The 71,713-nt window shown below is 40.0% G+C and overlaps 3 protein-coding genes across 4 annotated transcripts; 2 read left to right on the top strand and 1 right to left on the bottom strand.

The window, feature by feature from the left end:
• The first annotated feature begins 4,309 nt into the window (after positions 1-4,309).
• On the top strand, positions 4,310-14,320 carry AGR3 (anterior gradient 3, protein disulphide isomerase family member). Of its 2 annotated transcripts, XM_030970979.1 has the most exons (9): positions 4,310-4,398; positions 4,479-4,602; positions 6,291-6,420; positions 8,692-8,755; positions 10,031-10,083; positions 10,719-10,795; positions 11,053-11,116; positions 12,090-12,173; positions 12,896-14,320. In XM_030970979.1, exons 3-9 carry the CDS (start codon positions 6,315-6,317, stop codon positions 12,943-12,945), a joined length of 498 nt encoding a protein of 165 aa, XP_030826839.1. In that variant the 5' UTR covers positions 4,310-4,398; positions 4,479-4,602; positions 6,291-6,314; the 3' UTR covers positions 12,946-14,320. The 2 variants fall into 2 exon arrangements, with proteins under 2 accessions (XP_030826839.1, XP_030826840.1); XM_030970980.1 differs by lacking the exon at positions 12,090-12,173.
• A 23,996-nt stretch (positions 14,321-38,316) lies between these two features.
• Positions 38,317-43,485, top strand: AGR2 (anterior gradient 2, protein disulphide isomerase family member). Its single transcript, XM_030970978.1, has 8 exons — positions 38,317-38,364; positions 39,962-40,099; positions 40,409-40,472; positions 40,546-40,598; positions 41,549-41,622; positions 41,998-42,061; positions 42,480-42,563; positions 43,158-43,485. Exons 2-8 carry the CDS (start codon positions 39,970-39,972, stop codon positions 43,205-43,207), a joined length of 519 nt encoding a protein of 172 aa, XP_030826838.1. The 5' UTR covers positions 38,317-38,364; positions 39,962-39,969; the 3' UTR covers positions 43,208-43,485.
• Positions 43,486-47,847: 4,362 nt separating this feature from the next.
• TSPAN13 (tetraspanin 13) lies at positions 47,848-64,131 on the bottom strand. Its single transcript, XM_030943067.1, has 6 exons — positions 64,019-64,131; positions 52,495-52,662; positions 51,352-51,432; positions 50,412-50,525; positions 49,974-50,084; positions 47,848-48,801 (listed from the first exon to the last, which is right to left on the bottom strand). The coding sequence occupies exons 1-6, from the start codon at positions 64,079-64,081 to the stop codon at positions 48,727-48,729; spliced, it is 612 nt and encodes a 203-aa protein (XP_030798927.1). The 5' UTR covers positions 64,082-64,131; the 3' UTR covers positions 47,848-48,726.
• Positions 64,132-71,713: the final 7,582 nt, after the last annotated feature.

Here is a 71,713-nt window from a genome sequence, read left to right as displayed (position 1 = left end):
TGGTTGACTCACTCCCACAGCTGCAGCAAAGTAGTCCAATGTGTTTCTGGAGAGCATTCTTGCTTGTGAAGTCTTTATTGGGACACTCTGACTGCAGGGAAATGCAGCCGCTTTTCATTTCTTGCGGCAGTCAGAAAGTTTCATTGAATATTTCTGAGCTCTCAATCTCTTCCAAAACACATGCTGAATTTCCTGGCTCTCTTCCTTAAAATCTGGTCTGGGTTTCTACCCCTGTCACCTCTCAAATTACTTGCACATATATTTAAAAGAAAAAAAAATTACTTTTTCAAATTTGATTTTATTTGTTTTTTTCAAGCTTTGTGGATTTTTATGTGCACTCATTTTTATGTTTATATTATCTGTATTCTGAACTTATCACTAGAACACAGCAAAGCTGAAACAGAAAGATTTGTCCTTTTGCTATTAGTAATGCAACACTGCCAACTAGAGGCACTGGTAATGATCAAATTTTTGTCGTGGACCACATGGATAAACTTCAATGGATTGCATACCTATAAATATTAAAAAATCATATTTCCACTAGAGGAATCCCACCCAAGTCCTTAAACTACAGTCGTAGTTACATCTCATTTCCTTCAGTACATCATTTATTGAATCCAAGCACCACATCACACCATCCAGAAGTAAATAAAATCTAGTCAGATAGCAAATTACTTTGGGTTCCTCAAAGAGTTATGAAGACACTTAAACAGCTTTTGGAACACCTCCACAAGAGGTATTTTTTAACACCTCCACAAGATATTGCAAGTATTTTTAAAAAATGAAAATTGTAACTTTCACAGCAAACTAAATTCTAGCTATTTTCTAAACTCATAATTTCAATAAGGCTTCATAACTTATTATTTCTAAAGAAATCACAGTCTATTCAGGTGGTCTAAAACACAATTTTTGTAAAGGTTTTCAGCTCTGTAAGGTGGCATACACTTCGAGGACGATGTTTGTTCACAGCTGAAAAAGCAATACTGAAAATAGAGAAAACATGTCCTTGACCAGAAAGCTCAGCTACTGCCTGTCCCATGTGGTTCCCTGACGTGTCTGTGGTTGCTAATTCCCTGTGTGAGAGGGGCCAGAGCAGAGCTGTGGGTGTTTGTGCTCCAGCACAGAGCAGGGCTGCCTGGGCTCCCCTCCTGCTCCCTGCCCTGCCTGTGATGGTCAGGCACAGCAGCCCAAGCTGGGCACTGCATGCAGCAGGAGGAAGCTGGAACAGAGGACAGGGACCTTCTGCAGGTCCTCAGGTCAGCCCAGGTCCAGCAAAGCCTTGGGGAAAGGCCCCTCTGTCGTACCCCTCTTCTGGGCTGGCAGTGAGTGCCCTGGGCTGCACCAGCAGCTTGGGAGGCTGGAGGGCTTCCCAGGCTTCCTCTGGCGTGGCTAGAACCACACTGTAAGAGAAAGATCTGCTGGTAGAAGAGAAAGAAGAGAAAGTCCTGCCTGCCAGGGCTCTCACAGCATTAAATAAACAGTCCAGAACAGTTCGTACTTTTGGACTGAAGGAAGGAGCCAACAACATCTAGAGCTGGTTTCCTTTTATTTACCAAAACACATTTATTCCGTAAATCTCAGCAAAATCTATGAAAAATAATAAATTACTTTTTTCCACTTACAGTCTTCAAAGCTTTGTATCTATAAAAAGTTCTGGGAAATCCAAGAAGCCTAGAGGGCAGGAAAATAATCTTGTTGAGAAGTGGGAGCCAATAGACAGTAGTGACTCACGGAGGCACAGAGCTGCAGAGCAGCTGAGAGTGAGGTGTCAATGAAGCCTGGAACCAAGTTTGCCAGGGGCTGTACCACAGGGCAGTTTAAGGATGGAGGGGCCAGCTTCCAAAAAATGCAGAGGAAACCTTGGAGGAGTTGGAGGTGACAGTAGTAGAAGAAGTTAAAGGCTTAGAAGTGAAAACACGGACATTAGCCTGTTTGCAGCCAGTACAAACCACTGCAAAAAGTAATTCAGTAAATGTTTTCCCAGTTAGATTATTATGCTTATGTTCCATAACAATGTCTTTACAGGAATACAAAGCTAAAAATGTGCAATGGTGGAGCAAAAGCAAACAATTGGCATGCAGATAACACTGGAGTAGTTTGTTCACTTGAGCAGTACCTAGAGCTCTGCTTTTAGGGAAGGGGATGGGGGGAAAGTACATCTGCTGTGAATCAGCTTCTAGGACTGGAAGAATTATTTCCACAATTATGACTATTTTGAAAGACACACACACAGAAACAAATCACCATGTCATATCTAGATTTCTTTAAATTACTTTATTGAAATTATCCAGAAATTGATTTTTGGCTGTCAGTCAAGACATAAGCCCAATGGACATTTGCAGGGTTTTTCCACTTATTCCTTTTACTGTTTGGCAGTGAAAGCTAATGCTCAGCACTCTAAGCCCCAGAAGTAGTTCTCTGCTCTGGTACCATGTGCTGCTTGAATGTGCACTGAGATCCAGACTCAGTCCACACCAAATACCAGTGTTAGGAGCCAAAAGTTCCTCCCATCCATGAAAATATGTGTTCTGCAAAGTTTTCCCATATTGTTTACTGTAAATTGTTTTGGGCATTTGTGGTGGTGCATCTCCCCCCTCCAGGCCACACTATGACCTCTCTTTGTGATCTCCTAATTAATTTTGTATTGATTTGCAGAGGCACATTGGTCACATGTAAAAGTCTTTGGCAGAATTGCCAATAGAGGTTGCAGGACTGGTGCTGAACTGCAGCTGTCACAGGAGCTGTGATCTCATCTCTTGCTCACACAGGAGCTAAGGCAGAGCTGGGCAGAGGAACAGCTTCATCAGCAACCTCACTTGTGCAGCATTCTGTAAAGTGATATTTTAAAGTCAGTCTCACTTTTCATAAATAGGCTACACATATGAATACTTACCTAGATCTGCTGCTGCATGACTCAGACAAAAGCAGCAGTTTGAGATTCCAAATGCCAGTTATTCTGCAACATCTTTCTCTCTCTAGAAGTCTGTCTTTGACACATATTTTATTGCTGCCTTATTCTGCCCTACTTTTAGATAGTTATTACATTTCCTATTTTTGACTTAGATTTAACTGTGTATACACAGTTAACCCGTAGCTGTATCTCCAAAACTGATCTTTAGAGTGGAGGAGAAAAATGGAAAAACTTTCCACCACCATGACCCTGCAGACTAAGCTGACTGAGCTCAATGAGTGGGAGCACACTGGTTCAATGAGGAGTGCAGAAGCGTGTGCTCTACATTGCAGAGATTGAATTGAATGTTTGGCTGGTAACTGCTGCTGCACAGGTCACTGGTTTGACTGCCAGGCAGCACAGATTGTGCCTGGGATGGAGCTCTGGCTTCACACTCCACTCATGTGTGGATGTTGAGCAGAAGAAATCAAGGATGGGCAGCTGATCAGATCCCCTTAGCAAGCAGGGACTGAGTAGGAATACTGAAGGCATCCAGCTTGGTTTTACACATTATTACAGTCATTTTCTTTCAGCATTAAACCTTAACAATGTCTTTTTGACCAGGGCTGCCAATATCTCTAGCAAAACTGACAAAGGTTGAAATTCTGACCTTCAAATATAGAGATAAACTGCTGAACATGATCCTGCTAAAGGGAACTCTCAGGTAGCTCAGCACTAATTGCAGTCTATTTGATAGAATGTCTACCCCTTTACACCTTACAATAATAAACCTGTGCCATGAAAAACACAATATCTCCGAACTTAAGAACACAATATCTCAAAAATATTTCCGTAATTTTGGAAAAATTCAATATTTTTGAGAACAGTAACCATACAGTCCATATAAACAAAGACATGGGAGAAGAAGAAGCAAAAGAGGATTGCTTCTGATTCTCCTGCAGAAGCTATTCAACGAGGAGGTAAAAGGTGATCCAATTCATTCCTTCTTTATGCAAAGGTGATGAATAAAGGAGTTTGCTTGTATTCATCAAGTTCAGTAAAATTATATCAAGCATCATATCTGAAAAAACAGGTATTTTAAAACTATAACTCCCAGCAGCAATAATCAGGTAGTTTAAACCATAGTTTTTAAATGAATAATTTTATTTCCCTCTCAAAAAAAAGAAAGTTTGTTTTATTTGTTAATTACACTTCTCTACACAAAGTAACCCTTGTGTCTTCTTATTAGGTTCATTCCTATCTTCAAGCACCAGTGAACTCTGCCATTCTTTGGGAACAAAAGCACCTCCAGTTCCAGCTTTCATTGGTGGTTTCTTTTTTCACTGGACATAAGCCAGACTCAGACTGTTCAAGGGGGTGTTAGCAGACACACACAAGACACTATTTATTTCCAGTCCTCATACAAGACACCTGATACAAGCTAAGATGAAGAGAAATGCAAGGATTCAGTGTATAAGCATGGGAACTTGCAAAAGAAAAAGTTGGAGGTGAGGCAGGAAAGCAAGGGGGAGGGTGGAAACACATCATTTTGGTTTTCAGCTCAAAGGTTCCTCTCATTTTTTCCCAGGTGAATGTGCTGTTGCTGCTACACAGAGGCCTGCGCAGCTCAGGTGTTCTGTGCTTAAATCACTGATTTTTAACCAACAAATTCCAGGAAAAGGACCTTCAATCAGGAGAACTGGTCGCTGCTGGTGAGCAAGTATTTCTCATTCTTAACTCTCCTTTAGTAAAGCACCAAGGTTTTGTTCACAAATGCCTTACAAGCCTAGGTATACAAAAAGACAAGTAATAGATGCATAGAGATTAGCTAGCAAATGTTTGTTCTGGCAGGGAATTGAAGGCAACCTATGTGTTCTTGGCTGTCCTTTTTTAATCTGAATCAATTAAATAATATTGGAATATGCAGCATCAGAAATATGGAATATTATATTTAAACTGCCTCCCGTCGCAGTTCCAAATCCCTCTTAATTTTCTATAGGATAATCAATTAATAAGCTTCAGATGATTTTACCTGTGATTTAAAGAGATTAACATTTTGATTTTTTTATTAATATATCTTGAAAAACTTCTTTCTACTACAAAATTACAATTTATTCTTTCCTAGCTTTTGCATATTCTAATGTACAACTTCTTCTCCAGCCACCTGAATAGAATGAATTTCTCTAATTGAGATTGCCAGTTATTAGAAATGGAGTGTTAATTTGTTAGCAAGAAATTTAACTGCTAACAGTGATTCTGTGATATGAAGAGAGCCATTAAAACAGTACTTTTCATGCCTCTCACTCCTAAAATACATGAAGCATTTTCTTTTGCCAGTGCTCAGGGTTGCACTTCCATACTAACATCAATTTTAAATGCAAGTTAGAGATTCTCTTTATCAGTACAGGCACAAATCTCTTGGGGATATTATTTTTTTTTTTGGCGGGGCAGGGGTGGAGGGTCATTGTTATTATTGTTCATCTGGTTTGGGTTGTTTTTTATTCAAGTTAAAGTAATTTCTCAGTGGGGCATCCTGAAGCTCAACCTCTGAAAAGTGGAATCTCCAGTAAGATGACTGATAGGTATTCTGACCTACATGCATTACATTTTTTAACTCAGTTGAAGCCATCTGATATCCACCTGAGTATCAGATTTTTAATGCCTAGAAGTGATTGTACTGGAATAAAGTAAACTTATCAATTAAAAACAATTTGGCTTTGTAATGCTTTTTCTCAAATCTTGCTTTTGTTCTCTGACTTTTATCAAGGTAAGAAGTTACTGAATTTCTTATAATGATCTTGGTCAGGAAGAGAATACTGAACCAGCCAGAAACACAGAAGAATTGTTTTATTTATTCAGGAGTTGAGCTGAAATTCAGTGTAAAATATGCAGTGAAGAGTGGGAATTTTTTTAAGTGGAAACTTAAAAAATTACTGCAATTTCAAAATTTTGGATGGATCAGTCAATTTAAAGAGTATTATACTTGGGACAAATTCTTGCCAATCTTCCTACTTAACTAAGAAGGATATTATGATACATTTTTTGACAAAAAAGCTCCAATGTAAAAAGAAATAAAAATCCTATGCTCTTACATATCACTGAAATTAAAAAACCTGGAGCAGTGTCTTGAAATTGCTGTGATCCAGTATTACAGCATTGTACTAGTTCATGAGAATCACATGAGAACTGTACCCTGCAGCTTCATTTTGACTGCTGAAAGTAGCATTGCACTGTAAAATTAAGCACCTCCAGTTGGCATTTTCCTCACAAAGGCAAGCATTTCTAGAAAAAAACCACAAGTGTCTCTGAAGTACAGATTGTTAGGATGCCACCAACATATTGATTTATGCTGCACCAAGTGACAAATCCATGTGACTAAAGCTATTTCTTTGTTTTCCAGTTTCCTTGCATTGGAAGGGAAATAATGCTCCATTCTACACTGGCCTTGTCCCTCCTGCTAATTGCAGTCACTTCCAACCTTGCCATGGCAATTAAAAAGGAAAAACGAGCACCTCAGACACTGTCAAGAGGTACTGTATGTTCACTGAATGTAGTTGCCTCCTTACCTCACCATATAGAGCAGCAAATATGTTTATTTTGAATGTGCATTTATAGAATGTGTATCTATATACATGCACACACATCTATATTTATAAAACATACATAGAATGCACATATACACTTACTGAGGTGCGTTTTCTTTAGTGTTAGGTGATGCTGTAATTAATATATGTTCTCATTTCACATCATTTGACTCCATCAGTTTATTAAGCATATGACTGAGAGCTTCATGTAACCTGAATATTTTATATAACTCATAGTGATCTAACAGAAGAAAATAACCTAAACTGAGTGTCTCAAATCAGGATTACATGTAGGACTATCAGTGAAAAAATATTCTTTCACAGGCCATTTGAAAGATATGTTCTTATTATGACCTACCATAACATCAGTTTATGGAACGTATTTTCTGCAGACTCATTTTTGTACACAGAACAGTTTGAACCACTGGTGGGGTTTCCTGCATGACTTTTTTTTTTTTTTGCTTTTCATCAGATATCCACTGCAAAGCATGACTGTGTGTAATTCACTTCCCTATGGTGCATAATTTTCAACCTGAATGTTAAATAAAGATCTTGTTTTAATTTATTTATATCTAATCAATCCTTAGAAACATATGCAGAAAACAAGCTTAGCAAGCTCTTTTTCCCTTCCCCATCTTTCTCCTCCTTTTGGGACTTTTCAACAACAACAAAAAAAACCCGTCCATCTCTCTTCCTAACCTCTTCTGCAGGCCGTGTATTGCCTGCAGATCCCACGGGATCTGAGTTCTCCCTATCCTGGCAAAATTGCACATCTCTCAGATGTTCCATCTGAGCCTAATTGCCCAGAGATCGTTTGACAAATCATACACCACCTGGACTAGCCTAAGAGAAATTTCAAAACACTTTTTGCAAGCAGTGTCCCTGGGGAAAGGTTATTATCAATCTGAGACATGTTGCCTAGTTTGCCTAGATCAGGATTTATTTTTTCCCAGTAAGCCTAAATGGACAAAATAGATAACAAAATCTTTTACATTATGTTAGATGTGGGGAAAAAAAAAACAAACAAAAAAAAACCCCAAAAAAAAAAAACAAAAAAAACCAACACCAAGTAAACTACATAGTCAGAGAAAACAGACGTAACTTTTCTAATTCGGATTTCAGGCCTATTGGGATGCCTTGAGCACTACACCTGTAATTTTCACAGAACAAGGGAAAATGCTTAAACATGCTGCAAAATGCCCCCAAAATACTGACTCGTGTGTGCAGTTACCTGCATCAGGAGCTGCCAGCAGCCAGGGCTGGGAAGGCACTGGTCAGCATGCCAGAGTCCCACCATCACCCAGACAGACCTGTGCACTGGAAGAAGACATGATCTAGAAGCATCACAAGCAATTGTCCTGTGAGAAATCCAACAGCAAATCTGGGCTGGGCAAAGCACTGTCCAGACAGCACAGAAGAAGCAGAGTTTTAACCTGGTCCAGGTCTGGAAACTGTTCCACAATTCCCATGAGAATTTTAGAACAATTGTCATGAATGGAGCCACACTGCCTAGGATACAGGGATCTACTATGCAAGGGCTGGCATCCTTGGGACCTGAACGCATAAAACCAAGTGGACAATTTTCTTTTTGAGATCTGCATATCCCCAGCTATGGATGAGCTACGGAGCTGATGTTTGGCAAGATTTTGTTTCAGTGGAGATTTTTATTTAACAACCATTCCTTTACTGAATTCTTTAAATGAAGGGCTTGCAACTTCAGGGATTGAAGTTACTTTGGAGTTAAGTGTATATCCCAAGACTGTTCTAATGACATTCATATTAAAGCTGATCTTATTTGAGCTGTTATATTTTATTTTTCTCTTGTTATATGCCAGCTTCTCTTTAAGTCCCAGGCTCTACATGAAATACTGAGCAGACAATATGAAGATAGAAAGGACTTGGTTGCTGATTTAGGGACCACTGAGCATTTAGAAAGATAACTAACAGTCTGTCAAAGGACTTGAACTGGATATACAACCAGCTGATATTTTTGGAGGAGTTGGGCTCTTTGGTTGAGATTTTTTAACCTTTTAGTGTATCTATCAGGGGATGTGAAATTAGCATATCCACAACTTTAGAGAACCTTCAACTAAAAACCCCAAATCTTATTTGCATACAAAAGTTAATACACAAAAACAAAAAAGAAAAAAAGAAAAAAAGGTATTTGTTATGAGTTACTTGCCTGGCCAGCAGCTAGTCCTTTTGTTTTATTTCTAGGGTGGGGAGATGAAATTACATGGGTACAGACTTATGAAGAAGGGCTTTATCAAGCAAAGAAAAGGTAAGACATTAAAAAGGAGCATGAAGACAAAGTTGTTTCTTGGTCTTGCTGGAATACACAATAATGAGACAGAGCAAAGAAACACCATGAGAGCTGATCTGCAGACCACCCAGTTAAATAAAACAGACTCTGTCTATAAACAAAAGGACTTCTAGGACTCATGACTCTGAAGTAACATCATGGGCCAATAATGTAATGCTGTCATTTCTTTGCCACAAAGGAGGTGTTGTCATTTAAATCATCAATCATAAATAGATACCATAAATTTTTAAACTACATCTATTGTGTTTTAATATCATGTACTTCTGATTACTTCCTTGAAATCTGTTACATTTACTCTTGCATGGTGATCTAGTGTCTTTGATGTTTCCCCCAACACTTTATTAGTTGGAATATGTTCATGATATATTTTCTCACTATCTTGATAGAAATGGAAGTTTTAAGCTGTCTTTTCTGAGACTCAGCTGCAAATATATTTGAGAATTCATAACAATACTTATTTAAATATCTTTTACAGTTTATTGTAGATCATAAAAGTGTAGCATAAGCTGTTGCTCAATTGAAGGCAAATTATTTGTAAAACAAAAGACAATTAATTTCATGTACCCTGTGTGAAAATGCTTAGAAATGAAAACTCCTGATATTGAAAGCAGACCCAGCATTAATAACCGACCTGCTGAACAGTAAATATAGTTTAAAAAATATGGGAGGAAATTCACAGAATTTGGTTAAGTTTTGACATTCAAAATATAAAATTTTAACACTTTATCAAACTACTTACAGAAGATAAGTAATATGCTATGTGGCTCTTCAAGCAACCTTAAAACACAAGAAACTTTTCATGGAAAGTATTTGATGATAAACCGAATCTTATAAAATCTATTTAATTCTAATTCATATAGATAATTTTTATTTTCTTAACCCTGGAGAAATTCACACCTAAGCAACATTAAATACCTACTCAACCTGATTATTTACTACCTGGGAATGTAATTATGGTGGATCTGTTATTTCTTTCTTCTAGAATCTCTTATTATAGACAGAATTCAGACATTTACACAGAAACTCTGTTTCTCTATTTCTTTCTTTTATGAAATACTATGCTCTTTTCCCTTGCTCAGAAATTTCTGTAATATTTTACAGAATGTTTATATGGTTTTACTGTGGGTTAACATAAGATTAAATGTAATTTGCCTTTTTCAGTCAGCTAGTAAAATCAACCATCTGAATACATGTCAAATGACCTAACTACATTTTTTATTATTATTAATAAAGTAACAAGCCACTGATGGTAATTCATCATTTGGAAGACTGTCAATACTGCCAAGGTAATTTTGATTTTTTGTGTGTTAAAATCTTGTGAATATTTTTATAAGAAACTGAACCTATCTATATATTTACATTGCACTTACTGAAAATCATTCAGAAAAATAGGTAAATGAAAAGTGAAAAATTTATTACCATTATTTACAAAAACTTCACTATGAAACTACGCAATAATCAACATGAAAAATTCTCACTGCAGCTGTACTGCTATCTCAAATGCAGCGCTCAGTTTAAATTAAGAGGCACAGATTGGCTACTGACTCATTGAACAGATTTAATATTATTTAGCTCTCCTGAAATGGTAACTAAAGAAGGAAGCAAGGACAGGGCTGCTGAAATTGATCTAACAAGAATTTTCTGAGAATAATGCACTTTTGTCAAGCCAAGACATGGTATCCATTGAGACAACAGGCTTCATAAATAACAGAAGAGAGCTTCCATTTTCATAGCCAGAGGTTGCACTGCCACAGGCCAAAAAGCCCCCAAAAGCAGAGATAGAGGCCTGGAGTGTGTCCTCAGGAATGTGAATCAGCAGCGACAGGAACAATGTGGCCCAGTCTCTGGCCAGTGTGGTGCCCAAGCACAGATGGACAGGCAGCATTTGAGATGGATTTCAAAGTGATCCTGTCTTTTCTAGCGCTGAAGAAAGCTTTCGCAGAAAATGAAGAAATACAGGAAATGGCCCAAAATAACTTCATTATGCTGAATCTCATGGTATGAAGGGTTTGGGGTGATTTGACTGGTATTGTTTCATGGTCTGTGTTTTCTCTTTCTTTGATTTGTTTTTCATGTCATTTTAGATAGTATATCTGACATTTTAGTTATTTAAGTAGAGGCAATTGTGCATGTGTATTCACACATGAGTAGTACCTATCTGGTTTTGTCTTCTGGTACAAGGTTAGTCACAGTTAGTACTATTTCAGCAAAATTTACAGAAACACTTTAACAATTAGCCTTAATTTTTATACCAGCATGAAACCACAGATAAAAACCTGTCACCTGATGGACAATACGTGCCTCGAATCATGTTTGTAGGTATGTAAAATATTTATGTATCATCAAAGTTGTTATATCTGAATTATGCCGCTGTTGTCCTGTGGGGACATCAAAGCGATTCATTTTGCTGAAAGAAAATCTCTCTGCCTCTGTTGTATACTTTGACTCTTGTAAACTTCCTCAGATTACAGATATATCCTGGAGGGTACTAATTTGGATTTGAGGGCAGGACATTTAAAACTCTGTTATTATCTGAGCTTTTGCTCTTCCTGCCTCTTGCTAGTGCTGTTACAAGACAAAGTTTAATGAAAAAGTCAAATATCTTACCGAATATAGATGGCTATAAAGTGGACATTACCACAGAATAAATCAATAGTCAGTGGCATCTAAGGATTTATCCCATTTTAAAGCTGACTTCTGGAATGTACCAAATTAATTATGCCCCAGAGTGCCTGTTCCTTCTCACTCACTGTACAGGGAGCCTGGAGTTGCTCCATGATGGCATTCAGAGTTCAGCTCACATCCAGACAAAGAGCAATGTAGTTTCAGCAATCAGTAAATTAATAAAAAACTTGGAAGAGTAACTGAGAGAAGAGAGATTTACAACAACTTATTCCCACTCTGGGAACATTAGGAATCAGAAGATTTTCATTCTGAAGGTTCTAGGTAAGTCATGCTATCTATTGCCATAGATAGGCGTGACCCCCACTATGTGTGCATCTGGTCAGATTACCCTCTTCTGATGTAAACTCAGAACCTGTAAAACAGGATATTTTCCTTTAAATATGAATGTGTAACCTAGCACTTAAAAATAGCTGTGTACAATAAAAATGAACTCTAGCTTTCGTTCAGGATTTCTCCACGTAAAGAGCAGTTGTTTGGAACAGAGCAGAACAGCCTCGTAATTGCTGTGTTGATGAAATCAGAAGTAGGGCTGCCAAAGTAATGCTACACCATCACCCTTGGCTGTTGTGGGAATGGAAGGCAGTGTTTAACCCAAACACTTTTTCAGACCCATCTCTCACAGTAAGAGCTGATATCACAGGAAGATACTCCAACCGGCTGTACACATACGAGCCGCAGGACATGATGTTCCGTAAGTGCCCCTTGGCCCTCTGTATTTCACATTGTAAGCAGCCAGATACCCCCATCCTGACCACTTGTGCTTGAGAATCCACTAGGATCTCAAAGAATAAATTCCTTGTGAGAGCCTTTGCAATAAATTATAATGGTCTAACCTGTTCTGGCAAAACAAACACACGCATTGTCCCACTGAATTTATTGGGACTACTCAAGTAAGAAAAATTGAAAGACCATGGGTGAGAACCTTCAGGATCAAGATCTGAGCAGTTTTATGGAGAATGGTGAAAGTCACTATGCTCAAAAGTATCTGACTGTACAATGTAAATAGCCAGTGGTGGGAGGGAACCAGTAAAGAAATGCAGGTGGTTGTGTCTGTACCCCTAGCAGCCATAAATCAGAAAGGAATGTGATTTTTCAGGTTGAGCCAGTTCTTACTCTATGCCATCTATTTGACACCAATGCAGTATCTCACCACAAATACACACTTCACATCTGATTACCAGCTTGCTGTTGAGAAATGGGGAGTTGAAGGGATTCTTGTCAAATCCTTTAAGTTAAACATTTTGATGAATGAAATTTTTACTTGCTGCTTTAGTATCAATCTCTAAAATAAAATGTGTGACCATAAATCAATCTCATTGTGAATAATTTACTAAATCAAAATAGGTCGTTATTTTTAATTGTACAAATGTACTTCTAATACATTTTCACAGTTCTTATTTATTTTTCTTTCAGTAATAGAGAACATGAAGAAAGCACTACGCCTCATTCAGACAGAACTGTAACCAGTAACAGTGAAATGACCATAACATCTACGGGTGAAGCTGCACCTCTCTGTCTCTACTTGCAAGCTGAACTTTTACCAAGCAGATTTGGTATATCAGATTTCATAAGAAATGCATTTGTACAACTTGGAGAACAGAAATAGAAAGACTAAAGCACCCATTTGGAAAACATGAGGAGAAATATATTAAACACTTTGAAATTAATTATCTGACGAACTGAAAGTGATGGTTTTAAGTGCAGCAAATTTAAGCTGTATTTTAGCAATCCAATTATGACTCTTTTAGTGAGCTATGACTTCTGAAGAGGAGTTATAAACAATCTTTTTAATGTCTATTTGCAATTTATTACATGAGTTAATATCTGCATCTTGCCTACCCATTTTAACTTCTATTGCAAGAAGCTTATTAATTCTTAGTGTACCCCTGCTTTATACAGTCAATTTTCATTAAAGGAAAGGAAACTTTGCTGTCAAATCAGACCAGAAAGCTCATACTATAAATTTTCGAATAGCTTACATACCCAAACCAAATCCACAAAAACAAACAAACAAATAAATAAACAAACAAAACCACCCCACAACAACAGTGTTCTGGGCTTAGCTTTCCTTTGTATAATCCTTTAATTTTTGTTGTGGTAGCTGAAATGGAAGAGACTGATCATGCAGTCTCAGTAAGGTGATAATAATCAAAAAGCAGCTACATGTTTTGCTGCAATAAAGATACAGTGAAGCAAGAGAGATGGAAGGATATAGACCCAGAACTCCAAACCTGAGTCTAAGTGATGTTTGTAAATTCTGGCATGAGAAAAATGAGGAGGTCTATCCTAGCTCTTGGCATTTAAATGTCATTTCAGTCATGGGAAGCTCATCCCAGGCCATTCCCTCTTTTTCTGCAGCATTCCACCATAAAGTTGGCAGCTTATTAAGGGAATCTGGACATCCAAAATCTTGGCAAAATTTTCGCAGGATTACTGTATGCAAGGGTGGACACCTATTTTGAGTAAAAAGATAAAGTCAGTTGAAATGGTTTACTATCCCAGCAATGTGGGGTTTTGTTAGAGCAAAAATAGTCAGCAATTCACCTGCAGCAGGAGCGTGTATGTTATGTTACATGTAAATGACCTGTGTCATTTTTTTTGTGCCACCTGTGTTTGCTCAATGCTGCCTCTGTACGTATAACAGATGAGACAAAGTTCTCTGCAGGAAAGCTTTGCTAATTCACAATACCTGGTATTAATATGTCATGAGTGAGTTATATGGCACATATCCACATGTTCATAACTATGTAAAATTTGAATATAAGCATATATTCCAACAGAGTGGAGATAAATGACCTGTAGGTGAAGAGAAAAAAAAATTATTTCAGTAATTAGAAATGTACTGTCTTTATAATCAGCATGATCTTTTTAACCTATGGGAAAAATGCTAGAAGTAAAATTAAACTGCAAATCTCATTCCTTTGATTTGTGCTGAGCTCTGCTCATTTATATCTTTATCTGCTCCAGATTTGGCAAGATTTCCCTGTCTGTGGTCATACCCTCTTTCGAGCATGCCAGAGATATTCTGGAGAAAGGAATGCAAACTAGCTGCCAGAGATGACCCAGGGCAGCCACAGCAGCCATTCATCTTCCTTTTCTCCAGGCTAAACAACCCCAGTACCCTCAGCCACTCCTCATGGAGCTTTGTGCTCCAGACCCTCCACCAGCTCCATTGCCCTTCCCTGGACACGCCATGCCTTATTGGCCTCGCCTCAACCCTTACCCATAAACATCAACCCTGCCACCACCATCACCAAGCTCTAGGCCATCCAAACTCCCCAACATACAGGGCCTCTCCTTCCTTGCCTGTCCCTTTGGAAGAGTTTACAGCCATCCAGTGCAGCGCTCCAGTTGTGCCAGTCAGCCCACCAGGTTTCCATGATGGCAACCTACACCAGTTTTCCTGATTCCCAGTGGCTTCCAGTTCCCTCTGTTTGTTGCCTGTGCTGTGTGCATTGTGTAGATGTGCTTCAGCTGGGCTATTGATCCTGCCACAGTTTTGAGGGGAGAAGCCCTAATTCCTACATGACCATTCCCAGGTACTCTGCGGTTTCTAATACCAATGACCCTTGTGTCTCTGCTGCCACATGGCTCTATCCCCTACCTCCACTGAGAGAACAGACCAAAGGACCTCACCAGCACACTGTCCCTCAAACATTTGTGTGACACCACCAGACTTAACCCCAGGGAGTCTGCTTTTACCCCCTCCCCTCTTCAAATCCAGTTTAAAGTTCTTTATTCCTTTAGTGGATCCATTCAGAAGCAAAGAGGTGGCTGTCAAGAATGCACAAAGCTGGAATCCCAAAGGATTTGTACAAGACCACAGTCCAGATCTTGCTTGATCTCAGGAAAGCTTAACTTCATATCACCTCAGTGCTGTAAAAGGAAATAAATGGTAGAATTACCAGTTACTGAAATTGTGGAAGAAGCAAGTAATTCAAATCTTAGTCCTGGAAGGCTACTGTTTTTCCGCTCCTTTTTGGCATTTGCTATTGAGCCAGCAGACAGGAAACAAACTATGTAAATTAAACAAAATACATAACCAAATCTTCAGAACAATGCAGTGATCATGACTCAATTGTCAGACAAAAGCTAGCCTTCAGATTTACACTGCAGTGAATGTTATTTTAACATTTGAAGCAAATCCAGATTCATTTACAAAGGAATTATTGATAATGATTGCATCTGTAACCTTGAACAGTATTTGCTGCTGTGGAACTTTGTAACAGCTTTAACAAACCACTCATTCAAGCAGAGAGTAGCCAATTTCTAGAGATGCCACAGGCACATGAATTATGCCGTGTCAGATGAAATCTCTTTGCAAAGTCAGTAAAGAGGATTTCACCCTCTTCTTTCCTTCTCAAATCCCCATAAATACCATACTGAAATCTGTTCCCAGCCACAGCCTTCAGAAATGGGACTAAATCTTTGAGATTCTTAAGGACTCAGATCAAGTCCTTTTGGTGGAGCTAGATATTCAGGTAAAAGACATCCTGCATGCACGTATTTTTTACTCACAACTTAGTTCAACACTTATCCCTAATTTTAGAGCTGTTATTACATTTCTGCCTTCTCTTTGAAGACTCTTTTGCCAGGTGATATTTCTGCTGATGGAACAGAAACTCAGATCTCAGATTATAAGTCTCACTGCTCTGAGATAAGAGAGTCAACCTGTAACCTGTTCAATAACAGACTTAACATGATTCTTTCCTCTCTTTTCCTCTGAAATGAATGGCATGATAGTCTGCTCCCTCTTCTATTCCCTGCTTTTCTGTTTGCACACCTCACAAATTTACTCACTATATTAGTGGACAGATTTTTGTTTACACTCTTTGCTTTCCACTTTCTTAAGAAAAGAGTTGGAAACTGTTCCTTTTGTTCCTTGGTTATCTGGAATTAAACCAAGCAGGTTACAGTTGAAGGAAGAGAATAAAAGACTGAAAATGTGAACATGAGAGCAGAAATTGTCTTACACAGAATAAAGTCATTCACAGTAAAAGGACCAATAAATGAGAAAACCTATCTGTGTAGACTGTGCTTTTACAGAACTCATAACCTGTATTCTCTGTGTTTAGGTGTTAACATTCACATGGGCATAATGTAGTATCATCTGTAGAAATCCATGTTTTATACAGAAAGATTTCTCTGAGTTTTGCCTTTGGTATGAACACAACATATTCTGGGAAGCAAAATTACTGCCACCTGCTCACATATCCGTCTCCACTTTACTGTCTGGGCTTATCTGGTGTAATCAGACCAAGAGTAGACAAACAAACGTGGCCTTAACGTCAGTGAGGTGAGGCTCAGGAATCTGAGAAGTGACAGAACAGGATCCTCCCCTGTGTATCCGCCTCAGCGCAGAAAGGCGTTCCCTTTTCCAGGCAGATGGCTGATCCATTGGTCTGTGGGACTAAAACATTTTCCCATGTGCAAATATTTGCACCTGACCAGAACAAAAGAAAAGCCACCATACCTTTGTGTACCGTGGAGGTGAGAGACTGTGGGACACCTCAGCACTTAAAATGCAAAAGTAGCTTGATCTTGCAGAATAAGGCTGATAAAATTAGGCTTGTTTCATGTACTACTCGTGTTCTTGCCAAAGGCTGACACAGAGAAATTTCCAAATGCTGAGGTGTCCTCCACAGGATCAACTAAGTCACTGATCTGCTTCCTTTTGTTTGTTCCTTTTTTTAAATGGGTGTAGAGATCTACAGTGCAAGTCAGAAGGAAATTAATAGTCCCATGGCAATTAAAAAGTCCAAAACCGCTGAATAGAAGGGGAAGAATACTTACTTTTTCACCAGAAAATCTACAGAATTTGCAGTCTATCTATTAATTCCTTTTAACTTGCTGCTTAAGATATCTGTGCAATTCATCACTTCCATCTTGGTTTGCTACCATGTATTGTAAATATCTGACCCCCTCATCACTAAAAGTGCATCTATTTCAGCAGACTGTTTTCTTTTATGAGGTATCAGATATTTGCTGATCCCTTTAGCATCAAAGAAGACACACAATAACTACTGCTTCCCCTATTTTTGTGTAATTAGAAAAAAACCCAAATAAGCAGAATCATCTTTTAGTTCACACTGCCACATCAAGACCTGCATTTTGAAACTTCCCAATAATGCCAACTCCAGCAGACATTCATCAAGACACCCTTTGTACACGTCTAAGTGTGACCTGTGAGAAAAAGATACCATTCACAATAACTTTTCAAATTTATAAGACTCAAAAGACAACACTCCACATGGAGTGTGCTGGTGCTTAGACTGTGTAATTGTTTTAGGAAAGAGCCTAAAATGGCTTCAGAAAGATCTACTGTGTCTTCTGTTACCTTTCTGAGGTATCACTCATTACTCCTTAGCACACCCTGGCTACACCTCCCCAGGTGATCGTTTGTAAAGGGCTGGCACATAGGAACCCACCCTGCTATTTAGCACTCAGCCAGCTGCAGAGAGACAAGAGCACAGATGTATAAAAACACCAGCCCCGTTGCTTATGTTCACATGCAGGGAAGAGAGCAGTGACTGCCTGGAGGAGAAGCTACACCTCACGGTGAGGAATATTGCATAGAATGGAGAGAAAAGTCCAGGAGTCCCTTGCTCTGATAAGGGATTTTTTTTGCTTCAAGCCTACAAGTAGCTGGGGCTGTGATTTTACACATCTCTTGAGCACTTTTATCAGAGCTTAAGAGCAGCAGAAGAGCATGTGTCTTCCAGACCTCCACTGCTTCACCTGGAAAATAACTCCACAACCAATACATCAAATTATTATGTTACTCTCAATATTATTTGTATTCTCAAACATTTTCGTATATGCATTCCTACTGAGGAGCATTCTTGCCCTAATTGAAAAAATATTCCCTCATGGCCTCAATGGCTTAGTTCTCAGTAATTCGTATACTCTCGACCTTGACAATTAAAAAAAAATCCTGAATTCCATAATGAATTCCCAAAAAGGAATTGAAAGATGCAAAGCAGCAGTTGCCCTGGACCTGGAGATTAAATCTTTCCTTCCTTGGAAAAACACCCTTTTTTATTTACTGACCAAACAAATTAATACAGAGGGAGTCATAGTCCAGTAAAAATGTATTATGGGCTGTCCTGCATTCTTGGACTCAAGATATGATATGCAGAACAACTCCATTAAAGAGAAATAAACCTTTAGCATTTGTTTGGTAGTTGTTTATAAAAGCCAAGGAACAGCTCTGTGGATATCTCACAGAGAATTTTAAATGAATAAGCATAATTTTATATCCTATTTCTAGAAGGCAACAGTGGAAATGTGAACCTATCTGAAGTGTTTATGTGGCAGCCACTTTATTCACACCATCAAGAATGACCACTGGGGATGCCTTCAGGCTGCCTTTCCTGACCAAGTGTGCTGACTGCACAGATGGTGAGCTGAGTTGCACAGCCCTAGGTACAGCCACAGGCCATCTCTGGAGCACAAAGCACCAAACACCTCAAGCACCAGGCAAAGCTGTATCCACAGGCAGCTGTGCTGCCTGGAGGTGTCCTGCCATATGGAGGCAGCATTAAAGAGACTGACAGATCCTTTGGTTATTTACCCTGAAGTGAGTTGCAGGAGCTAAGGATGTTTAGCTTTCCATATTTTTATAGAGAAGGAACTAAAACACAAGCAGGTTAAGATCACACAAAAAGCATGTGGCAGGTCAAGGAACTGAGGATGCCTTTAGCTAACTAATATTAATGGAAAAAAGCACCAACAAATTAGCACTGCCTCTTTCTGACTGTGGAATCTGTTCTATCAGTCGTTTCAATTCCTGAAATTAAGGGAGAAAAGGCATTGTGCTAAGACAGATGAAAGAGAGCATCCACAATTTTGTAACCAACACGTAAACCACAAAACCTTTCCTTCCTGTACTGAAACAAATCAAAGGATACGTGTCCTTTGAGAGGATGACTCACCAAGAAAGCTAAAGAAAATTCTTCCTGCTATATAGTTTCATAACATGGTCTACTGAGCCATAAACCTAGAAGAAACAATGTCTTTGAGAAAGAGTGAATTCCCGAAATACTTTTGGTAAACATAATTCTACAGTTCTGTCTACAGTGCAAGAGGCTTTTTAGTAGCTACCTTGTCTCCAGGTAAAGCTGAAATTCATTTAAAGAAGAAACTGTGGTTCCAAGCCTGACAACAGCAAGCATTGCCAGTGCCTGTAAATACTTTGGCATTACACTAGATGTATATTTTAGTCATGTAGGCTCAATATGTTTGTGGCAGTATGCTGATAAATCATGGAAATATTCAAATTACATAGGGACTATAGGGGCAAGTTGCCAAAAATATGTCAGGCTCATAGCCACATTTTGAAAGAGCAAAGCTGAAAAACAAGTAAAATCTCCCATAAATGTAATTATAATAATTTAAAACAGCGCAGAGAAAAATAAAAATCTTATCTATTTTATACATTATATATTTGTATACACAATTTGTGAAGGTATTGGCTATGCTTGCTAAATCGGGAATAAAAAATATACTTTTAGAAGTATTTCGCTTATGAAACTGTAGATTGCTTTGCATGCTGTTTGAGAGGTGGTGGGGGGACAGGTGGCAGGATTATTCCCATCCCCTTTGTGAGTAACCAACACAACTGGGTGCCTCTCTATACTGCCTGTCCACAGACACACATGGCAGGGGGAACAAATGGGAGGAATGAGAAATCTGCATGCAGTTGCTGGGCTTACCAGGACTCTAATGGAAGTGTTCAAGGCCAGCTTGGATGGGGCCCTGGGCAACCTGGTCCAGTGGAAGGTGTCCCTGACCATGGAAGGGGGTTTGGAAATAGATGATCTTTAAGGTCCCTCCCAACCCAAGCAATTCTCTGATTCCATGGAGTGAGGACAGAACTCAGTCCCGAGGGCAGCACATATTGCTGACATGAACACATTTTCCCTTTTTGGCCATTATGCCTCTCACATGGTACGTGAGATGAGTGTTTATTGCACAAGTAAAATGCACTATTCTTACCCAACAATAGTGGCTGTGCCTTGATGAAGCGAAGCAATGGTAGTTGTCCTCATTGTTCTCCTTGGTTCATTCTGACACATGATTAGAGAATAATCATAATCCCTTGATTGTTACGAGCTTATCTGAAGTTTAACTTAGTAGCTAAATCCTAGTTAGCCTTGTACAAATTAAGGGGAGAAACTTATTTTTCTAGAGCAGAGTATTCACTACAGCCTAAGGCAAGTGCAGAAATAAAGGCTTGGCGCTGTGTCTACCAAATATGAAGCTAACTTCTCTTTGGAGAACAACAGTTGGTTCAGAGCAGAGCCTTGGCCTTCAGTGTGCAGCTTGTTGTCGAGTCCTGACGTTTCCTTACAGGTTATTTTTTCTTATTTTAGGAGTGTTACTCCAAAATCAGATAAACTATTAGCATGAAGTGCTTTGGTTTGAACAGATGCCTGAATTCCCTACTGATACCTGAAGGGAAGTGTGCACAGTCACTTCCTGTTATTTACCTACACATAAAGTGCTTTCATGCAAAATGCTAGTACATATTTGGAACATGTTGTCTCTCCTGTATTGGGTAGTATTTTTCGTGACTGATTTTATTACCTATAAGATGGATATAGACTTACTGTATGAAACATCAAACATATTGCCAGTGTGTTTCTACAGTTACACTGTGAATAGTTATAATCTCTTTTTATAAAAAGCTTGATATAGAAAGGCTGCCTCCTCCTGGCATATGTTGGTTCTAATCACTTCTTTATGCACCTCTTCAGGCAACAAAAAACATCTCTAATTATCCTCAAAGTTACCAAGGCACTTACTGTGTGGTCATTACAGAAAATTTTCAAATTTTCAACATTTCCTATGTAAATTAGACTTAGTGAAGCCATAGTAGAACAGCAGATAGAAATTAGCTTGTTTAATAGAGAAAGGACAGCTTTTATGCAGTTGAAGTGACAATGCTAGGCAAGAGTAGAATGAAACACAGATTTCTTTGCTAATTTTAGGTGCAAATTGATGAAGTGATAACTTACATAAGCAACTTATATAAATGTAGCCATTCTACACATTAAACTTGAAAAATGTATTCTCTTTCTATAGCTGTGTTATTTCCTTTTCATGTTGACAAGACCACTTATACCATATGGACCTAAAATTCATCTTTATGCTTCAACTAATTATTTGGATAAGACAGCAAAAGGGACTATAGGTGGGAATGGTAATTTAGCAACACATGCTACTAAACCATGAGTTAATTTATCGCAAAACTTTGCATACTAGGGAACATAGCGATACACTTCTTTAATTTGGTTTTAAAATGTGTACATGCATCTCAATTTCCCTGGTCATGTTATCTTGTCAGCACAAAATGTCTATCCTCCCTTGATTTAAGAGGAAAAACATGAAAGAAAACAATGTCAAAATAAAGACTGAATTTGGAAGACAGTAGAGAAAGAAAGGATAAGCTATTCACTGAAAAATTCCTCTGTATATCTTAAATGACGTTTTCCTGAACTCGAGCCAGAATTAAGCCAAAAACTAAACCCTTCAGGCTGGTATTCTCTAGAAAAAAAAGCATGAGTCAGCTGTCAGTGGCTGCCTGGGGAAGGGAGGGTCATCACTGACAGGTATTTAAGACAAATATTGTAACCTACAGTCTTGTCCTACTCAACAGAAGATGGTGTGACACAGGCTGTAAAGAACAACAGTGCAAAATGTGCCTTTATAGGCTCTTTTCTCCAGGGAAGAAAAAAAAAAAAGCATCAAAGAGAAGCTGGTCTGATCTCCTTTAAACTGCCATTTCCCACCATGGATTTCCTAGGGAAGGAGCTCTGGAATCTGGCCTTCCCATTTACAGGGATTACACATTTCCCTCCCTCTCTCATATCTCTAGGCCATGCAGCTTCCTCATGTAGGCAGTTTGTGCCTACATCCTGGTTCTTCCTGGAAGGAAGAAGGAAAGGGATTGTGGGCATGACCACAGGAAGGCCACCTGGATTAACTGAGCTGGTAAATGAATCAAAAAAGTCAAGAATGTAGCTTCTACAGCATGGGGTATAAATAAGGAAACACTTTTCCAGTGAATTTCTCTCATAAGCAATTAGAAAATCATTTTATCATTGGGGCATATAATCTTAGTAATATTCATAAAACAAAGGAATTTTCACAATCAGAGAAAAACTGTTATAATTTAAATAATTACTATTAGGTAAAAACTATAGGTATTATAGGGTGTTTTTTCACCAAAACAGCACTTTGTGCTTTTCTTAAATATAAATTCAATTGCGCAATTAAAATAACCCAGAAACAGGCATGTATCCATGATAGCAAACTTCCAGCTCCTGCATGGAATTTTGATGGTTGCTCAACATTACTTTGTCATTGGTTTATTTTATCACTGATTCTATTTATCTTCACTTAGAGGTCCCTCTTTCTGAAGCACCTGTGAGAACAGAAGTGAGCCAAGCCCTTCACAATGCAGATATTCACCGTGGACTCTGCTAAGCAGTCGCTCAGGATTAGTCATGTCACGTCAGGAGTGGCTGCAACTGTTCCTACAGGGTTTTGTGGGAGGCTTTGTGGGACAGCATCCCTTCCTACACTACAGGAAGTTCACACCATAAGCGCCTGTATCACCACCCTGACTCCTCATTTCCTCCTCCAGCACAAAAGTGCATCCAGGCAGGAAGAGCTGCCCGTGACACCCTCCCTTTTTGGCACAGACAGCACAGGGCAGCTTTCTTCCTTTTCCACCACATGATGACTCCTGTGTTTCATCGAGGACCCTGCCAGCCCAGGCTCCTATCCGCTTTCCCCTTGTCTCCAGCATCCACCCAGCTACGCAAACAGGGCAAGGCAGAGCCGTGTTCAGCTGCAGCAGCTGCCAGCCTGCACAGCAACGCCACTCCCTCTGCAGAGGCACAGCTCAAACTTCATTTTCAGAACATATCTATGCTCCCAGGTTGGTTTGCACAAAGCACTCTGTATCTCTTCATGCTCTTCCACAGATACAAAACCTTCACTGAATGCACAGCAGGGCCTCAGCCTGAGCAGTGAACTTAATGTGACCAGCTCAGGGATCAAAGGTCTTACTGCACATTTACAAGACAAAAAGAGTTGTCAAACAGAATGACAAGAATGATCAAGCATTCAAGAATCACTCCCTATCACTTTATTTGATAGGATAAGCTGTTTCCTATGCTCCCTCAAGACCAGAATATTACAGGGGCCAAGAAGGCAGAATATTAATCCTCAATAATCAGGCAAGATGGAAACAAATAGTCTGGGTCAGAATGGCAGCCATGTCCCAGCGTGGGTGTATTTAGGGGCTTTGTTGAACAGGCTACCATGTGAAAAACCTCCCAAGAGTCCTCCCAGCCCAGCAGCTTAGTGCAGTTGTTTAGTCTCTCATTTCTGAGCTCCTCACCACAGGAGCACAATTAGAGCCAGCATGGAGGCATTCCTCAGGCTGGGCTGGCAGGGCTGACCTCCTGCCCTCCCCTTCCCCAGAGAAGCAGTGATCTCAGAGAGCACCAAGCACATCATTGACATCACGCTAGGCACTGTAATGAGACAGCCTGTCCTTTGTCAAGGGGCAGATTCATCCAGCTTGGCAGTCCCAATCCCAGGCATAGCTTACTGGCTCAGAATAAATTCACACAGAGCAGAGCAGGATTGCCTGATGACCACAATGGAAAGACCCTCTGATGGACAGTCTTGATGTCACTCCTCACAAAAAAAACCAGAAAAGTCCATGAGGCTTTTCAATTTTGCAACAGTGAGCAGTGGTCTTAATAGATATCAAATGTTAAAAATTATCACCATGAAAGAAGCTTGTTTCCTGTTCCCAAATATTAATTGAAAAAGAGACCTTCTGCATCACTGCTCTGGCAAGACCCTTTGTCCTTTCTGGAGTCTGCATGTATATAAAAATAGATAGATAGATAGAGAGATGGATGGATAGATGGATGGATGGATGGATGGATGGATGGATGGATGGATGGATGGATAGATAGATAGATAGATAGATAGATAGATAGATAGATAGATAGATAGATAGATAGATAGATTAGATAGATAGACGGATAGATAGATAGACAGATAGATAGATAGGTAGATAGATAGACAGACAGACAGACAGATGGATAGATGTTTTTAAAATGTAGATTTGACAGGCAGACATGGCAATTTGAAATCTATGGATCAGATTTTAATGATATATAGAGATTTGTATTTATCAAAACAGTAAACAACAGGTATAAAAGTACACAGGATTTGGGACAGGTCTGAGATTTAGGACAAATTATTTAAGATTAATCAACCTAGAAATAATTGCTTAATACTAAAGGAAGTACTTTGCAACTTAAATTAGCAGCAGCTTGACAAATTGAAACCATCATGGATAAATATAGCATGGGTATATTTATTCCCTGAAACTCTTCTTGAAAACATCAAGTCAGTCAGGAATAAGCAGACAGCCACTCAGAAGCTGACACGTTTTCTCTCCATCAGTAAAAGTGATTGAAAGGGATTTGCACTACAAGAATACTCAACAGATTTGCTATTGCTTAGCACAACATGCTGCAAATAGAACATGCAGCAGACTTATTATCCGACCTAGGTCATCTCCTGATTAAACATATATAGATTGGAAGAGATTAGTCATTAAACAGAGTAGAAGTACAAGCCAAGCTACTGCTTACATGAAGAAACTATATCCAATTAGCTTTGCAAGTGAGCTAAATGCAGGAATTAAGAGGAAGGTAGTTCCAGGACACTTCCGCCAGCACATCCTGTTCAGGATGCCTGAACACACACCTGCTACACCCCTGCATTATATTGACTTATATTTCCATATTCTGTGCCACAGGGACAATATTTCAAAGATTATTAAACATTGACATAACTATAATTGGGAAAAAACTAAGGATTAATTTAAAAACTCGAGTCAGTAACAAAAAGTAGTCCCACCACATTATTTTCAAACCAGGAGTTATAATCACAACACATACATCATCATGCTCCCAGGTCATTCAGGGAGAGGGCTGAGATCTCACTCTGAGCTGATGCTTCTGTTCAAAGCCAGTCCCCAGGAACAGGGGACAGGAACCAGGACGCGACTGAGCGCTTAGACATGACACACAAGCTGTACCTCAGACAGCTTAACCTTAAAACCATGTCTGGCAGAAGTGAAACTCTTCATATAGAGCTGGCAAAGGAACAGCTACTCAGCACCACGGCCAAGCTCACCCAAAAAGAGAGGGGAAGTTCAGGGACTGAAAAGGAGTTTAGGAATGAAGGCACTTGGCTAAGCAGTTAACTGATTACCCATAATGGTGAGCCCAGTGCACTTCATCTGTCAAAATGACAGTATGATCACTTCTCTGCCCCAAATAACCCCAGTGGAGATGGGCCAATTTTTGCACAGTATTATATCAGATAAGCTAAGATTTACCACTCAAAAGGAAAAGCTTTTCCAAACATTTGTGTGGCTATGCTGTGACCTGCCAATTCCCCCACTGCTGCGTGTGCTTACAACAGCATTCTGCTCCAGTAGCTCTGGCACAGTGGCCTCCATCAACCTCACAAGCACCCTGCGCTCTCACATCTCCATTTATATAATTTCTCTTTTTGTTATTATAATAGTAACAGTTTGCCAACACAGTTTCACTGACACAGTTCCATAACTGCATTGATTTATGTGAATAATTTTAGAGCTTTACAGTTGGTTATTTGATTTCATCTTTGGAGGCAGAAATGGTAGAGCCCCAGTGAAAAACTGGATTCAAAGCATAGATGTCATATTAAGATGCCCCACAAGAGCTCTGAAATGACCCAAGTTCATATCCAAAACAAACTCCTTCAGAATGGTAAAAGCTGTAGTCATTGTGCAGTGCTAAACTCCTAAACTATGTTTAACAAAGTGTTTCTAATCAAAAAGAACATCAGGGTGACTTAGTAGAAAGTCACAAGTAAATTTAGTAATGGTAGGCACAAAATGCAAATCCGGGTTGTAGATTCAAGGGTTGAGTCCAATACTGTTCAGATTTCAGTGGCATTTTGTCCTGAAGTTGCAGGTTGAATGAATAGCAATTTCAAAAATTTGAATCTCTTGCTCTAACAATTTTAAAGCCTCTCTACACTTCAAGGAGCACTTAAATTCTCCGTTTTACTCAATAAGGCAAAATTCTGCTATCTGATTTTCTACCAGGAGTGGGAGACTCTATGGAAAATTACAAATTTCATGGGTTATGCTACATCTTACGCCACCATCTAATTATGACTAAAATTATTTCATCTTACTGATCTCCCACCAGACTGTTCAACTGGTTAAGTCTTTCCTAAAACACAGACCTTGTAACTGACTCATGCTTTCATTTAGAGAATATTCGTACTGTGGATCTTCACAAGTAGAAACAACACAAGCAAATATCTGTGACACTCTCATTTTAGGAAGTGAAGCCAAAATAATTACTTTTTCTAAAGAAATTTTTACTTCAATGAGAAATTTTGCAAAAAAATCTTACTTTTCATATCCATTTTTTTTTTTTTTTTTTTTTTTCAAAAATGACAATTTGACACAACAAAAATGCAAGTCTTTGATCAAACACTCTTTTTTTTAAAGTTACTTTCTTTGTTTAACATGTTTGGTTGACAACAAATAACTCCCTGGATCCCCAGTCACCCCTTCCAAAAAGCTTGCCTAAATCATAGTCTTCATCGTTCTGCAGAAGTCTGAGAAAAAAAGATATTAAATGAATGAATGATTAAAAAAATTGTCTGAATCTGACTCCACTGTTATTTTGAAGTTGCATGGTGCAGAACCTATGAAGAGGCCCAAGGGCAGGGATAGCTTCACCGAAACAAAGAAAAAGTTTTCCTACTCTAGCCTTCAAATATGTGTTTATTTTCCAAAATATCAACCCTGGCACCTGTTGCAAATGGGCAAAGAGATGTTGGTGGGTCTTTCATTAATATCTTTGCTAAATTCATCACTGAGCATGAACAGGTGAATAACACAATCTTTAAAAGGTAGAATAATATAACAAAACCCCCAAAACTGTAGGGTAGAGCTTCTGTTTGCATTTAGTTTATATCCAGTAAACCCAGCACTAACCTTCATCCCTCTCAGCTTTGCTGACTGAGAGCTGCATGCCTGCATTAGGGTGCTGTCTCCAACACACTCAGAATGCAACACCACTTGCATAGAACACACAAAGAGAAAGTAAAAGGGTATCTTCCTTCATGGATAGAATAAATGCTTTGTCTTCTTTCTGCTGTATATATTAAACCTCATTACTGTTATAAGCCACAGGTAGGTTTGCTCTCTCTCTCTCTACCTCTCCACTTCCCTAGTCAAACTAAAGGTAGCAAGTAGGATATTTTGATTATTAATTAAACAAAGCCACTCCCAATTGCTATGGTGCCACAGAGCAGAGAACCAACACCCAGGGCTACTGCTATTAGAGATTCCTGCTCGCCAGCTCTGCGAGTCATCCTGGGCGAGACTCACACACAAGGCAGATTTCACTGAAACCGAGCAAATTGGAGAGCAGCCCTGTTCTGGAACTGGTTAGAAGGCTTTACAGAATTCAACTCCAGCACAATGTATCTTCCACTTCAACCAAAGCATTTTATCTAGCAAAGTTTCTATATAAAGCAGTTTGCAAGGCGAGCTGCATTTATCATACCAGCTGATGCAGTCAGAAAAAGCAAAGGGTGTTCAGTTTGAGATTCACTTAAGGGCTGACTTAACATTAACATTACTGTACAAAAGTTAAACAATGACCTTTTGACAAGGGGCCAAGAATCAAGCTTGACTTTAAAATTTTTAGAAATAGTAGTAAGATAGATGCACATAGAATTTGGAAGCTGAAGTCTGCCTGCTTAGTGTGAACCAGACCGCTGTATGAGCTTACAAAACGTTTGCTCACCAAACAGGCCGCAGGAAGTAAACATAGCAATATGGTTCTCATGAAGGCAAAACTCTTGAGACTTTCCTGAAGGGGTCCTTGCTAATAGAATCAGGTGCTGCAGAGCAAAAGGAGTAATTTTTCTTTACATGAGCAACGCTAGTGACAGGAAGAAAACCTTATGATTGTGCAGTAAGAATAACACCCCTGGAACAATTTTGCTTTTCAATTTAAATTACCTGTAAACACAAAACACCAGTTTCATTTTTTCAGACCTTTGTGAATTTAACACTTCTTTTAAATTAACATCTTTATTCTTTTAATCTGACTATAGAAATATAGAATATGCTGAGTTGGAAGGGACCCACAAAGATTATCAAAGTTCAACTCTTGTCCTTGAGGAGGACCCCCCCAAAACTCACACCATGTGCCCCTTTAAGCATCTTTAGACTTCAAGGCATGTGTCAGTTACCTGAAAAAGATTTCTTGAATTAAATTATTTTTTCTCATTTCTCAAATCCAAAGGAACTAAAAAGCCTGTGAGTAATGTAGACCCAAGCTCTGCTAGACAAATGCACATTCAACAACAAATGACTAACTTTGCTGGAGTGCCTCACAATGGCATCTCCCAGAAACTCTTACAGCCTGCAACTGAAATAGTTAAAAGGTAGAGCTATTCGTATGAGAGTTTTAAATTCCTACATTTTCTGTATTTAACAGAAGGAAATGGGGTAGTTTTATTTCACAACCAATCTGACTGAGTCAAGGAGACGGTTGGAAAATTCTTATTATTATGGTGCATTCATGCTTAAGTTTCATTGACATAGCAGTGTCAATCACAAAAGGAGGGTCTCAAAGTTCAAGATGCAGCTTGCTACTTCTTACAGCAATTATTAGACTTTTATGATGACTCTAATCTACCAGCTATAAGAATGTTATTTATTCTTTGGGCTGAGCCAGGACAGTTAAGACCAAATGTAGGACTGGTTCTGTGTAACAGCCACATGAGAAACACAGTCAAGCAAGCTAGATGCTGATCTCATGCACACATCAACCAGGAAGTTGGCAAGGAAATACAGGTGTGACAATCTTACTGGTCAATAGAAAGAAGAAACAGAAGTGTAAGGAAACAGAAGTGTAAGGAACACCTCTCAAAACTATGAAGGCATCCTCAGCTGAACCCACCGTCTGATAGGTTCTTTTTCTTCTAAAAGAGGAGGAAAAAAGAAAGACTTTATAGGAGATCATGCCAAAGGTCTCAGCTCCTAACCATAGAGAACAGCTCTGCACACACGCATTGTGACATTTGCAATATCCAAGCGTCCACATGAAGCTCATCCAAAACTGCAAATAATTTTTAGCTTTTTTAGGATCTTTAGTTAGAAAGTACAGGGAGGTAGAACAGATAGTAGAGCTTATAAGCAGTCTACAGTTTATTATTCAATCCTCATATGAATGAGGTGAAAGTAGTGCCTCCCATACAAACCTGAAATGAAAATAGCAGCAAAAATTACTGACTCCCATGTCTGTGGTCTTTTGGCATGTTCCAGCCACATGAATATAGCATTGAATAATTTCTTCTCTCCAAATAACTGACATCATCTACATGACTGCTATTCACTACCTTCAGTTTGCTTTTTAACTTTTTGATATTTGACATTTAAAATTTAGGATCACTGGAGGGATCAACACTGTGTCCTGAACTAGCAGCTTAGATTCAGGCCTGCTAACCAATCCAGCAAACAGCAGAGCTCCACAATAGCCAAGCAAAGACAGGCATTTCCTCCATTCTCCCTGTGCTGCTGATTTATATTCCCTCCACTCATTCCAGAAAGGAGGTGGGTGCTACCAGCTGGTCTCTGGCTACTTCTGCCCAGCAACACCTGCAGAATGTGGGAGGCTGCTGGTCGCAGGCAGGTCTCCACCAGCTGCCTGTTTGCTCTGCAGCTCCAGCAGCTGCACGATACAGAATAGGAGGGCAGGAACTGAAATCCCAGCCTGCTGGCGCTTGTAATGAGTCAGTGCATCCAGCTCTGAAATCCTAGCTAGCTACAGCAGGATAGCTACAAGTCTCTCAACACAAACCAAGAAATTACACCTTAATTTTTCTTCTCATTCAGACATGTTAAAAGCAGAAATGGCTCCTAAAGATAATTGACACAGGAACTCTAGTATATGCATTTTTTACTTATGTATGGCTCCTCATGTAGTGGCCTACTTTTAAGTGATCTGCTTTCAGATCACACTCACATCTCCATCTTTTTCCACACAACTTTTTTGACACACAGAGATTAGACTACCTTTGACTTGACTATGTGGGTACTCCCTGCCTCCCAGGGAATCTCCAAGTGATACAGCTAGATACAGGGAACAGCTGGATGCAGAAAGACCACACTGCTTAAGCTTGCTTCTGTTTCAGCCATTGACAGCTGCTGGAATGACCCTGTGGAGAGGGAGGGCAAATGAGAGAAGGCTGCTCTGTCCCAGCTCCTGCACCTCTGTGCCAAGCATTGCTGAAACATACATCAACATTTTCACCACTAAGTATTTCACAAGATTTGGGATAGCATTGCTTATGCCACCTCCAGAAAAAAATTTTAAAAAGAGCAATTGTAAATGAGCATATTGCATTTGAATGCCAAGATAGAGCCACATTATCATCAAGCCATCAGCTGGAGCTGTGCCAGCAGGAGAATGGGAACACCCATCCTCTATCAGCTCCCTGTGACTGATACTGCTTGTTTAGTGTCACCACCTGTGGGGGTGTGCTCACCATTTCCAGGCCATGACGTTTAAAGAGAAATTTAAGTACACGTTGCCTAAACTCACTCCAACTGGCTTGAGCAGCCAGTTAGCAATCCTGACAGGGACATTACAACTGTGTTTGTACAGTGTATGACCCACACCATGGTGAAACATGAGCACCTCATGGGTAAAAGTTAATAACCATTCATTACTGTTCCAGCAATAATATTCTAACCTGTGACCATAGTATGGCATTTTTCCATTAATTTAGCTTATACTGGGCAACAGACCAGGTGTAGCTGAGAGTAGGATATGTGTCGGTTCAGTTATAAGTTCACCTTTGTACTGTTTAACCTTTCTTTTATACATACTACATATGTAGATTCACCAAATAACAGAACTGTTGGATTTGGCAGGCATCTCTGGAGACTGTCTTGTCCAAGTCCCCTGCTCAAAGCAGGGTCACCTACAGCAAGTTGCTCAGTGCTACACGCATCTGAGTTTTGAATATGTCCAAGGATGGGGATTCCACAACTTTTCTGGACAGCCTGTTCCAGTCTTCAATCATCCTCACATTACAAAAGGAACAAAATTCTACTTTATATTTGCATGCAATTTCCTGAATTTCAATTGACTCTCATCCTGTCACTTATTGTTACAGAAGAATCTGGCTTTTCCTTCTTTACTTAGAGCCAAAGAATCATGAAATGGTTTGGGTTGGAAGGCACCTTAAAGACCTTCTAGTTCCAACCTTCCTGACATGGGCAGGGACACTTTCAACTACACCAGGCTCCTCAAAGTCCCATTCAACCTGGCCTTGAACACTTCCAGGGATGAGGCATCTACAGCTTCTCTGGGCAACATGTCCCATAGTTTTACCACCCTTTTAAAGGACTCCTTTCTAATATCTAATCTGGATCTACTCTCATTCAGTTTAAGGCCATTACCCCTTGTCCTATTCCTACATGCTCTTGAAAGAAGTCCCTCTCCACTTTTTTTGTAGCCCCCCCACTTCAGGTACTGGAAGATGCTGTAAGGTCTCCCCAAAGCTTTCTCCAGGCTAAAACCCCAAATCAGTCTCTTGAAGACATGGTCCAGCCTTCTGATCCTCTCTGTGGCCTTCCTCTGGACATGGAGGTCTCCACAATCAGGTATTGATACAATCAGGTATGAGATCCCCCTGAGCCATCTCTTCTGCAGCTGAACACTCCTAGCTCTCGCAGCCCCTCCTCGAATGACAGACATTCCATCTTTTCACCACCTTTGAACCCTTTTGGAGGGCTTGTTCCAGTATGTGCATATCTCCTTCACTGGGGAGCTCAGAACTGGGCCCAGCACTGTGGATGTGCCCTTGCTCTCTTTGTCCTGCTGGTAACACAGTGGTCTGCAACACGTCATTAGAACACTGTGTAACAAAAGGAATTACATTATGTCAATATTTGAAGACAAGGATTGTAGTGAGAAGCTTTCAGAAGCATGTTCAACATTCTGCATTAGGAAGCACCTCGCAGCACGAGAGCTGGAACTGGGTGCTGTGTTATTCCAAAGTTCATCTTACAAACAGTTGAAGGTCAGGCAGGATAAAAGTATTCTTTCCAACCCCGTCCCTATGCATGACCGCTGAATAATGGCATTAATAATCTAACAACAAGTTTGTTGAACAATTCCTTGAAACCTGGCAGAAGACTTATCCCACCACTTCTCTGGGTAACTTGTGGTAAACTGTTCTCCTCACAAAGATGAAAAACCAATCCCCATACTCCCCCGACAAAAAAAAAAAAAAAATTAAGGAGGGAAAAAAAAAAGTAAAATAAAAAGGTGAAACTATTGAGGATTTTATATCTGGTCTACATTTGGAGAGTTAGTTTTACAACTTGGTGGCTGAGACACAGATAAAAATATAATATTCAGGATCTGGAAAATCCAGCTCAGAAATGAGACTGCTAAATTCCAGATTTAACCTTGACAAGGCAACTAGAACTGCCCAAGCAAAGACCCCCACCCAGTTCAGACTGAAGCAGAGAGAAAAGTGGTACCATGGCATGGACACAGTGAGGATGTGGTGGAACATCTGAGCCACGGCAGCTGTGAGAGCTGCCACAGAAAGGACTCAGCTCTGGAATCCTCTAAAACTGTGCAGTCTGTGTGGCTGACTAAACCTGCACATTCTGTGATGAATACACAAGCCAAGGCAATGTCAGGACCTTGGGAGAAGATGGAGGGTTCTGTGGAGCACATCACGCAGGCCTGAGTGTGTCAACACCATGAGGGTCTGCACAGCTTGGAGAAAAAGACCAGCACTACCAGGAAAGAGAGAAACTCAGCAGACCAAATGCATACACTCAATTGAAGAAGTCATGCTGATTGGGATATTGGCCTCAAAACAAAAGCAATGTTAAAAAAAAAAAAGACATAAGCACATAAGCAACAGTGGGGCTAAGAAAGCAGTTGTGTCCATGGTTTCAGCTGGAATTTCACTGAAATGTGTTTAAGGCTCATTGAAAAAAAATTAAAAGGACAGGAGGGAATCTTTCATCTTTATCTTGCAAACTTTCAGGTAAGTTAGCAAGAATAAAGAGAATAAAGAGAGACCCATCCACTATTACTTAAGGACCATGAATTCTGGAGTCAGATCTGGGACATCACGTCACTGATACTCACTAAAAGGTGAAAGTTTCTGATCTTTGAGGCAAAGTATTAGGAAAACTAAGAGGATCTGGGTTACAGATAAACAGACATAAATTTGAAATAAGAACAATGAATACAAAGGAGGCCTACAGAGAGATCACAGCAAGGTGGCCACTCTGGGAGACTGCCTGAATTATGAATATTGTGGCTCAGCTACTTGCCTGTAACAGATTTTAGCATCCAAGGAACAAGGCAGGCCAGAAACAGAAGGAAGCTTAATTAATAGAAAGGGGCTTGTTGAAAATTGCCCATGTGATACTAAGTACAAAAATAAGCTGTTCAAAACATAATTTTCCCCACCTTTCTCAATTACAGTATAACAAAATAGGAAACTGATGGCTCACAGATTTCAAGTTGTACTGAAAATTGGGTATCAGTTACTCAGACAGGGAAGGAGTCATTGACTTTAATTTTGCAGTACAGCAAATTTTCTGGTTTTAGACAGAGCAAGTTATTTTAGTTTATTAAAATGCATTTACTTCAGTATAAGAATTTCAGACATGAAATGTTGCTGATCATAACTGACTTGCCCAGTTAAGATGACCAGACAAAAAGTCTTCTTCTCAGTCTGTGGTACAACCCCAGCTTTCCAATCCCCCTCATCACAGAATTCCTCTTCACTTATTCACTGCTTCCCTGTGGGATGGAAAAAATATTTCAAAGTTAAATCTAAATCCTACCAGGATCAGGCTTTCTCTTATCAAACACAACTGAGCAATTAAGTTCCATATATGCTGAAAACCTTGAAACTCCTTGGTGTAATAGACCATGACAGTTTCCTTATTGTTGTGAAAAGGGCATTAAACAATACAAGAGCAAGTACATTTAATATGGGTCTTCAAATGACTTAGTGATTTTAAAATGTGTCACTCAGCAATGCCTTCCAGACATCTCATCCCATCAAGACTCAAAACAAAGTATGGGATAAGAACTGGCTACATGACAAACACACATCTTCATCTAAAACTATGCAGGGGATGCTCCATGCTTTTCATGACAGCTTGTATCAAGCGCTGGTGATTTGTATTATAAAAATCCACACATAAGTGGAAAGAAATGCCTCCAGAGATATCAAAATCCTCACAAATTGCTCTTTTGTTTTGAAACCAGTAATTAAAGATTATCTTATTTTAAAGACTTAACATCTCTTCTGCTTTAAAAAATATTACCAATAAACTGTAGATAGTGCAAACTTATTGAGTAATTTATTCAACTGAAAAGAGAAAAATATTGGGCTGACGTATTTTGGAAAACCATCATTCTTCAGGACAAATCATCAGATTCCTAGCAAAAATTTACCTGAGCTCTAGTTACCAGTTTTAAATGTTCAGCAATAGAAATCTGCTGAACTTTTGTGTTTTCAGCCATAGATTGAAATGTGGCTTTGTAATGAAAATGAAGTAGACAGAGGATGATTGAACCATGGCCTTCCAACTCTCAAGAGAATGTCTGGACCACTTCTAAGACATCAGCTTCTCCTTTAGTAATGCATTTGCAAGTGTTAGCAAATATTTCCTGAGCCAATGTGAGAAAAATCGCTTTCTTACCTAACAGACCACATCTGAGCAGGCCTGGGATTCAGTGCCTGCTCCAGCATAAACGCCTATTATGCAAATAAACAGTCTTGGCATGTGTGACCAGGGACATCGACCATCAGGGCATATCCCAACCCAGATGGCACCTACCTATAATAGCCATGAAAAGGGTTTGAACTATTTCAGGGCAGGAAGGAAACAAAATGGAACCTGCATCTCTCATATGTGTAAGAGGGGTGTCTCAGGTCCTAAATTGTGGAGTATAAGGCTTTCTTGAAAATTTTAGTCAAATTTCATCCGAAGAGCCTTCAGGTAATAAAAAACCTGTATGTGGTTAAAGCACTGACAACAGAAATTTGACCAGTTCTCAAATAAATTTTGTTTACTTTCAACCATCTTACAATACATTTCAGCTTTAAGAGTGCTGGAAGATTGACGATTTCCAGGTCTGTCTGTCTCTGGCTTTTTCTCAGAGCATCAGTAGGCTGGGACTAAGTACACATCTCCTTCAGTACTCCTCATTCCTCCCATGTAAATTTCTGATATTTATTCTAAGCAGCAGATCATAAGACTTGGAAATGTGTTTATTATGAAATTAAGAGAAATGCCTGAATTCGAAAACTTATGTATTCCAAAATGCAAACAAAAACAAAGCAAAAACATCAGAGAATGCTTTCAGAACAGATGTAACATCAGCCACCTGAATCTGTGCAAATTTCTGTATAACAGTATGAACAAAGGCATCTCAGAACAGTGGAACCAAAAATATATTAAAAATCTGATGACTAGCTTTGTAAAGCTGTTAAATATTAACAGTAACAGGGTGAACCAGATCTTTATAGGAAAAGAGGAAAAACGTTCTGGAATAGCCCTATTTGATTTGAAGCTCTCTGGGGCAGGTCCTGCAGGATTCAGTCACTGAGGCAGAGAAAGTAGCTCATTATGAAAGGCCAGAAGAAAACTTGGCAGCTGGGTACTGCTCAGTCTCAGGGCCCAAGCAGGGAGCTGTGGGAAAGACTGAGCTCCCCCCTCTCTTCAATAACAAGGCACAAAGCTGGTCTGGAGACAAGTCTAACTATCTGCATCGAGTCACAGGGTTTGATGTGGCAGGGAAGCCCCTGTGAGTGGCTGTATCTGAATTACTGAGACTCTTACGGGAAACAGTTCTGTCAGAGTAGAACAAGTCTGTGTGGAAACAGGCTAAGATAAATCCATCCCCTGAAAACAGGAGAAAGCAAAGGTGCAAGTGAAATGGAAATACATCTAGGGCTGGTGCCAGGAGCAGGTAGGGGCTTAGCTTTGGAGATGCATTTTTAGACAAAACACAATTTTATTTGTAAGGTGTGTGAGTGAGAACCCACCTGTTTATTATCTCTTCACAGCACCAGAGAGCAATTACAACTTCTTTTATGGGCTTTAAAACTACCAAATGCACATGTGACCTGAGAAGACAGTCAGCAAGAGAGTGTTAAATTACAATTCTGAATTGTCTAAGCTGAGACCAAAATGGGTATCCAAGGTTAACTTCTACATCTGGACTAAACTGGATTTAGAATGTAACCTAAGTTGTCCAAAGTGAGTGGTCCAAATAAGGACCTTGGAGACTTCTTTTGGTGTATGTTTTGGAAAAAAAGACTGAGTGGATGTAGTTTGGATAGACAATATAGGAGCAAAAAAATTACATCTGGAAATCTTCAGGGACAAGTCCTGGAGGCGAAGAAGAAATTTATATGCAAATTCTCTCAGGAAAACATACTTATTTCATGAAACATAGAAAAGGGCAGTTAAAATGACTGATATGCCTGGGAGCTTTGGTTTCAGCCTCCTAATACATCAAGCAGCTAAGCAAAGCATGGTAGAACTCAATAAATTGCTTTGCTTGAGTTCACCATCTTGCTTCTGCACTTTGTTTTCCTAATTACTATTCAAAAAAAAAAACCAAAAAACAAAAAACCAAACCAAATCCACACTAAGATCCAAAGCTCTTAATTCTCTCAAGTATATTTGTAACAAATGGGTGCTTTTAGCAGCCATCAGGCAGCACTGTGAATTTCAAACAGGAAAATCCATATCTGATGGATTTCATCTACCCAGCTAAGAAATGTTAAGCATTCGCTGCCCACGAAGACATGATTTTAATCTCACTGAAATACATGAGGCATGCAGCAAGGAGAACATACCATAGTTTCAGCATTTATTGCTGAGGAGAGACTTGCACTGACCTCTGTGGAAGGACTGTGTGCTGTCAGTGCAGCAGTGGGAATGAGCATCCACATCTCATTTTCCTGAGCATTGCACTGTATTATATGTGCATCTGAAACCTAAGATCATTGGGGTTCATATTGTAGTTAAAAAATAAATGTCTACACAACTAATTAATTGTGGAATTTCAATTAAATGTTGGCTTGGATCTCTGCTTATGAACACAGTTTTTTAGTACAGCTTCCAAATACATTTTTGTGGACACCTTTACAAACTTTTTTTAGATTTGATTACAATTCTATGTGCTATTACATGTGCATGTGTGCACACATATCTGTATAATGTGCACAGTTATTTATCTAATTAACATTCACAGTTCTGAGTAATCAATTTAACTTTTTCTAAGGACTAAAGCAGCAGGAACCCATACCGATTTTCCAACCAATCAAAAAAAGACAAATCACTCTTCAGGCAAATCAGGAGTCTTGACTTAAGCTTACCTGTACTTGGATCTTTGCCAATTTTTTTTAAATCCCCTTTCAAGAAATATCCCAAAAGTCCACAGAAATGTCTCTGAGCTTTAGATGCAGTATCTGACAGGAGCCAGTAATGTTATTTCATTACAAAATTAACGCTGAACGTTTTGGTGGGGAAAAACTAGAAAGTTTAGCTCTTTGAAAGTAGTATTCAAATTCAAAGCTTGTGGGTGGAGTTGGGGTGCGAAGGTGCATAAATAGGCAGTAGGAACAGCGGCATTCACACTGGAACCAGGAACACCTTCACATCCTGGCAGGAGTCTGGGAGAGCAAACAAGGTAAGGCACTGCTCAGTCCCTGCCTCAGCAGCACCCAGGGGAGCTGTGAGCCCGAGCTAGCTGAGATGGGGAACCCGATCAGCCAAAAGGAAAGACTGCGGCAAAGCAGGCACAGTCCAGCACAGCTTGTTGGGAAGGAAAATGTCTAGGGAAAGACTGGCTTTGCAGGTTTAAAAAAAAAAAAAAAACAGGAGAAGAGGGTTTCTTTTGGAAACCCTTTTTTAAAAGTGCACATAGTCTTCCAGAGGCAAAGTTTTTAAGGAGCAAGTTTAATGTTCCTCTGTCTTTGCTTTCTGCATGCTGCCTCCACAACTGCCTAGTGTGCCTGCTCTTCAATTTCCTGGTTGTTCCTTACTTTTTTATTTTATTATTTTTCTTTTAAAGAAGCATTGCTTCTGCCATACAGCTCTAGCCGAAACAATTCTTGAGGCAACCCTGACAATCCAGAGTTTAACTGAACTTGATGCAGTTTTCCTCCTTGCCAAGGAGGCTTTTCTTGGGGCAGAAATGCAGTCATGAAAAAGGGACTTTTTGGATGTTTGAGCTCTGTTGGACATCCCAGTAGCACAGAGCATTGTATCACTCATGGAAATGCAGCTTATGTCTCCTCCTGCAGTTCCTACCTGGAAAAACACTTCTGTTTTCCTACAGTTTAGTTTTCATTGTCTGAACTTTAAAAACAACCAGCCTGTTGGGGTGGGGGTTGTTATTCATGCTTGGTTTTCCTTTTCTCTTTTTTTTTTTTTTTTTTTTTGTCTAATGAATCTTTTCAATGTCCTGTACTGCTTTTAGAACATCTTAAACTTTCTTTTTGTACCCATTATATTGATTCTAGTTTCTAGGAGGAAATATAATGAGAAAACATAGGGTCATGTTGCTGAAACGATTTTCCCCCTCAGCTGAAATGCTGAGGAGCTTTCCATCAGACTTGTCTCATCTCCAAGTCCCAGCCTGGCTCAGGAAAAGCTCTCTGCTTTGTGCTGCTTCCACCCCCAAACTCCAGTTCAGTTTTCACTGGGCCACACATCAACTCCTCTCAACTTCTTTTGTTATATGCTCTGCTGGGTTTAAGGATTAGGTGATATCTTTAAGGGAAAAGAACAGGATTGGAAGCTTCCACAACACCATTAAGCTGTGTCTATACTAATGTTCACTGTAAAGCCTAGCTTAAACATTCTGACTTCTCATTTGAGTGGCTCCCACAGCAAAATGGGGGAAGAGCTGAGACAAACTTTTCAGCACCTGCAGCTGGGTAACTCTAGCACTGGGAGATCAAGGTAGAACTGTAAACTTATTAAGACTTTTGGAATTGCTGTCACTCTGTTATTTTAATGAGCATATTCAATATATGTAACAAGAAGAGAGGGAAATTAACAAACTCAGACATGCACATCCTAAAAGGGCCATAGCCCAACCCTTCGGGGTGTTTGCTGAGCTAAACCTCACCCCGTGCCCTGAGGCCCCTGCCTGGAGCTGCTCCTTCCAGCCCAGCCTCACCCTGTTCATATTTGTGACCTGAGCCTTTAGCGGCTGTAGCCGCCCTGCCTGTCCCCACCTGCGGCACCGCAGCCACCCGAGCTTCTCTCTCCTGTTCCAGGAGCAGCCATGGAGAGGAGTTACGTGTCCGTGCTCTTGCTGCTCATCGTCATCTCCTGTGCTCTGGCAAAGGATGTGGGCAAGAAGGATTCAAAGGACACCACCACTAAGCCAAAACTGCCTCAGACACTCTCCAGAGGTAAAACACAAACAACTGAACAAAAATCTCCACCAAATTTTTAAACAAGTGCAATCTTGTGAACATTTTGGCTACTGTGCTGTTCTAAAAAATTAATTTTCTTGCAACTCGTTCTGCAAAACTTTTTCTAGTATTTCCTAGCACCCTCTCCTCCTTCACTCCTGATGTGCAGCCCTCTGGCAGGGGGTTTGTTTGCCGAATCACCCGGCAGAGGTGGGCAGGGGCAGGACCCGCACCCGGGGTCCCCGGCCCCTTGTGAGGCACTGTCTGAGGGTGTGTCTGTGCGTCTGTCCCCTGTCCCTCCTGCAGGCTGGGGAGACCAGCTCATCTGGACGCAGACCTATGAGGAGGCGCTTTTCCGCTCCAAGCACAGGTACCCGCCCGGCCGCGCCCACCCTGAGCCCCCCGTGCCTCCCCCGCTCCTAACGAGGGCTCTTCTTTTCCAGCCAGAAACCCCTGATGATCATCCACCACTTGGAAGACTGCCCACACAGCCAAGGTAATCTTTTTGCACTCGGGAGGGGGAAAAAGAAGTTTTTTTAATTTTCTGAAAAAAACTCTGCTTAAAAAAAACCAATCAGCCTCCATTCTGCTTAAACCTTAGAGAAGTACTAGCTTGCACAAGCATGGAGAGATGGGGAGAGTTCTTCAAGTTACTGTACTGTGAAGGTGTTTTCCAGTGTGTTGAAATAAAATAAAAATGGTAATTCAGTATTGCATGATACCAAATGGATACGGAAATGAGCACAGGTCAGTAGGGTTTGACCTCTGACAAATCTGAATTTGGTTCACAGCACAATCAGCCAAAATCAATAGCAAGACCCGTAGCAAGAAATAACAATTTGTCGAAAAGACCATATTCAGACAATATCATCAGTGACTGAGACTGAATCCAGCCAGGGACTACATCAATCCAGGCTGAAACTGAGCTCTTCCAGGATTTCTGGTACCTGGGACTGCTCCTTCCCAGATTCTTTGAATTTATCTGAGGGCCTTCCTTCCTGCAAGTCAATCCACACAGCAAGATCTTTGTAACTATCCATAACTCCAGTAACTGCACAAGGGTCTTTGCACAAGCATTTGCATCCTTCCAAAGATTTTAGTCTGAAGCCCTACATGCTGTATTATCAAGTGCCTTAAGACCTGGAGCCAGAAATCTCAATAGTAGAACAGGAGGTTTGAAGGGTCAAATGCTCAAATTCAAACCTAAGCTGAGAATTTGAGAGCCAACTGTACTCTCCAAAGGAAGGTGGGACATTTTGCACTATTGTAATTACAGAATAAAAATTAATGGATCATGTTCCAATGGAATGACCTGAAAATCTTTGTTTGATGCAGTTGTAAACTGGAAATTCTCATTTAGTTTCATCAGTTTGTTTAAATTTCTTGGAGGACAATATATTTCAGGAGCATCTTTTTAATTTTCTTTCCCATTTTTTTCTACTTTAGCCCTCAAGAAGGTCTTTGCTGAACACAAAGATATACAGAAACTGGCTGAAAAATTCATTCTCCTGAACCTTGTGGTAAGTTTGTGGTAACTTTTAATTAAGTAAAAGTGACAAAGTTCTGCTTTTAATCATGGCTTCTCTAACTTGAGTTTAATAGCTAGGGTTGGCTAGGAAAATGGCCACTGCTGAAGCATAACAGATTTCATAAGTAAGTCTTTTTCATTTGTAGCTATCATAAACTCAGAATGTGAGGGAATGTGAAGTTTAATAATAACATGAACTCTTACCACTTTGCAATTCCTGTTAAAAAACTGCCTCCCAGACAGTGAATCTCTTAGACTGCAAAATGTATTATTTGAGATGTATTTCATAATACAAAGTATGGTGAAGGAAAAAAATATTCATGCAACGTGCCCTCCTTGACTAGGAACCTTCTCTGTTTTCTTTAAGTATGAAACTACAGACAAGAACCTTGCACCTGATGGCCAGTACGTCCCTCGGGTTTTGTTCATTGGTGAGTACCTCAAGCACCAAAGCTGATCTCAGAACAGAGCCCCTGCTGCATCATGCATCTCAAATCCTCAGGCTGATTAACAGGAATTTATTTCATGACAAATACAAAGGTTCAAGTTGGTTTTGTGGATCAAATATTGACTCAATACCATCCAGCTTCACAAGTTCAGCATTCCTCCCTCAATGGCTGATGCCACAGTCACTGGAATGGGTTGCTCATCCTGTTCCTAATAAACCTGCAAACACTTAAAACTGAAATGTCAGTGACCCTTTTTAGAACAATCTCTTAGTCAGCAGAAGCAGACATGTCTCACGGAAACATTTAGGAAGCAAGCAGGGGTGCAGAAAGCTTTGTTTCCTTTTATTTCCTTCTGCTTGAAGGTTAACCTCTACAAATTCTCTCACCCTTTTTCTCCCAGATCCCTCCCTGACTGTGAGAGCAGATATTACTGGAAGATACTCAAACCGTCTGTATGCATATGAGCCCTCTGACATTTCGCTGTGTAAGTAGAGTGCTCTGACACATTCTGGAAATATTCTGAAAGTGGCATTTTTCATGTGACAAGGAATAACACCAGGCATTACAGATTCTTGCAGTTAGTACTTGCTGAAAGACATTTAACCAGGATTAAAATTAAACAGGATGCTAGACTTAAACTCAGTGAGATGAAGAAAATTATGGCAGAGCCCTGGAGCTTTACACATCCATCTGTTTTAAAAGCAAGCATACGTCAGTAGGAACTTGCATAATTCAGCAGCGCTCACTGCAAGCAATGGTGAGAACTCACACATAAGTCCCAACAGGCCAGGTCAGGAAACCTTCTGGGAGCAGGGAAAGATGTTTGCTACAGCCATCCCTCACTGCTGCACAGCTCCAGTCTCTGCCCATGTGTTGGCATTAATGAATGTTCTCACCAGTAAAAATTAAACCCATGATGTTCACAAATTGCTTGGAAGAGTAAAATGCATCTGAATCCCTACAGCAATAGGCATGTGATTAAAAGCTTTAATAATAATGACATTTTCTCTGCAGCATTTTTGGTTGCTGGCAGAGGAAGTTGCAGCAAAAATAACATGCATGAATATTTCATTTCTAGTGTATTCAAATATGCAGAAAGCGCTGAAGCTCCTGAAGACTGAACTGTAAGAGGAAGAAGAAAGACCTTAAATATCATGAAGTCTTATCTTCCATGTCTTCGCCACACCTTGATACTGGTGAAGAGACTATTTAGAGTGATATTTAGTGATGTGTAGTGATGGTTTCTATACATAAACACTACAGTTTTACATTAGCACTTTTGTACCGGGAAGCGTTTTTAAAAGCTGGAGGCTTTTATTTTAAGGCGTACAGAAGAATACTGTATGATCCAACTGTAAAAATGATTTTTTAAAAAATAAATTCATTTCAAGTGTTTACATACAAAACATTGCTGTGTTTTCATTTTTTTCCTTTTTTTCATCTACCATTATTAGAAATAGTAAAATCACCACAGCTGTTGCTTGAGACCACAGCTTGCATTTTACATTCAAGGAATTTGGGAAGAAAAAGGCTGCTGTGGATCAATCCCAGCCAGCAGCCCAGCCCCATACAGCCACTTGCCCTCTCACTCCACTCCAGTGAGATGGGAGAGAGAATCAGAAGATTAAAAGTGAGAAAACTCATGGATTCAGATGAAGACATTTTAATAGGTAAAGCAAAAGCTGTGTGCACAAGCAGAGCAAAACACAGGATTAATTCACTGCTTCCCACAGGCAGGCAGGTGTTCAACCACCTCCAGGAGAGCAGAGCCCCACCAAATGTAATGGTGACTTGGGAAGACAAACACCCTCACTCCAAATGTGCCCTCCTTCCTGCTTCTCCCCCAGTTTGTATGGTGAGCATGGCGCATCCCCTTATTCAGCTGGAGTCAGCTGTCTCAGCTCTGTCCCACTTCTCCCGCAGCCCAGGTCTACTTGCTTGGCAGGGCAGTGTGAGGGAGCAGCAAAGACCTCAACCCTGTGTCAGCAACCACAGAAAACAACCCTGTGTCATCAGCACTGTTGTGGCTGCAAATCCAAATTCACCACACAAGCTGCTGAGAAGAGAATCAACTTTACTCGGCCAAACACAGCAGAGGAAAGCAGCTTTTTATCTCCAGTTTCAGAAGCTAGCTAAGCTCTCTATTACTCAGTCTACTTTATCTCAAATTATTTTCTGGTAGCATCAGCCTATGAGGAGCTTTCAATATCAGCCCTTTCTTTACAGCTACGATAGCAAGAAGTAAAAATCTTTCACAGGAAAGTACTTGAGACTAGAGAATGGGATTATTTGCATACAGAGCTTGTTTTTCTTTTGAACTGGCTGTATTCTGAAGTGATTTAAGATATGACTGCTTCCCTTAAAATGTTCCTGCTTACATCAGATTTCAGTAAAGCCTTGAGATGATTAAGAAAGGAATACCACATTGACTATTGGCTGGTTTCATGACCGCTTATTTATAAGCCCAAAAGGGACAAGAGAAGTCAGAACTAAAATAAACACTGCAGATGAACACCGTGAGAGTATACATTTCACAAAGACATATACAAAAAGGAGACTTTGCAGCCCCAAATATCTGCTATCTCTGAACTCAGCAGCAGCATCAGTGAGAAACACCTTGGCCAGGACCATGCCTTCATTTTCTCAGCTCTTTGGCAATATCAGCATTCTTACCACTTCTATTACCATTACTGCCACAACTACAAGAGGAAAACGCTTGGGAGGACAGGACAGGTGAGAGAAGCAAGGCTTCCAGCTCAAGGGAATCTCTCAGCAAAATCAGAAGGGAGGTACTTGCTAATAGGTCTCTGGCAAACTGTGCAAACCCTGCCTACCAGAAAACCTCAAGAGGTACCTGGAAAGGGTCCCAGACATGGAATTCAGCATTCCTTCAGCACTTCAGTAAGATGCTACTTTCTATTGCAGCATCCAGAAGACAGAGGAAAAAGAGATGCAGTGGGGGGCAGAAATAGTCTCTAGAGAATCAATTATCAGTCAGAAAAAATGTAGTCATATCACATAGTACAGGAACAACACCAAGGGAGGCCAGAGCAGCTGGTTATCAGAATCATCTTCACCTACTTAACCCAAAGTACTCTTGCTAGAGCTACATGACATAAAACAAGGGCTGCCTGTGCCATCATGTTTTACAAAACTGGTTTTTTTACAGCACTATGGAAGTAGCATCATTTTCTTAAGCAGAGGTACTGATGCTATGTATAACATCCAGTAAATGGATATGAGGCACACAGAGACCCTACAAGGGTCTACTAATGTACATGCCTAGATGCAAACACAAGTTAGTCCAGCCTGCAAGTATCAATAAATGCTTTTGAAACTGAAATTCTTTTTTGCACTCAAGGCTATGTTTTTCTCATCTGCTTTTCACCGCAACCAAATCTGCAAGAATCTTAATAAATAAATGGTCAACTTAATCCTGCTCTTTTAATCCTTTCCTCTAAATACAGATTTTTTTTTTTTTAGCTTAAAGAGGCATTACGCCAAGGTGAGATACCTAAAAAAGCCTCCTTCAATTTCTTTGGAAAACCTGGGAATCATTGCTAAAATACATATGATCATTAGATAACCCGTAGTACACAGGATGGATACAGGGGTTTTAAGAATTCCACTAGCATTCAGACAATCTTCTAATTAATTAGGTCTAAGATAATAATGCAAGTTAGGAACACTAACTCATTCCTATTCACTTGTCAGCTACGGCTTTTAAGGTATGTTTTTACAGATATCACTTCAAGTTATACAACCTTCCCTTTTGTAATAGTTACTTTCATGTGAAAGGTGGCAGACACTGTGCAGCAGTATCAGGATGTTAGTCAATATCTGCATTCACTTTCTCACATAGATGGAGAAGAATTAGATTGCTTTATAGCCAATTGTTTTTATATGATAAAAATGTGTATGCGTTTTGAAAGAAGACATCTCTCTACATTTTTCCAGAATAACCAACTTGAAGAAAGCATTTCAACAAACTAAAGCCAAAAGACATCTAATGAAAGCAGTAAGAATGCTCCAAGTTAAATCACTCCATTCCTTTGACACTGTGCTGCTGTAAATAGCTTCTGGAAAATCTGGTTAAAATGAAGTCCAAATCTCAAGCAGTCAGGTGAAAATTAAAACACGTCTCTAGGAAACAACAAAAAAATCTTTGAGTGGTGAAAACATTTTTCAAGAAAAGAAAGCAATGAAGTTCAATGACAAAACCCACCAAGAACAGGTATAAATAACTTTTTTAAGTGCTCTAGTTTGGCATGTCAAAATAGTATGGCATTTCTTGGATACCCAAATGAGTCAGACTTCCTCTGAGAGGTAACACTCTTCACCTTCCAAAAACAAAGTCAGACTCATTGTGTTTTACTATCCCCTTTCAGAATCAGGTTTGGAAAGCAGAATCACACCTCTGATTTGGAATTTCGAGGTTTGTGGATGGGTTTGTTTACCCACAATCCCAAAGAGACAATGTATTTTTAATACAATAGAAAAACTTGAATCATTCCATACAATCCACTGATCTATCTTCTGACTACTAAAACAAATTCACATTGAGACATGAGAGTTTTGGAAGTGGTAATATTTTCAGTATTTTTGCATTGGTGCACATTTACACTCCAGTATAATCTACCATATTCATGAAACCAGATCCACCCAAAACTAAGCACTACAAAAACAATCAGAAAAAAAAAGTCAAAATTGAAGCAGCAATGTGGTATTATTTTAAGCTTCATTAACTCTCTCCACATGACAACTCCTTGGATTTATTATTGTAGTGCACAAAACACAGAGCCTCTGTAGACCAGGAAAATTAAATGCTCCTAAAGGCAGCCATCACTGTCCTCCTGGCACATTTTGGGAATGGCTGGAGAGAAATTGAGGGTAACAGAACAGCAACTGGGAGAAGAAAAGCGCTGTGTACATTTTGCTGTGTACATTTTATTAGACTTCAGCAGACCTAAAGGCTCTTAAGGTGTTTCAGCACACAAGTGGGCTCTTACCCTGGATCTCCAGGTCTGTGTTTGAGCCAGACACAGCTGCTGGGTAGGCACAGCAGCAGCTCCCAGAGCAGCTCCAGGAGAAGGTGCTGATCACAGATGTTGAAAATTCAGCTACAGCTGAAGAGAAGCAGTTCTGTAGCAAGCTCTTAACAGCCCTCTGCTTTCAGTTTCTGCTCTTCCCCTTCAAAACCTCAAGGTAATTCCTTCTTCAGAAGCACTCAGCTTATGAAAGTCTGAAAGCGCTTTGATGGGCATGTGTTTCAACTTCTTTTTGCCTCCTCTGCAGGAGTAAGGAGGTATCTCTCTAGTAAAGGGCAACTGACTGTATGAGAATCTACTTCTGTCTGCCTCCAGATTTCCTCTCCACCTGGCTCAGGTGCTGTATTCCTTGGCAGAGGGCCTTAATACTCTTCCCCTTTTCTTCCTGTAGACTTGTCTTTCAGGCTACAGCAACTGCCTACCCTGATAGCAGCAGCAACTGAGTGAAGAATGAATGAAGAAAAGGTGCAGTGTAGATCTGCAATTCAGTATAGTTAGAAACAAATGAGACATTGTGCACCTTGGGTGTTTAGATGTCTGCTGTTTGAGCTGATGCACCACTTCTTTCACAGGCAGCAAGAGGGACCACACTTCCTTCAGTTCAGACAACACTTTCTACATGGATAACATACCATTCTAACTTGAATTCTTTGTTTTCAGAAAACAAACTACTGGAAAACATTTTTTTTTGTTGTCATTTTTCTTTCTTGTTTTTTTTTTACATGTTATTCAATCTCTCATGAAATCAAGACTGTTATCTGGATGACACAGAAATATACACTGCTGAGTTATTACAACAATGACTTTACACCATCTAAAAAAAAAGAGCTGTACAACAACTTTCCAGACATCAAGTTTCTTATATCAGAGATGACAGACATTGATTGTGCAAATACCAAACCTCATTCATTGTCAAGGGAAAAAAGTTTCAAGTTAATCAGCTGCAGATTACATTCTCCTGGTTTTCTTCAGTCATTGTTCTCATATATTCATTAACATTGTTTTTATTCTCAACAAAATTTTAAAGCTACCAGAAAACCAAAACAATCAGGAAAGGGGAGGGGTGAAGACTATAGTAGTCATTAACATACACTTTTGTGCACTATAGAAAATAACATCTCTAGCTTCTATTTTTACCTTAACAGGAAAGTGGGAGACAAAAAAGTTTACTAGAGGACATCCTAAAACCTAAGTAAATCATATCCAACCATCCACTGTAAATTTTTATTATTTTAATGAGAATTCACGTGAATTTCTGTAATCAATGAATACAGCAGAAAATACCTCTAGGGTTTTTTTACAGCAGATAACCCAGTAGTGCTACAAAACTCATTGTACAGAGTTTACCATAACAATTAACAAAGTCTTAACCAGCAGTTCAACTCTGCCCAGCTACTGAATGCACCCATCTACTTTAAGATAGAGATTCTTAGAAGAAAAATAGTAAAAATTAAATATGAAAGCTACACATTTCTTACAGGACTTGTGTTTTATTTTGAGTACATGTAGAATACCTATTATGGAGAAATACCAAACTATGAAGAATCAGTATTTTTAAGTAGATGGTGCAGAGAGAAGATTTAGTCCTTTATAAACTCATCAAATAAATGCACTAGGGTTTGCACGGGGATCCTTTTGGTTCCTGTATCTGTAAGTCAGCCAAACTCCCAGAATCTGAAAATAAAAACCAAAGATATTATTAAGCAGAGAGTTTCCATCTCATCTTCTAGTTTTACAAAATTTGTTTTAAACACAAAATCATGACAAAGAATTTTCAGTGTCGGATACAAGTTTAGGATATTTTATTGTTGCTAAAATTGTACAACCACACTCCATCTTTCTTAATTAGAAAAAAGAATGCACCCTCTTTAAGAAAAATCATACCCTAGCAACAGAGAGAAAAACAAAACAAAAACCACAAAACTATGAACAACAAAAGCCAAACTCATATTCACAATGCAATAAAAAAATTTCCCATTGTTTTTATAACAAAATTTAAATTATTCTTCTCCCCTTCCCAAATGATAAATACTCATAAAGCTGCTTTTAATATAATGACAAAAAAATCCTCCAAACTGTTTCATTTTACCATTACCACTTAACTATACAGCTATTCTTGTGCATTTTCAAATCTTGTCATTCCTCCCAGCACATTCACATTATTAGCTGAGATGGCTGAGATCTGTGTGATTCCGTTTAAGCTGCTGTATGTCTCATCTTGCTGTCTTATTTACAAACCTTCTCAAAAGTGCACTAAGCAACAGGAAGAGCATTTTCACATGCTCTTCTCTGGGATTAGAAAAGGCCTACTCTCAGGATTTTTATGCTCCATTTAATAAAGCAAGTTATGCATCATCATGGTACTAAAGCAAAGAGCCAAAAGACCTTCTTAATTTTAACCTACTGTTTAAAATACAGTTCACTCTTGTGCAACTCTATCTTTGCACTACAGGTGGCACCAAAAAAAAAATCCTCAAAGACCTTATGTGCGCTAGAGTGGGGAATAGGTGGGAAGAAAAGGGAACAAGGTAAAGCAACAGCACTCTTTTAATACTGCTGGAGAATGGTAGACTTGAACAGCTAGGTTTCTCAAAAGCTTAAACTTTACAGCACCAAATTTTAATGCTGAGGTTTGTTGTCTAAATAACCAAGCTGCAAGAAAAGCCTTCCTTCTGACAGACAGGTCTGTCATCAAGGTCATAGCTTCGAAAAATTTGGCCTAATTGATTATCTGATTCCTGAGACTGCACTGAGGTTTCCTGTAATAAACCCCCTAAAAATGTGTTTCACAAAGCAAAGCTTTAAAAGTGGGGAAAAAGCACTCAATTTTCCAACCACCCACTCACCTCTGTGAAGCTGAAGAAGAGTCCTATCCCGCCAACAAATCTCAGCACCATTCCAGCATATTCTTCCATTATTGGTGCACATGGTCTACAGTGGAGATTTCTAAGACAATCCTGCAACAGATACAGAGAATTGCTTTCCATTTGCTGATGACACTTTGCAGTTTGAAAGCATCTACTTTGCTCTAGAAGAGACTGCTACCCATGGACAAAACTAAAGCAGTTTTAAAAGACTCCAAGAGCTCAAGTGTATAAATAAATGACAGTGGAGTACAAACTTTGCAGGGTGCCCTGTAACTGTCTTTCCAGTAAGTTAAGAGCTTAGTGTAACTGTAACCACTACATTACACACCTGTTAAAATGCTGCTTGCTGTAACTATGGAAACATTTTTGAACAAACCCGGTGTGAATAAATTGGTTTTTTCCCACTTGAAAACTTACAGCGGCGCAGGTTTCATTCGGATAAAAAACTCTGAATCCACAACAATTCAGATTTCTCTCAATATCTGTTCTTGCACTGTTGGTGTTACTCCATCCCACCTCTAGAAGTTCACTCTAGAAGCCATAAGCAAATACATATTACATTAATTTTTAAACTGTTTTACATTGCAAGCCAACATACAAAATCTAGTTGATAATGTCCTAGCTAAAGCCTTCAGATCTTGATGCTTAACAAGAGAATATAAATATATTAAAAACAACTGGAGTGTCCAAAGAGGCTATGTAGCTAAAGAAAGAACACCACCTAACAGCAGCACATTCATGGGTATATTTCCTTTCCTTCCTTTGTTTTTGCTAAACCAAACAAGATCACTTGGGGACATGTGACTAATCTAGCTGGGACTGCCCAGGCTATACACAAAAAGCACCCTCACATGCAGAAACCTATTGTTTAGTCACTATGCCCTTACCCACTTCTTATGCACTAAGAACTGGTCTCCATAACACATGGAAGACTCTTTTACTTTCACATGTAACTGCCTAATGTAGTTATGACCTTTCCAGTTACACATGAACAATTCAACCATGATTACTGTATATTTCAGATAAGATTTCATCAGTTTATCTGAAATTGCTGAACACAAGATATAATCAAGATATCATGCTGCTACACCTGTGACCATAAACCTAGAAATGAAGCTTAAAAACAAATTAAATTTTAAAAAAAACGTAATTTTAGGACCCAAATGTATTCCTTTCTAGTTACCAGAGCCAAGCATTGACCAAGGTCAACTCTTTAATAAATAGGACAATGCTGATTTTCTTAAAATATGCTCTCCCCATTTTATGGAGGACTACATACAAATACATGTGCCTGTGTACATACATATTTATAGTGTTATGCTACAGATTAACTGAGAAGGCAGGAAACTTTTCTTACCTGCTGTTCCTCATTTAGTGCCAAACAGGCACAGGAGACAGAAAACTGGACAATAAAGACTAGCAGAAGAATAATCATGTACTAGAAACAATCAATAGTTAAGGATACACTCTCAAATTAATTTTGCTTTTATAACATATACACCTAATGGTATTCCTTATTTCACCAGGTAACAGTAAGTCCTCTAAAACAAAAGAACTGTGGAAGCAAATTCTGACTGGATGTGGAAAGGTGACCTAAATGATGTTCCCAGAACCCAATCATCATGTATTATCTCTTTTGGCTACTACTATACATTGGTGGTATTTCCTTGTTAGGTATTTCTTGTCTAGCAAGAAAACATTAGCAGAGAGGTCAATAAAAGGAGCTTGAGAACAAGATCTCCAGCCATCTTCTCCAGCTTCAGGGACTCGTAATTTCAATATACTTCACTTAAATAAAGTAGTAGAGAAAATACTAGTAGTAGAGAAAAATTTTCAGGATATTGCATATTCAGGTTGCTTTTTTTCAATTACAAAGTCCTGTAATTAATTACCAAAAAAAACCTTTAGTTTAGATTAAAAATAAAAAAAGATAAAGAGTCGCTCTTGGAACGCAGCCTCACACACTTCTGGACAACTGCATCTGAAGATGGTATAAAACAAAAAGAATAAACTTTGATACAAAAGGTCATGTTTTGAAAGTTGGGGAGTACTTTCAAAATGTGGCTGCCGTGTTCAGAGGCAGATACTTCACGCAATTTAGCTGTTTGTAAAGTGGAGGTCAGTTCTTATTCACAGACCACAAAAGTTAAACATTAATAGTTCACCTACTTTAGCCCCATGCACGGCTAAGCACACAGTAAAAGGCACCTGTGACACAGTGAACTACCATAAAAAGCTCTCAAAGAATTAAAATAGTCTTATTTTTAAAAACAGATGTGAATACTTCTATCCTGAGAGCACAAACAATGGAGGGGAAAAAAGGAAACTGAAATAAAGTTAAATGGGAAGGAAGTCTACTTTGGACTGCACTTGACCAAAGTAAGATTGTGAATTTCTGTTCTGTTTCTGAAGCACCTCCCCCAGCAGTCTCAGCTGACACAGCAGGTTATTTACACAGCTCGAACCACACTGCAATCAATGCAGTACATCAGAAGGATACAAAGAATAGCAATACTTGATGATGTTTCACTGCACCGATCAATCCAACTAAGGCAATAAAGAAGAGGAAGACTCCTACTGCGATTACCACTCCAACAACTCTGAAACTAGAGATGAGGCCAAAGCCAATTCCCCATGCTGCAATTCCAATCAGCAGCAGGCTCACCAGCTGGAGGGAAGAGAAAATACAAAGTTAGACAGCATATTAAAACAGGCTCCCAAACACAGATAATTTTTTCGCACTGAAGTTGTTTTTAAAAAGGTACAATTTTTCTTTCCGGTGCAAAGAGAAGAAACACAACCCTAAACAAACCAATCCTCCCCATAATTGTATAAGTAATTTCAGTTCCAGATGTTTTAAGGCATACATATTCTTCCACACTGTCAGTGTGGAACTGTTACAACTCAAACTACCTGTAAGTCAAGCCATGTTGTACTATCAGTGACTGACTAGAGACATTAAACTGAAATCATAATGTAGTTGACAAATAAGCTAAAAGCCATCAGCTTTAATTCAGAGTGGAGTAAGAAAATGTCATGTTTTGTGAAACTGCGGCAGTATATTTAAAGAAAATAGAATATAGAGCTGCACAGCTCTGAATGTGTAAAAAAGGGCACTTTGCCAAACTACTGTAATCAGCTGTATTAATTCATTAAAGAAGTTTCTGCATACTTGATAATGTAACACAACAGTTAAAATGGTGACAAAAAAATACATTTCAGATCTGAATTTCAAGGACTTTAAACAGTAAAAGAATAAAGGTATCCTGTCTCCTCAGCATATTTTTTCAAGAAAATGGGTCTACTATTAAGTGAATCCTATTTCAATACACAAAACACTTATGCTGTTTCCTTCCTTTTAAACGTGGTATTCAGGGAAGGCAGGCAGGAATCTGTCCCAGTTACTTCACAGAGATTTATTGTTTATATAGGCAGGAAGCTCCAGCCTTTCCTGTTTCCACACCAAAAAAACACAACCCCAAGAAAAAAGAAATTCCAACATGAAAAGCTGCAGAGAAATCTGTAATGAAGTCCAGCAGGAGGGAAGCAGCAGACAAAGCCAATCCAGATGTCCAAGGCACAAGATGCCCAAGACTCTCTAGTTTGAAACAGACCTATGTGTAACATTGCTCATTACATTCTCTGTTAAATGACACCAATTCAACGTGCAAGTGTTAAATTTCCAAAACTCTGATCTCACCAAAAAATACTCGGCTTTATAGCTATTTTAAAAAAATCCAAAGCAATTATATAAAACAGCAGGCACTTAGTCTAGTTCAACGTCTTGCCTTCGCTCAACAACAGGTATAGAGCAAGCACTTACACTTGCTCACCATTTCCATTCAAAAAAGGCACATTCTCATGAAGCACATTTTACTGCTTACCAGAGGCACGAAGACTTAAAAAAAAAAAAAAAAAAAGGTAATTTCCAACTTATCACTTTAGTATACTTACCCTACATATGGGAATTCTTGTTGGTATTAATGCCAAATACACCTGTGTATTTTTTCCATTTAAGTACATTTTAGAGAACTACCTATGTAATGCAGCTTTTGAAACATGGAAATCTAAGATAACATCAAGAAAGCTAGTAAAACAACTAGAGATGCACATCAAGATCTAAACACAGCAAGTGGATTTTTTTTGTGTTCACACAGGAATACATTTCAAAAAACATTTTACCAAAAGCCAGTTATCCACACAAGAAATTCAAGAGCTCACACAAACAAAAGCAGGATATTTGTTATACCTACATTTCTCTCTTAACACATAAAGATACAAAAACCAATATAAAATTCAAAGGAATTGTTCAGTACTAGCAGAGTTTAGGATGATTTCACATTTGTCTTTGTTTCTCTTAAACAAAAAGCCTAAATTACCACATTTATTTAAAACAAAAAACAGGCCAAGGTGTCATGAATCAAAATTACAGAGAGAACTGAAGAAAAAAATAAAATAAGACACCTTGGCTCTTACACAGACAAATTTTCTGAATCCATGCTGCACAAGGCTATAAATTTCCTGATACCAGTACATTAAAAATTAGCCTGGCTAATCAGACAGTTTATTGCAAGACCTACCTTTTCTGATCTATGCCCACTCACTTTTTTTTTCACTGTCTCATTCCACTGGAAAGATTTATTTTTCCATGTAAGTACCAGAAGCAAGTAACTAAAGAAACAGCCCAATGTCCAATCAAAAAGTGCTTTCTGATTTCCCATGCTCTGCATCAGCTTCCAAATACTGAACTCACACTTCCACTACATAGGTCTTTAAAAAAAATCTCACAAGCAACGACAAAGGTCAATTTATTTCACAAAGAAAAGCAGATGAAACTTTGTTCCTAATAGTTTTCACCAATACTTTTCTGTCTGAGGGCAAATCTTTCACCATTCTGCCTCCAGGATACCAAATTATGTGTTTGCTCAGCTCTTTGCTCATTTTAGAAGAGGTCCAAAAACATTAGATGAAATTATTTTGTTCTTAAAATACTGAAATCAAAACAAGAGACAAAATCTGTGCCTCTAAGACCTCCTGGATAAACACAGTCTGTGAAATGCAGGGTACCAGTTGCTTCTTGATGCCATTACTGATCTCATCTTGCATTAATCTGATGATACATGCATAAAATTAGCTACATGACACCAGAACTGCCCTTACATCCTGGCACAAAAAGCTTTTCTGGTAGAAACAGCCACATTTTGCATCTAGAAAAGGTCTGGTTTTCAATAAAGTGGGGGGGAAAGCCTCTCTGGATTTTAAACCCATTATTGAACAACTCAAGTTTTAGAGCTATCGATCTCATTTTCAACTGTTACCTCCATAATACCAAGGCTCTATTTTCCTTGACAAAGTTAGGAATTGTCCAATTCCTTAAAACATCTGGAAATTCAGTGTGATCACAGATCCATGCTGCTGGGTTCTGGCTGACAAACTATATGCAAATACTGCATCCAGTCAGGCAGATCCATGATGTGGATCAAAATCATTACTGGCCACTCCTTTCCTGCCACTTGAAATTGTGGAAAATTGACTGTTTCAAAACTGAAATGGAGACTACATATTTACTAATCACCCTAGAAACTGATTTAGTGTTAAGTTTCTGTCTCCTCCACATGTTTCATGAAAGATGAAATTATGGTTGTTCCTTCATATTCAGGTTTGGCATAGACTATCTGAATGAGAGGAAAAACTTTATATAGTTTTTTAGTGCCATAATGCAAAAATCTAAAGTAAAAGCACACTACACTCTTTTTGCTTTGAGGAGTTTTTTTAAGTCTGTAAAACAATGCAAGGCTCACAGTGTTATGTACTGTTTAGCCACTAGAAATAATGACTCCACAGCACTTATTCCAGTGTTTTGAGATGAAAGGATTTGAATGCAATATATCTAAAATTGAAGCTGCTATGGCTTTATAGTACAGTGTACTTGAAACAAAATTAGTGACCCTAACCACTTCAAATGAGTAACATGCACATTCTAAACATACAAGCTTTACCTACATGCAAAAAGGCCAAGTATTTGTTCAATGAAGGAAGGAGGACCCTCTATGGAGCTTCTGAATGTCACATTTTATTTAACTGAGACCACATTTCATGGCAGCAGAAGCCTCCCAAAGTAAACAGTGCCATCCTTGGAAGACTGAATTATCTGTGAAACGTCATTTTACCTACATGAATTTACTTACACAAAGCTAGCTTTGGTTAGCAACACTTAAAATATCTGCTTGATGTATTTACCAGAAATATCTGAAATCACAGACCAGTTTTTAGTGATTAGGACTAATTCAGTTTACCACAGGAAGGCTGGAGAAATGGCCTGTTAAGACTGAGCAGCCACAGGCCAGACTGCTGAAGTTGAAGAGCAGCAACTGATGGCCCAGCATCCGGCTGGCAGCAGGTAAGCACCACCACAAAGGCTGGAGCCAATACCACGCAGTATCTTCATCAACGACCTGAATATAACACAGAATGAATTCTCCAAAAACATGTGGATGATACTAAACAATGAGGAGTGGTTGACTCTCCAAAAAGAGATTTAGCTCAGATACACCTTGATAAACTTGAGGAATAAGCCAACCTCAGGAACCTTGCAAAGTGAAAAATTGTGCTCCTGGGTGCTCCAGTGGAGTCTGGGATCAGACCAGCTGAACAACAGCCTTAATGAGACAGATCTGGAGATCAGATCTGGAGATCAGATTGTTTGTCAGGTTGAACACAAGCCAGGAGTCAGCTCTCACTGCAAACAGGGAAACCAAGAAGAGTGCAATCCAAGGAAACACAATGCTGGTGAGACTGAAGCTCAAATACTGTGTTCTATTTCAAGTCCCCCAGGCAGAAAAGGAATTTGAGAACCTGGCAGGAGTCAGTAAAATGGCATGGAGCCTTGATAATGAGAGGTGTGAGAAGAGGGGATGGAGCTGGGTTTCTTTAGTATGACAAAGAGGCTGCCTGGGGTAATCACATACTAACTAAAGCTGAAGACACATCATACAAACATGGAAGCAAACTCTTCTGGGTATCCTAAGTAACAGCTTGGGAGGTTCAGACTGGACATTAGAAAACACACCTGCAAGGTGGTTTGGGGATGATCTTTCTTCTCAGGGGTGTTCAAGACTCCACAGGCTAAGCCACAGACAATAAGCTACTGTTACTCATAATCCTGATCAGGGGCCTGGACTGAAGAGCCCCAAAAATGCCTTCCAACCAACACTGCCACACACCACAGCCAGCACTTTGACCACACCACTCTCCCCAAAATCCCCAGGTGGATTTTAGCACTGACCAAGGACTATCTTCTCCATCAGTTCAAACCCTAGCTACCTTACTTAAAGGCATACACACAAATATAGGTTTAGCATAATTCAATATATAAACTAGTAATTTTGAAATTAAGTAAATGCTTTACCAGAACAAACCTTTAGGTAGCACAAATTCTAGGTGAAGATCAGTGGTTTTCCCTATGAGATTAGAGTATTTCTACTTTGGAGTAAAACAAATGGAAAAAAAATTCAAGCATATTGTCAGTAGACAAAACATTATTCCAATGTCAGTATCTGTATATGGAAAATTTTAGGGAAGACTGAAATTCAAGATCAGTGGAAGAGATCAGACTCCAGCTTAGGCAACTTCCCTTTTTTTAATACACATACATACACATATTTGAACTTTAGAGCTGTTCCAAATATAACAGTTTCCCTAACAAATCTCCAAATTTGCTCTCTTCTTTAAATCCAAGTTCTCCTGTGCACACAGCTGCTCATTTCCCTCCTTCCTGTACTGGAAAAAACATATTTCTTTCCACCAGTGCTCCTGCTGTACTTATGTACAATTTTATAGTCCGCATTACAAAAAAGAAACAAAGATACTGACAGACTATTTCTCTATACAATGCCATGAGAAACAATTCAAATGCTGAAACCACTTCCTCCTTCCTACAACAACAAAGCACCAGCAAATCTGCTGTCTTGACTAACTGGCAACTTTTTGGTATTTCAACTAGTTTGGACTGCTGGCTAGGAAGGAAGTCATATGCAGAAGCTGGTATTCCCCCTGCTTCCTTACCGCCTCAGTGCTAACTGGAGTTGGTAAAAACCACATTTCAGAATTTAAATTTTACGAACTACTGACTCACCATTCCTAGGTAAAGAGATTATATATCATTTATTCTCGTATCAGCAAGGGAAATATTTACAGAGTAGCTGTCAAAGGGAGTATGGAACAGGAACTAAAACCAGAGAGATTACACAAATGATGAAATACATCCTTCCTAACCTCTCTCCCCACATACAAATTCATATTCTATTACTTTAAAGGGTGCTTTAAAATTTAAATGCCAAATGACATATATACTTAAACTAGAGGTTTCTACTACTCTCCCCTTCCACTTGGGCAACCATTTCTGCACAGCCACAGAGAATCTAGAAGACAATTCTGATTCCTGGCACTTAACTTAAAAATACTACGTTAAAACAACAGGCAGTGCATAGTGGTGTAACCATAACCTTTAGCAAGTTAAAATGAAGCTAAAGTGGTTTCTATCACAGCTGTAAGCTACTCAACCTGTAAGCAACTTTATTTCCTTACAGTACTACTTCAGCTCTACTGGGAACAAAGGAAAGCTCTGGATACCACCAAAGAACTTCTAACAGAAAGCAAAATCTTCCACCTTTATGAGACTTACTTAAATGAAGAGTGATCAACAGTCTGATTACTGAACAGCCTTGAGACACATAGTGTGCAACAAGCAATTTATGTGAAAGGCAGCATTCCTGGCTCCTATCACTTTTAGGCCTTGTAAAGAGTTATTCACTTTACTGGTCATGTAACAAACTATTTACACACTAAAATGTCAGTTAGATTTAACCCCTGCTTAATACCCTCTGGTCTTTGGAAATGGAAGCTTTCTGCTGTGCAGCAGAACAGTAATGTTCTAAAATGTTTACTTTTACTTGTGTGTTTGTTCATTGTTTTTTAAGGGGTTACAAAATGTTTTCATAGAGCCTGGTGAGCCCACAGATCCTTCTTCCACACATCATATCTCCTTCAACACAAAACCAGGAGTACAAAACCCCACAACTAATGATATAAGCTACAAGGCTTCTACAGGGCATTCAAAGGGGCTCTCAGTAATTGTGATGATTTTAAAGTGCCTACCTATACCACCAGGATGGCTGAAAAGACCAGCAGTGTCAAAACACATCATATTCCACATACCCTCCTCCTCTGTGCTCTGTCATTCTCCTCTTTCCCTAAGGACAGGCTGCCTTCTAAGCTCCACATGCCACTGCACACTCTGCACAGGACAATGAAAAACCAAAACCCTCTCCTGGCTGGTCTGTGGACCCATCACATGTCTTGATTCTGACCCACCACCACAGACTGCTGTCACTTCAGCTATAAACTGACACACAGCATAGCCAAAGGCCTTTCCAAGCCCTGGAAAAACATCTTTCAATTTCTATCTGTATTTTTGCTGGGTTCTTGTGTGCTCTCAAGCGTGAGCATAGAAGCCTTCCCAAAATGCCAATGAAAACAAAAAGGCCACAAGACTGACATGACCAACATTAGCTTCCTTGACCAACACCTGGGACCTATTATACCACGTTTATTTACACGTCAAGACTAGACAGCCCAGCTTACACTGCCATCTTCAAACTGCTCCTGAGAACAACAGAAATGGCTCCAAGGCAACCTGTCCCATTTGCTGAGCATCCAGGCATGGCAATGAGGGAGACCAGCACAGAACAGGCTGGTGCTGGGGCAAACTGTGGATGCTGCACACCTAAACAATGACCAGAGCCTGTCAGACAGGGCAAGCAGCGGGTATTTTATCTTATTTATCTTACAGCTGAAAACAAACTTAGGACAAACCAAAATGGAGCTGCATTCAGAGACTGCAGGTTCACTAATCAATGTGAAAGAAATTGCCACCTGAGGCAAGAACTGTGCTTCTCTAACTCCTGTCTGCTTGTACCTGGCTCTGTGTAGCCACTATGCCAGTCAGGAAACATCAGAGAACACAAAGACATGTTCCCTTTCCTGAGGAAAATCCAGATGTTCACCCTGCCTTGGGCACTAAGTTTACCCTATGCAGCAAAAAGATGAAGCAGACAGATTTGCATGGAAGATGATCCTGATTCCTCTGCATCAGGAACTCTGAAAGTAAGACAAACATTATTATAAAATACCTTAGTAATTAAAAACCCTCTCAAAATCTTCAAGGCCATGTTGGATGAGGCTTTGAACAACATGGTCTAGCGGTAGGTGTCCCTGTCCATGGCAGATGGGTTGGATTATCAAGATTTTGAAGGTCCCTTCCAACTCAAATCATTCTATGATACCAAGCACATACTGTCCAAATCTGAGAATTTCTATACTTATCTTTGCATATTTCCATAATACAGGGAAATCAAGTTTGATAAAGAGGGCAGAAAGCCCAAATGCAACTTCAATAATTAAAGCACTCAGAGAACAAGAGACAGTGATAGGAAAAACAAAACAAACAAGCCCAAAAACTCTTTCAAACACAATGCTTTGAAAATGGATGCCAAAACGACTTAATAGGCAATCAAAAAAGAGGTTCAGAGAATGATATAATATAAAAAGCGAATTATTTTGATATGGTACTTTCTAGCGTTACAAGCAAATGTGGATGCTTTTATGGAATAAGCTTTGTGCTACTAAAAAAATACACACTTCTAATGGAAAAGATACTGTATGGTTTAATTGAATGAAATGGCTGTTCTAAGTGTAAGAAAACATAAAGCCTGCTCATCAAAATGTGAGATGTTTACATACTGACAACAAACATTTCATGTTTTCTGCTGCAGCAATAATTAAGTAGCTGCTTGGGTGACAAAACCAGCACACACCACTCAAATGAACTCTAAGTAGTGGTTTTTTTTTATTTGAATATTTAATCTTGTGGCTCACCTACCACTTCAACCCTTCACCACTAGTTAGGAACTTCCCCTTCCTCTCCGAAAATCAGATACGAACAAAGATATCGACTGTTGGTACTTCAACACAAACATTGAAGACTTCCTTGGAAGCTTAAGTTTTAAGTTACAAAGACACCCCTGAATTTGGATTAATTCTGTGAACAGGCACTTTAAACAGTTTGTACAGATCTGCCATTTGATGGGAAATGTAAATATGACTGACTAAATAAAAACTAAATAGGCCAGATAGCCAAAATTAGTATTTTAAAGGTTCTTGTATTCAGTTCTTCCATGTAGGGCTTTATTCTGACAATATACATCATGTACTCAGAGTCAATAAATAGTCTCAATTGTTTTTTTCTACTCTTCCTCTACCCATAAGGAACCATACTGAAGTCAGCAAGACTCAGCATAGATGCCAGAATTACTCATATAAAATAGATTGAAAAACAGAATCAGGGCCTAAGGACCCTAACTTACTCAGGAGAAGAACCAAAAGTCATCGGCAAAGGAACTTCTGAAAAGACGATTAAGTGAGCAGTTTGGTTGGTGGAATTCAGGTTTCTTGCCTTAAACCAGTAACTGATTTATTACTGCCAGGACATATATTTTTCTTGGTGTACTACTACAAAAAATCAAAAAAGGCAGTACTAAAAAAAATTAAAAATACGTTACACTCCAATATTTTATCTAGAGTGTTTTAACGAAAGGCAGAATGTAAACTGAAACCTCCAATTTACAGTTTTCAAGGTGAATTCATGTCATACAGACAAATCAGTGCTGGATACAAAAACATCCAAGAAGTGTCACCTATCCCTTCTTACCACCACTACTCCCTTCTCACAATTTTTTAGCGAATCAACACTATTTCCAAGAGACAATCATTATGTTATTGCTCTGATTGTCTTCTGTATTTTTTTCTCCAGCTGGGAAAAAATAAGTCCATCATTCACTGTGCTGCTTCAACCCTTTATTTCAGGTTTCTGTCTAACCAAGGAACAGAGAAGCCCACACACTTTACAACTCTACCAGGCCAAGTAAGCACTTTAAATGTTATTTCCCCAACTAGGAATTTAAAAGCATTAAGTCTTGTAACTTGTTTTATTAATAAACAATACTAGCAATAACAATTGGACATTCTTGTAACTATGATTTAAAGACATCATTCCTTCCCTTCAGCAGAAACAGATGTTTTGTATAGGTCAAGTGACAAAAGACAGAGGGACACCCACAAAGTAAAGTCTACTCAAGCAGACATCACAGCAGAGATTAAAGTGGTAAATACACTGTACAGCTACCACAGATAGAACTACAGAAGTCCGAAAGTTCAACCCACCCTTGCTAAGGCCAGATAAGCCCAAAAGACCTACCACACTCATTACACCTGGTTAATATATGGCTATATGACTGTAGAATTAATGATGCAGTCATTAGAAAAAAAAAACACCTGCTGTCCACATGACATTACAGTATTACTTGTGCATCCATCTGAGAATGATCCAGATTTCTCTCACTCTTCTGTCACTTGAGGAATAATAGCAATAATAACAAAAGAAGTGCTGTATTAACTGAAAAGCAAAATTGGGATGGGATAATGCACCTATAACCCATCTTCTGGCACAGGAAAATCTCATGAAAAGTTGACCACAATGATCTTCTGGGGACCCTTTCAAACCTCAACTATTTTATGATTCTAACTTAGCTCCATCATGACACTCTACATCCATTAAACTTACCTTCAACTACACATACCTAATATCTATCTGCTCCCCTCTGTTCTGGCTGGGTGCAGCCCAACAACATGAGGCATCACAGGGATCCAAGCTAACTTTCACAGTGGGTAGGCTGGGCTGCCTAAGCATGCTCCAGACTTTTTCAGGGATGTATTTCACTCCTCAAGTTCCTCCAAGGATGAAGACCAAGTAATAATGCAGCCTCTCCTACATAAATGTTTCTCTTCTGCTCTTTCCTGAGGAAAGGGAGGGTTGGGTCACCTTGCACACCCAAGAACATCAACGACCTCTCGAATCAGCACATTCCTTTGCGCTCCATCAGGTCCAGTTACTGCCAGGTACTGTTTGTTCTGATGAACAGTGTTGACCTGCTTGTTCTCCAGTCTTGTTCTCAGCCCAGATCGGGCATTGCTTTCGGAAAAGCACAGGTACCACTGTCCAAAAGCACTGGCTGACCCCAATTTCAGTCTGCTGAAAGTCACTGCCAAGCACAGTTCTTAAACTTGAAACATTAGAGGACATTCTACCTCTCCAGACGTGCTGTGAGAGGAAGCCATTACACTTACTCCCGTTTCTTGTTATTTCTGAGCCCTTTAAAAATAGATATCGAGAAAAAAATTCCTGTAGCTACACCACAATTGGAGATTTTTTTCTTCTCTGTTGAAAACAGGTCCTCCAACACTCTAGAACAGAACCAGGCACCTGCCTGCAGCTCCCCAGCAAAATCATTTATTTCAGTTTAACATCCTACTTTTTTCCCCCTCCTCACGTATCTTCCCACCACCGCAGGCAGCCCGACTTGTAACTCCCAGGTTTATCCCAGGAACACCGCGGGTGCCTCGTCACTGACCCAACTGCACTCCTTTGGGCGCTGATGCTTGGCTGAGGAACAACAAAACAAACCCTTCCCTGCTTCACGCCTGGATTGGTGCAGCGCCCTTTGCAGACGGAGAAAAAGGGCACCGGCGGGCCGGGCACCGGCGGGCCGGGCCCCGGGGCCGCTCCCTGCAGGAGACGAGCCAGCCGCCGCCGCCGCCCCGGGCGGGCAGCGCTCCCGGGCCTCGCTGAATTTTGATCCCGAGCAGCCACGTCCGCGCGGTGACACAGCCCGGCCTAACGGCTGTCACCTCCTCACCTCTCCCTCCCCATCCTCCCGAGCCGGAAGCCGCGACCGCCCAGCGGCCGCAGCGCGGACCCCCCCGGCCCCCGCGGCCACATCCCGCCGGCAGAAGCGCGGAGAGCCCCGCCACGCCACCTCCCCTGCCCATCCCAGCCCAGCCGAGCTGGCAGCGGGACGAGGCAGAGCCCGCGGCGGCGGCGGGCGAGCCCGAGCGCGGCGGGCACGCACCGTGTAGAGCAGGTTGAGGGCGCACAGGCAGTTCTTGGAGCAGGCGAAGGCCCCGCACGCCATCGCTCCGCCGCCACCGCCGCCCCGCGCTGCCGCCGCTCCGCCAGGAGGCCGCGGCCCCGCCCCCAGCCGCGCGCGGGTGCGGCCGCAGCAGGTGAGCGGTGCCCGCTGATTGGCCGCCGCGGGGCGCAAAGGTAAATGTATGCAAATGAGGGCTGTGACGTCGGCGCCGTCACCCGCTATCCGGCGGCTCGCGCCGCGCGGGCGGGGTCCGTTGCTCCGTCGTTGGGCCCCGTTCCCGTGAGGACACCAGCCCCGGTGCCCTGTCCCCGTTCCCGTGACGACACCAGCCCCGGTCCCCTGTCCCTGTTACTGTGACGACATCAGCCCCGATTCCCGTTCCCGGTTGCTGTGACGACACGAGCCCGGGCCTGGGCCCCGCCCGCCGGAGCCGCCGCGGTGCCGTTCTGTTCCCCGCACGAGCGGCGGCGCCTCGCCGGTGACGGCGCACCCCTATAATCCATGGCCTGCGTGATCCCAAGGAAAACATCCAGGGATCTACCTGTACAGACTGTGAAAGCGTTCGGAGTGCTGGTAGTTCTGCCAGCGCTTCATAGAATCATCAAGGCTGGAAAGGACCATCAGGTCCAACCGTCAGCCCAGCACTTCTGCTGTCATCTTATTTCTATTTTTAACATATTTTATTTATCTATTTATTTATTTTTACTAAGTCATCTTTCTACTTCGCCTCCTTACATGTGTATTTCCTTAGTTTGAGGGTTAAATATTTTCAATTACAATTATTCTACTTTATAAAACCTTCCACCTGTATCGAGAGTTTCCTGCTATTCGGTAGCTAGTTTTTATTAAATGTTCGTACTTGGCTTGCACGGTGTCCTGGTTCACTCCAACCATCCAAAATCCTGTCTTCACCGTCCCCATGGGCTGCAGCCTGCTGAGTGATGCTTTATAATAAATAACAACAGATCTAGTATCTGCCAGCTCTTCCAGTGTGGACATGTGTTGCAGGATTAGTGTCCAAGATAGCTTCTTGTCTTTTTTGCTTCACAAAGAAACAAGGACATGCTTGTTCCTCCCTCGGGATGTCCCTAAGGGTACATGGCACAGCAGTTTTACTTTATCAGGTTTTGGTGCCACAGAACTTGTGATGGTCAGTTCCTAGTAAGCGAAGGAAGCTGCATCTACTTTCTGACGAATTCACGACAATTCTTAGTAGGAACTTGTCATCAAAACAGTTCAGGGAGGAAATCCCAAAGTGGGGGGTTTTTTTCTGTAATTTGGCTGCCCTTCATCTGCTAAGGAAGCCCCAGCAGGCGAATAATCCTTGCCAGCAGTGAGACATTGAACAGCAGCACACTTTGTCTTTCCTAGTCTGTTGCTCAGATCTTTTCTTTTTAGTTTTAAACATCTTTTTTCCATGCTCTTTGGTATTTTGCTAGACTTCTCCAATTAAATACGATACACCTTTTTTTTCTCATGCAGTAACAAAGACTTGTTGCTTTTCTATTCATGTATATCTACCTTTCAGCTGCTAGATGGACATCAAATTCAAATTCTGCAATATTTGTGACCACAAATTAAATCTGAATGCTCAACAGCTGCTGAAGTTTTATGTTTCTTTGGTTCTAAACTTGACATCCCTGCTGCTGAAGCTTTGTGAAGTGACAGGAAGCATTAAAAATCTGTGGAGAATTTTTTTCTCTGACAATTAAGCTGACTTAATGTTGTGGCTAATTTGGCCTATTGGGAATGCAGATTTACTGACTGGAGCTACTGCATTGCCATGCTTCTGATCCTTTGGGCCCAACTCTGGCAGAGCATAAACCCAGTATAAAAATCACTTGTTTCAGTGTAATTTTACTAGCAGTTTTACCAACCAGTAAAGACTGGTTTCAGAAATTGTCCACGTGATAGAAAAGTGTATTTTGGATGTATGCCCTTTCCTGAACACAAGCAGCCATCAGCATATCAAATGTTTTTGTTGGATTTTGTTGCAAATGCTAGCATCTAAAGTTACTGTGCCATTGTTTCTTTGGTTATAGTGCTGAATTATTCAGTATGATCATCCACTGCCCTTCATTTTAGAAGATCTCTTTCACTATGAATTATTAAAAGCTGTACCTCTCTTAATTAATGCTGGTGTTTCTAATTAAAGGACCCACCTCCTGCAGCCTGTGGTGGGTGGGAGGTACCTTTTATACATTCCCTGCTTCGTGTTCAGGTAGGCATCTGACCATGTGTGATGCAACGTGTTCATACCCACCTCTTACCATAAACTCTGGGACATAGTTGAGCTGATGTAAGCACTCAAAGGCTCCAATTAAGTAAATAGATCTTTGGCAAATGTAGCAGGGGTCCTCCCTCCATTCCCCTTCCAATTTTGTTCACAAGCTATAGTACAAACTTGGACTAATATGGTTTGGATTTAAAATAACACTCCTGGTGATACAGCAGTCGGCTGTGCTGATGTCTGTAATTTCTGATGGCAGTCAGCAGTGTGTCTGTGCTCCCATTTCACATCAGGCTTCAGCACTCAGCTTGTATTCTGGCTAGAACTAAATTGGCTCAGTTCTCTTAAATGGCTAATTATGACTTGCTAGCTGTTAAAAGACTCTCCTGCAGTTAGAGGGAAATCTGTCATTTTTTGTAGGGAAAATATAGATAGCGATACTTTGATATTTTTTTAAGATTGTTTAAGTACCTGGTCCAAGTGAGGATCCTGGGTATTTGTCTTCTCAGCCCTTGTCTTTACAGGGGATAAATTCTGCAGTCCCATCTGTTACACAAATCTTGAGCTGTCTGACATAACCAAGAGCAGAATATGCCTTTTCCTTTTCTTTCCTCGCTTTTTTGTCTTTCTGGTGCTTATTCTCCGCTTCCTTGCACAGTCTTTGTTCTCCTGCCCTTCTATGGTGTGTTTCAATGGCAGTGCTGGTGGCAGGAGGAGCTACAAACAGTGTGGATTAGTTTTTCTTTCATGGGAAACTGCAGTGGGGGGAGAGTACACTGGGCACTTGTGATGCTGCTGACGTGTACTTACAAGACAGTACAAAAAGTAAATGCTTCTGCAAAGGGAGAGGGGAGTGGAAACACAGAGTTACTGGGGCTCAATGCTGGTACACTTGTTACTAGTCCAAAAAGCTTAAATTGAAGCTGTTTGGGTGGTTTACTCTTCATTTCCCAGTAAATTCACATCAGCTGGATTGTTTCCTGGAGGATTGCTGCACGAAGCCTTTTACTGTAACACACTAAATGAAAACTCAGCTTATAGCCAAATCTGTTCTGTGTCTGTAGACTGTGGATCATGTGGGTACTGCTGGTTTCTGTTACCTATTATGTGCCTGAAATCTAAAGGCCTGTGCCACTGCTGAGGCACAAATTTGAAAAGTGAAGGCTTAAGTATGCACAAAGTTCTCCTAAAGTGTAAACTATTGTCTTAAAATTGAGGCAATGTGACCTTTTTTGTTACTCTCTACTATTATGGAGAGTCTAAAATGTTGTGAGTGAAGCATTGTTTCCAGAAATTGATTTTTATCGCATTATTTTTCCCAGGTTTACAATAAGTCGTTGACAGCACTTTAGGTATTTCATTTCACTCTTTGTTTCGTAAAGTAATTTTTCCTCTCCTCATTTGTACAAAGTCTCTCATGCACATCAAAATCAGGGAGGGGGGAAATAGGGTTTAAGAAAGCCAGGTGTTTCCAGGAGTATATTTATTGTGTGCAGTTGACAGATTTAGATGTTAGTCTTGAGGTGAATAGTGTACACGGACAACAGGACAGGGTTACAGCTGGCTTTACTTGGAATAAATAAAGTGCTTATCCTTCCTTGGCAGTTGACCATTAAAGCATGTTCCTGTGCCAGTTAAGTATGCCTGAAGTTTGGTCATGACCATAGAATCTGTCAATAAAGGCTGTGAAGTAAAATGCTGCTTATCATCAATCGTTTTTCTCTGTGGATGTAGAATTTCCAATGTCCAGTCCTTTCTTGTGTCACTGGGCAGGAAAATCTGAGTCATCTCAGTCACCTGAACTGCCTCAGTTATTGAGTCATGTCAGTTAGTCACCTTAGCTGTAACCTATGACTGAACATATGGAATCAATTAAACATACATTTAAAACATTATCTGCTGTAACAATCAAGATTGTTTTCTCAAATTCAGCACAAATGTCCTGTGGACATACCCCAGTTATTTCCTGAGGTGTTAGTAATGAATTGGCTGTGCCGTGGTGTTTGCTTGCAGTCATGAAATTCTCCCTGCTTCCTGGAACAAAACCAGTTCCCAGCAGTGCTACTGCACTTGTGCCATTCCATCACCAGCCTTAAAGAAGCCCTTTCTGGCACTAGGCAGTGAGGAGCAGCATGAGTAGGCGTAGCTGTTGCATGGATCTTTGCTGTCTTACAGGTTGACACACAAGGTGTTGTGGTGCTGTGTCTTGTCAATGATCATTACGAGCCAGACACGGTGGAGAGGCGAGCCTGGCATACAGAATAAATTTGTCTGTGTTCTTTAGAATCTTCTCTATGGAGAAAAAAAATGTACAAAACTGTTTGGCATTTTTATTTATTTCTTTAGTGAAGTGGAGCATTGTAGATTGAGAAAGGGAAATTAGGACAGGAAAATAGGCCATTTAAGTAGTGTGGCTAGAGAAACCCACAACTAGGTCAGAAATTAGCTCCTCCAAAAGCACAAAGACATAGCTGCTGTTCAGTTTAATAAATCTAACAAGTGGTTACAAAGGAAGGAATGGTTTGTTCATCTTTGCTCTTGGAGAGACAGATAATGAGTGTATTCTTTGACAAACTTCTGACCAAAATCCAAATGGCATAAAGCTCTTGGATTGAGCCCAGAAGTTAAATTGCTATTAGGAAACTACCTAGAAGGGAGACTTACTCAAGCTGAAGCAGCTACAGGCAAGTGCAAAAATGTTGTCCTGGATGGGGTGGCTGTATGCCCAGCTTTGCTTTTTGAGCCATTCTTTATGATTCCCACCAGATATACCATGCAATGGTGGAAAATAACATTGGAGAGCAACAATGGCATGTCTCCTTGTTAACTCGGTTGATGCCCATGTCTTTTGAATTGTCTCATGAGTAGTGCTTGCCAGAGAAGACAGCTTGGTGACGTTTGTCCCTCTAAAGTTTGTGGACAGGTGAGGGGGAAAAAGCAAAACTACAAAACAAAGAACTAAAATAGCCTCAGAATGCAGACTTTAAAGGGAAACTGTATTTCAGAGGCCAGCCTGCTAAAAATAGTAAAAGAGGCAAATACTTATAAGTTCAGAAGCTATGTCTTGGGATTTCTAAATATCTTAACAGTAAGAATTGCCTTTCATCACAATTAAAATCCATTCTGAATTAAGCTGATAGAGGATTAGGATAAGGACAGTTTGTTACATCCAATGTATTAAAGAAACAACTGGAAGCTGAAAATAGCAGTATAATGGTATAGTATAAATTAGCAGTATAATTTTGAATAGTAATATATAAAAGTCCTCCCATTCAGGATCAGGATTCAGAAATGTTCTGAAACTGGCTGCTTTTAGTTAAGCCTGGAAGAAAAAAAGGCAGAATTCTAGATCCTGGAAGTGAAGTGGTCTAGGGCTTCCTTCAGACAAATCCAAACTTACTTGGCCTGTTATGTATAAGGCACTTGTGTGTCCCTCTGGAGAGGTGGATAACTAGCAGGAAAGTAGCTTCTGGGAGACTGTGTGTATCATACTTTATTTCCATGGGAAGGGGATGATGGCAACGTGCTGGTACCTGACCCACTGCCACATCTCTTCTTCAGGTCTGAAATAAACCCAGGAAGCTTCAAGGGCAAATATAAGTTAATAACTCTGCAATTAACAGGACATTTTTTAAATGCTTGTGGACTAACACTGGGGTGTAAACTATGGGAGAATAAAAAGCTTTCAGATTAATTGCAGGTTTTATTTGGTTTATTTTATGTCTGCTGTGGGTTCTCATTACCATTGCATCCTGAAGAGTTCCCATTTATCACATTCAGGTGGGAACTATCACCTCATCAAGGGAAAATGGATACCACCTGCTGAATGCCCTTCCAGGTGATTCCCTGGAAGAAATTCTTAGAAGCAGAAATCCTAACTCTTTATAAGTACATAGCAGAACAGAAGAGAATGGTTTAACCTGAAGTGTAAGGGTGGGGAGAAAAGCTGTGCAAAGGAAATTTGAGCACCAAGGTTCTGATGTAAGTTGATTTGTTAAGTTATTATCACTAGGTGTGTGTTTTGGCTGTGTCACTGTTCCTCCTGTGCATGTGAGCTGTGTGATGAGCTGTGTTGTGCCTGTCACAGAATCATGGAGAACACAGGTTGCAGGGGACTCCTGGGGACCATCTAATCCAATATTCAGCTTGAAAGCCAAAGCAATTTTCCCAGAGAAACATTCAATCAAATTTTGAATGGCTCTAAGGATGAAGGGCAACCCCAACTTGTTCCAGTGGTTAAGTACTCTCACTATGAAAACCTTTCTGTTATCAGAATTAGCCTTGTTGCCACTTGTGGCCATTGTCTTGCTCTTTTGCTCTATCAGATGAGAAGCTTGGCTCTGTCTTTATTTTAAGTCCTTTCTGGAGTTAGAGGAGTCTTCCGCTTTCTGGAGTGAAAGACTGCAGTAAAATCTACCCCCAGGCTTCTTCTTTGTAGACTAAATAAACACAGTTCCATTGTCATTCCTACTTCATTTGTCCAGGAACCAGAACAGTAATTTTTTTCCCTGTGATATCACAACTGGTACTTTCCTTTAATATCCTGCTAAAGAACAGAAGAGAAACAGAGACATTTCATCCAAATCAGCAATCCCCCAGTGAAACAAATTCACAGTGCAAAGAGAAACACCAAAACTTGGTATTCTGTCTATCTGTTATATCTTTCTGTGGTTTCTGTAAAGCACAGTCAGTGTTCTCACCCTGCTCTATTAGCATGTGGTAAAGGTATTAACTGGGGTAAAGGTAGCTGCTGTGCTCCTTTGGTGAGGTAAGAACTTTACAGAAATAGATGATTTGGTTATGAGCAAAACCTTGAAATCATGAACAGTAAATGAGTCAAAATTCAGAAGTTATTTAAAGAACCCAATTTCTTTCCCAATACCAAATCTTAAACCAGTGTCATAAGTAATTTAGACACCTGACATACATTTTGAAGCAGTTGGTTCAATGATAATGCTATATGCCTCTAGCAAGTAATTTTTCTTTAAAATATCTCATTAGAGTAGCCTAGCTTCTTTTCCTGCAAACAGAAGACCTATAGCTGTGAGCTGCCAGTAATGTGAGTTCAGCCCTTTTGAGCGTGCGTGAGGAGCATGTAGAAAAAGCTCCAGCCCTTTAGTTAGGAATTGACCTGCTGCTGCTGCCAGCTCTGCTGCATCACCACCATCATCTGTGTGCAAGCTGGGGACAAGCTGGGAAGTAATTTCCTCGTCTGGTCTTTTCCCTTGATGGCACTAAAAGTGTACCAGGTCCTCACTTAAAAATTTAAAGCAACAAGAGAGCTCATGAGTGTGTTCATCTATAAGAACAGCTCTTTATTTTCTAGTAGTCTTCTTGTAAGCAGATGACACTAACAGCAGAATGGGTATCTAGTAACATGGAAATAGAAGAAACAAACCTTGTTTGTTACTTGAAGTGTCAGATGGTAACCCAGGGTTTGTCAG

Source organism: Camarhynchus parvulus, chromosome 2, assembly GCF_901933205.1.
Source record: "Camarhynchus parvulus chromosome 2, STF_HiC, whole genome shotgun sequence".
NCBI classification, from domain to species: domain Eukaryota; kingdom Metazoa; phylum Chordata; class Aves; order Passeriformes; family Thraupidae; genus Camarhynchus; species Camarhynchus parvulus.
The sequence above is the reverse complement of the archived record's forward strand: the minus strand, read 5'-3'. Positions and strand labels throughout refer to the sequence as shown.

What these genes read in the sequence shown, in the direction of transcription:
- AGR3 (XM_030970979.1), top strand. Translation starts at nt 6,315, where the DNA reads ATGCTCCATTCTACACTGGCCTTGTCCCTCCTGCTAATTGCAGTCACT. An exon ending in AGACTGTCAATACTGCCAAG is followed by an intron (nt 10,084 to 10,718) that starts GTAATTTTGATT and finishes TGTCTTTTCTAG; the next exon opens with CGCTGAAGAAAGCTTTCGCA. An exon ending in GCCTCGAATCATGTTTGTAG is followed by an intron (nt 11,117 to 12,089) that starts GTATGTAAAATA and finishes ACACTTTTTCAG; the next exon opens with ACCCATCTCTCACAGTAAGA.
- AGR2 (XM_030970978.1), top strand. Translation starts at nt 39,970, where the DNA reads ATGGAGAGGAGTTACGTGTCCGTGCTCTTGCTGCTCATCGTCATCTCC. An exon ending in GCCTCAGACACTCTCCAGAG is followed by an intron (nt 40,100 to 40,408) that starts GTAAAACACAAA and finishes TCCCTCCTGCAG; the next exon opens with GCTGGGGAGACCAGCTCATC. An exon ending in CCCTCGGGTTTTGTTCATTG is followed by an intron (nt 42,062 to 42,479) that starts GTGAGTACCTCA and finishes TTTTTCTCCCAG; the next exon opens with ATCCCTCCCTGACTGTGAGA.
- TSPAN13 (XM_030943067.1), bottom strand. Translation starts at nt 64,081, where the DNA reads ATGGCGTGCGGGGCCTTCGCCTGCTCCAAGAACTGCCTGTGCGCCCTC. An exon ending in CCCTCAACCTGCTCTACACG is followed by an intron (nt 52,663 to 64,018) that starts GTGCGTGCCCGC and finishes TCTTCCCTCCAG; the next exon opens with CTGGTGAGCCTGCTGCTGAT. An exon ending in CACTAAATGAGGAACAGCAG is followed by an intron (nt 50,526 to 51,351) that starts GTAAGAAAAGTT and finishes TATGGCTTCTAG; the next exon opens with AGTGAACTTCTAGAGGTGGG.